This window comes from Rattus norvegicus, chromosome 8 (genome assembly GCF_036323735.1).
Source record: "Rattus norvegicus strain BN/NHsdMcwi chromosome 8, GRCr8, whole genome shotgun sequence".
In the NCBI taxonomy this organism is placed as follows: Eukaryota; Metazoa; Chordata; class Mammalia; order Rodentia; family Muridae; genus Rattus; species Rattus norvegicus.
In genome coordinates this window covers 51,520,308-51,571,421 of record NC_086026.1, presented here as the reverse complement: position 1 = coordinate 51,571,421, position 51,114 = coordinate 51,520,308, and the positions used below count along the sequence as shown (strand labels likewise).

The following is a 51,114-nucleotide window of genomic DNA, read 5'->3' as shown; positions in this document are numbered from 1 at the left end:
GGTCCCAGGAGCCTGTGCAGGATCTCTGACCTATAGTTATCACCAGCCCAGAAAACTGATCAGTGTTATTTTTCTTAAAACAACCATCTTTGATCCAATGGGTGTGCAATGCCAGCTTATACACTTCAGGGCATGTAAAATATAACTATTTTTCCGCATCTGGACTTAGGTTCTCTAGGTGGTAGATTACAGCCCCTAGTTAATTCAGTACTAACCACTGACGAGGCTTCTGCTGTCTTTTCCTAAGGCTTTATCCAAGATTAGGAGGCTTACAGATTAGCGACGTAGAGGACTGTTCAGTGTCTGTCTACTGTGGACATTGGACCGCATAGATGGCTATGAGTCACTGCTCTCGATGCGAGGTGTTGGGGGGATGCTGGGATGCTGGTCCCACACACCCTTGACTACACAGGAAAGCAATCTGTTGGCTCTCGAGGTGCATGCGCACTGTGAAGCTGTCTCAGGCCAATGTGCCTTGTCATTCCCAGCACTTTGCTTCTGTGGCACGCTAAGGACAGCTTTCTACCCTGCAGAGGAACAAAGTCTACATCCCGTCTTTGGGTCCTGAGGCTTCTCTGGATTTACCCTGGAGGATAGTTAGCAGGCATGGGCTCTTTTCTCTGGGAAATGCAAGGTTTTGACGCTGTGATAATTTCTCTCCCTCTCTCTCTCTCCTTTTGTTCTTCCTCCTACATAGAAAATCTTTTTCCCCTGGGTGGTGAAAATTGCCTTTGACTTACCAACGTTCTTCTAAGTTTGACTTTTTCAAAGCCCGAGATTTCTTTCCTCATGCATTATAATTTTTTTTTCTTAAAAAAAATTCAGCTTTGTATTTTGGAACTATTTTAGATTTGCTGAGAAATTGCAGACCATGTGGAGAATTCCCATAGGCTCACTGAGTGTCCCTGTTATTAGACATCCTACATGGTACCTTTTCTAACCAATCTACATCATCATCAACAGAGCGTCTACTTTATTCAAATTTCTGTAATCACTTCCCAATGTTCTTCTGTGTCCGGGTTGATGTTAGGTGTCATATCATATTCAGGCAACGTGTCTCTTTAGACTCCTCTTGGCTATGGCATTTTCTAAAATTTCCTTGTTCTTTTATGACCCCTGGCAGACACCAGGGGTGCTCATTAGCACACCGTTACAGAAACCTTACAGAATAGCAACCATTGGGACTTGCCTGCTGCTTTTCCTATTAGGACTGTGTGCTTGAAGGAGAAAGATCACAGAGGCCGAGGGCCGCTGTCATCCCAGCACATTGATGCGATTTATACTGTTGATGTTACCATGGTGTCCGACTTCACGTTAGAGTTCTCCATTTTGAAGGAGTTATTGGTTCTTTTCTTCCTTTCAAACCCTTTGGAAGGAAAATGGTGTGCACAGGTCACCCTTAAAGACGGGATGGATGCTTGGCCGTAACTTCGTAGTGCAGAACATCTACACATTCCCTTTGTTTGGGTTTTTGTTCTGCAAGGGTTCTCTGGGTGGCCCTTGCTGTCCTGGAACTCGCTCTGTAGACCAGGCTGGCCTCAAATCACAGACCTGCCCCCCTCTGCTTCCCAAGTGCTGGTACTAAAGGCATGTGCCACGACCACTTGGCAGCATACACATGTCTGAAGTTCTGCCCGAAAAATTTGATCTTATCTCCCATTTATTCGTTCGTTTACATCAGTTTGAAAACTCGGAGGTTTATTTTACATCTGGAGCTGTAATCTAACCCTACTTTATCCTATTTTTCAAATCCTTCCAATATGACCATGGATCTTTAGCCATTGGTGTTCTATTACTCATTTAATATTTCTTCCAGCCAGGCCTGTTGGCTCATCCTTGTAGAGCCGAGTTTGGAAGGCTGTTATTGTGAGTATGAGGCCAGCCTAGGATACATAATGAATTTGAGGCTGGTCTGAAGTACATAGTGAGACAGTATCTCAGAATCCCTCCCCTAAAATCATCAGGAACATTCAAAATATTTAAATACAAAAACTCAGCAGTGGCTTAAACACATATATTTGAATACGCATGCATATGCACACATGCGAGCGCGCGAGCGCGCGCGCACACACACACACACATACACACACACACACACACACACACACACACACACACACACACACACCTCTACTGGCCAAGAAAATGAGCTCCTTCTCTGTTCTCCACAGCCCTCACCCTGCAGCTGAAGCTTCTGATGGCCTCCCTCCTCTCAGCTGTCAGGAAGTCACAGCGTGCCCCACACTGCAGCTGGAACACATTTTGTCTGCCTCACCTTGTGGGTATAACCCACCCCAACATCTTCATTCTTCAAAGCAAGAGCAACACCGGAGTGTGTGTCCTGTGGGAACTGGAACACCCAGGCCCCTCACATTGCTTTCACTCATAAAACTTGTTCTAAACACACATGTGTAAAAAAAGAATGATCAGACATTTATTTGTACACAATTTCAGATAATAATTGGACGTAACTTATACTTTTAAAAGGATCAACAAGAGTGCCTGTTGTTCTTTTATACCTTACAAAGCATTAACCTTTTGTCCAGTTTTCCCAATTCTTTTTGTTTAAAAAAAAAAAAAAGGGTCTCGCTCTACCCTTTGCTCTTCCTCTCTCAACGTTCTCAACAATCTCCCTGCATTATGGTTACCTCTTATAGCTGCCTCTGGCCCTCTATTGCCAGTCACCCACTTTCTCAGGGCCACGTAGGCAACCCAATCCATCAATCAGAGCCCAGGCTCTCAGCATCAAGACTGGAGGAGAGTAAGGCCATAATGTCAAATGCAGAGCCCTTGATGACCCTTTTCTAGCTGTGCGAAGGAGGCCAGCATGAGAAGGTTGGCTGTACGCATAGGATGGAGGTAGTTACAGAAAGAGCAGCAGTTTGGGCCAGGCCTTCCTCCATGTGCTTACTGCAGCAAGAGTCAGGCACGATTTCATGAAGAAGAGTGGGGTGAAAGTCAAGCACACGGAACTGGGGCTGTACGCTGGTGGCAGAATGCTTGCCCAACACATAACCCCATGGCACAGAGAGCAAACCTTCAACAATAAAAGCACTAAGCACACAGGTAGATGCACAAGGACAGAGAAACGGGAGCAGGTGGTGCTAGGCATATGTCTCAGGAACAGACTCCCCAGTGGGGTAGAGGTGCTTGCCGATAGGAAATCCCTACCTGTAGGCCTTGGTGTCAGTAAGCCACGAGGAGTCGCCAGCCGGTTGTATGGCTTCTTTAAATGTCTCTCACATCTCGTGGGTATCTATTGTTTGCAGTTATTCCTTCCTGGGTCTGCTTCTCTCTACAGGGTAAAAGGACCTTCAAGAGGTAAAGAGCGCAGGTCTTTGCACATAGTTCAGTGCCCGGTGAAAACAAATACAAGAGTATAAACGGATCCATTTCAAATTCAACTTTAAGCCTCACCTGTAGCCAGCTTTTAATACAACGGGATCTTGCTCAAGAAGTTTTGAGCTGTAATCTCTTTATCACAGGTGTAAACCTTTTGTAAGGCCACCGTGAAGAGTAAAGCAGATTATACAACCAAAGCACAGATGCCCGAATAAAATAAAACCCTAGGAAGGGCGGTGAGCTGCCCCAGCAAGTAAAGGTGCTTACGGCCAAGCCTAACAATACAGCCGAGCCCAACGATCCTGAGTCTGATTCCCACACCCCACACAGTAGATGGGCAGAACAGACTCTGGCGAGTTCCCAAAAGTGTTTTGTGGTATGCACCCCTACCCTCGTTAGTAAGTAAATGCAAAAATAAAGATTTTAAAACCGGATGTAAATGATTATTATAATGAATACAGTGTCTGGCACATGGGAGGCATTAAATAAAAGGTCACTGTTATGACTATGCTTATTAATAATATGGTGGGTTCTTTTTTTATTTGAGGGATACTACTAATAGAAAACGTGTGCTAGGCATGACAGGTGACTGGGGAGGGTCATCTTAGCGTCGCACCAGAAGCAAACGGTGGGCTCCTTGTATGCACCAGTTAACTAGATTCTTCAGCAAAGTAATTCTGTCAGGAGCAATCTCATTCCTAGCATCCTAGCAGCTGCTAGCATCAGGCAGCCGGGGAGGAAATCCTTCCAAACACCTCTAATCCCATCAGCAGACCTCGCTCCAAACTTTATTCACCCAGCAAAACATGAGTAAATGATTCAAGGTAGAAAATCAATAAGACAAGGAGTGGGAAAAGAGGGAAGGAGGGAGGGAGGGAGGAAGGAGGGAGGGAGGGAGGGAGGAGTAAAGAGAGAGGCAGAGAGAGACAGAATGGACACATTAAAGCACAGGTGGAATTCATTTGGCTTTGCTTCCTCCCTTCTACCTTTTAAACCACGCTAAGAGAGGAGCTAACAGCTCAGAGCCAGTGGTTAGGACTAAGGATGCACGAACTGTCAGTTAAACCGGAAGCTTAAATGGCCAAACAACCCTCTCAATTCCTCTAGCAAATTCTCTCTTCTAGAGATGGTTTCCTAGGTTACTGTCTCTCTCCTTAAGCCCCTAGTGGCTTCTCCCCAAGTCATTCTTAATTCACACAGAACAAATCAGGGGGCCACTCCTCTGTCCCTTCACCAAACCCACCAACCACCTGAATGTGAAGGATAGATTTTCAGCTCTAGTCTGAGATGAATGCTTTCCTTGCGATTTGTACCCTGGACACTTGTGCCTTCACCACAATGCCTCTCATGTCAATATACTCACTCCTGTCCCCAAGGGGTTCCCAGCAGCATCCAGTCATGCCTTAAATAATACCAATGTTAGGAAACATACTTGACTACCACTTGCTCTGGGAGCACCACTCATTTCTTGGCTTCAGTTCAAAACAAAAGTTCTTAAAATAACTGTAGCTTGGGGGGGCAACAAAATGGCTCACAGGTAACAAAAGCCATCACATAAAGTCTGGACCTGGTAACCCAACAGGAGAAAATGGACCCCAAGAGCAGGCACAAGATCAGAAACCCATTCTGCCATGACTGTGGTGGAATCTCAAAAGAGTTTTGGTTTGCATTTCCCTGATAACTAAGGATATTGAACATCTCTTAGTCTTCTTGGCCGTTTGAGTTTCCTCTATTGATATTGATATTGATATTGATATATTTGGATATAGTGCTCTACTGGACATAGAGTTGGTAAAAAAAAAAAATCTTTTCCCATTCTGTAGGCCTCTGCTTTCTCTGATTGATAGCGTTCTTTGCCTTTTGAGTTATGTGAAGCCCCATTGAGTAATTGTTGATCTTAGATCCTCTGCTAATTGTGCTCTGTTCAGGAAATCTTCTCCTGTGCCAAGGCTGTTCTCTCTATCAGGTTCAGTGCATGTGGTTTTTATGTTGAGGTCTTTGTTCCATTTAGACTTGGGTTTTGTGCAATGTGATAAGCATGGATTTATTTGCATTCTTCTAGATGCAGACAGACATCCAGTTTGACCAGCACCATTTGTTGAAGACGCACTATCTTTTTCCCCCAGTGTGTATTTCTGGCTTCTTTATCAAAACATCAGATGCACATGGGTGTGTTAATTTATGTTCTGCTTGTCCGTTGGATCACATGGACCAACACATTTGTTTGTATGGCTAATACCATGTGGAATTTATTACTATAGCTCTGTAGTGCCACCTGAAATTGGGACTGGTGAGACCTCCAGGATTTCTTTTATTTTAGATATCATGGAATTTTTTGTTTCTCCCTAGGAAGTTGAAAACTGTCACTTTGAGGTATATAAAGAATTACGTTGTGATTTTGATGGGAATTGCATTGAATCTGTAGATTGCTTTTGGTAAGATGGCCATTTTTACTATGTTAGTCCTACTGATCCATGAACATGGAAGATCTTTTCATCTACTGATATCTTCTTTCATTTATTTCTTCAAAGACTTGAAGTTCTTATTATATAAGTCTTACACTTGCTTGGTTTAGAATTACTTCAATATTTTATGTTATTTGATCCTATTTTGAAAGCTTTTGCCTTCTGGGTTTCTTTCTCAGTCCATTAGAGATTTTAGGTAGGAGGGTTACTGATTTTTGTGAGTTAATATTTTTTTAGTTTGTTTATATGATGGATTGCATTTGTTGATTTTGATTTTCATTATATTGAACCATCCTTGAATCTCTGGGATGAAGCCTACTTGATCGTGGTGAATGATCTCGTTGATGTGTTTTCGGATATGGTATTAAGCATTTTTGTGTATATGTTCATAAAGCAAATTGGTCTGTAATTCTCTTTCTTTATTGGGTCTTTATGTGGTTTGGGTATCACAGCAACTTAAAAAAGACAAAATGCTGGCCTCTAGACATCTGGGGTTTAGGTCTAGGTACTGATTTCTGGGTTTGTCTTTGTTGGGTGGGTGTTCTCTTTCTTGGTTTCTGTTTCCTCGCTGGATTTTCAGAGAGTGTGATGGTTGTGTGTTGCCTGGTGGGAAATTTTCTTTGGACTTGATATTTTGGACCACTGGGGATTCCAGGTAAAATGTGTTTCTGGGTATTGGGAGCTGATATTTAGGAATGGGGTTAGGCTAGGGGTCTGAAAGGATTCAGAGGAGGGAGGAGAGCAGAGTGTTCAACCAGGATCTGATTATTTCTCTCCTTTGAATGGGGGGAGACAGTAAAGAAAGATTACCACAGAACATCTGTAATAGCACTGGGAATGAGGCTAAGGGGTTGGATGTAGAGAAACAGAAGAGGGAAAATCTACAAATAGCTTGAATTCCCTTGAAGGCGTGATCAGTGCCTGCTGAGGTTTGGGGCTGGGATGAAGGAACAAGGGAGGAGAAGGAGGTTGGAATGGGAAGATCTATGGAACCCAAGGAGACAGGAACCAAGGGAGGCAGGGAAGGCTGCCACAGAGGTTCTGCTCCAGAGCTAGGGTTGAGACTGGGCATTGGAACTGAGAAACTGAGGGAAAAGGGAAGGTATGCCACGAATGAAGCCTGTCTGGTTCTCTGGCTGGTGTGCTCTGTGGGCAAGCAGGGACTGCCTGCTGGAACTGGGGTCTGGATAAAGCAATTTGTGGATGATGGGAGGTTAAGAAGGGAAGGTCTGTGGGAGCCACAGGAAATGGGAACAGGGGTACAGGGGAGGCTGCCCCAGTATTCAGCTGCAGAGCTGGGGTGAGATTGGACCTGGGGGAACAGAGGGAGAGAAGATCTGTAGGCAGCATACCTGGTTTTCTGGCCTCTGTGTCATGAAAACTATTTTTAATGAAGTTTTTATTGGGTATGAAATGATCACTGAGACTTAATGGGCTGTTTAAAAGACTTGGTTCCCAACTGGTGCAAATACTCAGAGATGATTGGGTGAGAAGGATACTGTACTGGCTGGTTTTGTGTGTCAACTTGACACAAGCTGGAGTTATCACAGAAAAGGAGCCTCAGTTGAGGAAATGCCCTCATGAGACCCAGCTGTAAGGCATTTTCTCAACTAGTGGTCAAGGGGGGAGGAGCCAGCCCATTGTGGGTGGTGCAATCCCTGGGCTGGTGGTCTTGGGTTCTATAAGAAAGCAAGTTGAGCAAGCCAGGGGAAGCAAGCCAGTAAGAAACATTCTTCCATGGCCTCTGCATCAGCTCCTGCTTCCTGACCTGCTTGAGTTCCAGTCCTGACTTCCTTTGGTGATGAACAGCAATGTGGAAGTGTAAGCTGAATAAACCCTTTCCTCCCCAGCTTGATTCTTGGTCATGATGTTTGTGCAGGAATAGAAACCCTGACTAAGACAGATACCAATTCCGTCAGCTGGGTCATCCACTGTTGCCTTCATGCTTACTGAGATAGTACGAGGCGGGGCTGATTGGAGGGAGACTTTGAAAGATATATTTGTCTCTCTGACTCCCAGCTGCTATGAGGTGAGCAGCTCCACACTTCTGCCAGGATATACCAGCTCACCACAGCCCTAAGGAGGTAGACTCAGCCTGCCATATAAAAAAAAAAAAAAAAAAAAAAACCACATCTTTCCTCATTTAAATTTTTTAATTAGATATTTTGTCTCAGGGAAGAATCACTGATTAACACGAAAGTCATGGCTTCTAACAATGTCATTTCCAAAGTTCCCTTCTCTCTCTATGACCTATGTAACTTTCCAATAGCTTTGGGTATAATTCTCTAAAATGTAAGTGTGTTGATACAGGATTGACTATTTGATGGATGTTGACAAGTGTATAAATCTTTAAAGCAACCACAGCTATAACCAACACACAGAAAATTCCCAACACTTCAAAAATTGCCCTACAGCCCCATGCACTCAAGCTCCACACTTACCCTGATGTTAGATACTCACTGTTGCACTTTTTATGGGTATATTTTTCAATTTTTAACATCCATATTACTGAACTGTACACCACATATTTTCCTTTGCTTAGTTACTTCATATGTTAAATATACCAGTAGTTAATTCCTCTTTGAAATAAAAAAGGAGGGGAATGGATCTGTGTTAGTTTGAATAAAAATGGTCCCCATTGACCCATAGGGAGTGGCACTATTAGAAGGCATAGCCTCGTTGGAGTGGGTGTGGCCTTGTTGGAGGAAGTGTGTCACTGAGGGTGGGCTTTGAGGTTTTAGAAGCTCAAGCCAGGCTCAGTATAGCACTCTCTTCTTGGTGTCTGCTGATCCAGATGTAGAACTCTTGGCTCCTCCAGTACCACATCTGCCTTATGATGCCATGCTTCTTGCCATGATGACAGTGGACTAAACCTGTGAACTGTAAGACAGCCCCAATTAAATATTTTCCTTTATGAGAGTTGTCATGGTTCCAATGTCTCTTCACAGCAGTAGAAACCCTAATTAAGACAGAAGTTGGTATGAGGGACTTGGGTATTACTATAATAGGCTGAACCACATAATTGGTTAGGAGGATGTAGACTTTGGAACTTTGGGTTAGGAAAGCAGTGGAATGCTTCAAGCACTGCTTAATGAGCCATACTAGTTAGAGCATGGAAGACAGTGTTCATGGGGTGATTTGAACTGTAGGGTTCAAGTAGGTTTCAGAGGAGAAGAGTTTTAGTATGTGACCTAGAGACTGTTCTTGTGATGTTTTGGTGAAGAGCATGACTATGTTCTGGCATCTTCAAAAAAAAAATTAAAAAATTAAAAGATGTCCCTGAGGTTAAATTGAAGAGTATTGGGTTAACAGAGGAGATTTCAAAACAGCCTAGTGCGGACTGTGTCACGTGGTCATCAGTGTCCGTGCTTATGGAGATCCATAAAGAAGAGGATCGAGCTGAGGAAGGAAAGTTAATAAAATGTACAATTCGAGGGGAAAAGGGACACCAAAGCTAGTGGAATGGAGCTAAGTCCTGTGTTCAAGGAGATAAACAGGTTCTGATGTTGTGACCCAAGGGCAAGATCCCACCCAGCCCAGTTTCCACCTTGTGAAAGGAATTGAAGAGCCAGGTGACAGCACTTTGGAGATAGGCAGGCAGATCTCTAAATTCGAGGCCAACCTAGTCTACAGATGGAGTTCCAGGACAGCCAAGCTTAGGCAGTGAAGGAAGCCATCAAAAACAGAAGCTGATGAAAATATATTTGAACGAAGGGTCCATGTTTCAGCCTCAGCAAGCAGCAGAACTTAGCAGCTGTGGCCATCTGGTTCTGGCTTTAGAGTCAAGGATAGAAGAAAGGGGTTATGGAATCTCCCTCTGTGACTAAGGAAAGCCTTGGAGGCCAGGCATATGTCAGGGGTGTTCATGCATGGAGACCTAGAGGGACCATTGTGTGGAGCTGTGAAGGCAAACCCTGGATTGTGTTGGGGACCCCAAGATATTAGAGATGCCAGAGTTGTGGGATACCTGCCAAGGAGAGCAGGTATCAGGGAGTGGAACCCACCCAAGAGAAAGAAGTTTGTGGCAGTCAACAACGTTGGAGTTCTTGGACATCAGACATGGAGGTGCAGTTTGGAGTTTGCCCAGATGCTTTTCAGTCTTGCTTTGGTCCAGTATTTCCTCATTATGTTCCCTTCCCTCCTTTTTGGAATGGTAATGTATATCCTGTGCCATTGTATGTTGGAAATATGTGATCTGCTTTTTCGTTTTGATTTTACTCGGGTTATAATTAAGAGATAGCCATGAGTCTTGAAAGGGACTTTGGACTTTCAGACAACTTTAAGATGGATAAAGATCATGGGGACATTTGAAGTTGAACCAAATGCATTTTGTATTATGATATGGCTAGAGTCCTATGAGGGCCAGAGAGTAGAATGTGGTAATTTGAATAAAAATGGCCCCCACAGCCCCATAGGTGTTGTAGTGTCTCTTCAGAGTAATGGAAACCCTAATTAAGACAGATCATGTTGTCATGCCCAGGTGTGGTGGTTTGGATGAGAAATGTCTTCCAGAGGCTCAGGCATACTTGAATACTTGGTCCTCAGCTGGTGATGCTGTTTGGGAAGATAGCCTTGTCCCACTTGCATTCTCTCTCTCTCTCTCTCTCTCTCTCTCTCTCTCTCTCTCTCTCTCTCTCTCTCTCTCCAGATTTGGATGTGATCTCTCAGCTTCCTGCTCCTGCTGCCATGCAGGACACTTGCTGCCACACCCCACAGCACGCACATGGTGCCTCCCCACCATGATGGACTCATCCCTCTGGAACCAGGAGCCAAAATAAACTCTCTTACATGAATTCTATTGGCCATTTTACCACAGCACCCAAAAAGTTACAATTCTACCATCTGTCTTAGTTAGGGTTTCCATTGCTATGAAGAGACACCATGACCAAGGCAACTCTTATAAAGGACAATATTTAATTGGGGCTGGATTATAGGTTCAGAGATTCAGTTCATTTTCATAAAGGTGGGAAACATAGCAGTGTCTAGGTGCTGGAGAAGGAGATAAGAGTTCTACATCTTGATCTGACTGCAGCCAGGAGAGATTATCTCACAGGCAGCTAGCAGGAGCGTCTACTACACAGGGTAGATCCTGAGCACAGAACCTCAAAGCCTGCCTACATATTGACAAACTTCCTTCCACAAGGCCCCAACACCTAATAGTCCCATTTCCCATGAGTCAAGCTTATTCAAACCAGCACATCAGGGTAGCCCTCCAACTCAGGATCTTCATGCCTTAGCCCTGTAAGTGCTGAGACTATAAGAGTATGCTGCTGTGCCTAGCTTCCACTGATCTATAGATTTTGACAATTTTTTCTGATAAATTTCTCATAAAATTCCCACGATCTCATATTGTCCTTGGCTTTCCTTTGGGGCCTCTTCTCATTTTCTTTTCTTTACATCCTTCTAAAAATTGAGGACCAAATTCTAAACACACTCTCCTTTGTTCTATCCATGTACCACTCCCACCCCTTTGATCCTGATTATCAAAATCAACAGGAATTACTTAGGGGAAAAGCCAAAGTGGGAACATGTGGGGAGCGGCGTGGTGGAGCAAAGATGGCGCCAACATTCAGTCCCACCTGTGTAAACAACTTATCCCGCATGCGCAGGCTTGTCCCCTTGCCAGGGCAGCTGTAGGATATTGAGGTGATCCAGCGCCCTCCCGCGACACAGCAGTACTGCGCATGTGCGGATTTTGCACCTGGCATCAGCCTGGCTGGGGCGGTACTATGCTAATGAGGCGATTCATGCTCCGCCAATCCCTGGAGGACAAGTAGCATAGACCCAGCCTGCTGTGTATATTAGGCGAGGTCCCCGTATCAGCAATGAAGATGGTCTTGCAATAAAGGCTGTTGAGAAGAATCCGACCGTGTTGCATCTTCCTTGCTGGCCGAGGTGGGAGCGACAGGAACAGACATAGGGAGACGGGAGAAGTAGAGAAGGGACGACAGTAAGATGCCTTAGAAGGACCAACATGTAGAACATAAAATATAGGATGTCAGAGACAGCATGATACACAGCAACCCACAGGATCCCACTGAAGTCTGGAATGTGAGGAAGGAAAAAGGGAAGAGGTGAGATAGGAGAACATTTAAAGACTGTCTGGTCGGTCAGCTTCCTTTTTTGATGGCGGTGGAAGAAGCATGATCTGACATGGGTGGAAAACAACATGTAATAGTTGCAGGCATTAAAACAGGGTCGGTGAGGGGTATTCACCCACTGCAGAAAAGGCAATGTGTCATTTGAAACTTCAGATTTGTCTAAACCACACAAGCTTTATATATTAACATGAGCACTTTTAAAAGACTGAGATAAAACATACCAAGTGGATGACGGCAGCTCTTCCTGAGTGTTGAGAACAAACAGGCATTCCTTACACCTTTAATGGTCTCACAATTAATATTTAAACAATTAGCCTGCATGGCCTTCAGTGAAACATTTTGAAATCGTAACAGTAAATAAGTGTCTAATTTGTAGAAGAGGTATAAAGAAGCCGTTATTAAGTGTCTTAGGTTGCAAAGTTTGTGTCTTGCAATTTTGTTTCTAGTTTCAAGTTCTTCGTTTGGGAACCTTTATACATTGTAGATGAATTGATGGGCAGCGGGCAGTCAGTTGGAGAAAAGCCAAGTTTCTAGATTGAAAGAACCATTCCCTGGGAATATTCAACCTGTACATCCAGTGCGAGCCATTGAAGATGGCTGGGAAGAGTCCTTACTGAATCATTCTTTTAAATGTGTGTTCTTCCTCCCTGGCTTTTTGGTATTATAGTAGGAACCAGAGAAATTACATTTTGAAATGATATGATGATCTGCCATACTTATTCTTCTTCTGTGAGTACAAACTGCCGCCACTTTCCTGTCTTTCCTCTTGGGTCCTGTGCCAGCTTTGGAAATTTCATACATAAATTTGCTCACAAACTGGTGATCCAAATGGATAAAGCCAAGGCAGAGAGCCAGATGCATTTGCATCATTTCTCTGCAGGACTCAGAGGACTGCCTTATAGTTTTAGGGGCAATATTGGTTGTAGTGCAGATGGATTGCCTCAAGAACACATGGGCTATTCCAGGGGGGTATTCTCATTAACTTAGGACCAGATCTGTTTTGTTATAAGTTGCAGATGGATTAAAACAGTCTATTCCTTCAGAATCAATAATATACACATAAATACACACACACACACACTATGTATAGCTGTGCATATATAAGTCCATATTATGTATATTTTAGAATGTACTTGCTTGCTTTAACTTGGAAAATAAAGTAAAACAAAGATGTGTAGATGACTATATATAGCCCAGGTGCTATCTCCAAATCTAGAAGGTATACTGCCTTACCATATATTTACTTTGGTTGATTTTTTTTTAAAGGTTTCTAATTTAGTACTTATTACAACTGATACTTGACCTCCCTCTAACATTTCGTTTATTTACTTTAGACTTATTACTTATATATCTCATAATAAATTTCTAGATTGAAAGATCCAAGAACAGTGGTCTTCTGCTCAGGTAGCTTTAGTCTGAAAGAGAAGGTTCTGGAAAACTTAGAGGAGTTTCTCTTAGGCCAAATCTTATAGGATACAACAGAAGGAGCTAGGCCAACAATTGTATACTTGTATGGTACACTCAAGAAAAAATTGTAAATCTGGAACTGAGAGCAATTGGTTACCAGCAGACATGATGTACTTGCAGGCAGTTAGCTGTTTGGGTAGGTGAAATTTAGAGATCAGGGCCATACAGGAGATAACCCTAGGGAGGTCATATTGTGTGACACTATTTCTTCAGAGATGTGAACAACTATCTACTCATTCCAGATATGGAATTGGTATCTGACCAAAGCAACAATACTACTCAACTCCAGCCTGACAAACCAATGAGTTTACTGTGGCTACTTACAGGAGTATGGGTGAGGGGTTAGTTATAGAACCACAAGTTACACAAAGCCAGCTCATCAACAAAAGCTCATGCTAGCAGGGGTGATGACTTATAAAACTAGAACTCTGGATGTCTCTGAACATCTTAGAGGCATCTGGACAGATGGGAAACTCTCCTCTTTTCAGCAGTCCTTACTTCTTATATAATCTTGGGGAGATGGGACCTCTGTGCACCTGATAAGTTTCAGGGACTTCCTGAAATTTGTATGTTTACTTCCTGAGTCTTCATGAACCTCCTTTTAAAACTTCCTGCTGCACAAAAGGTGGTAAGAGTGAGAAAACACTGCATCATATAATGAGTTTGATTTTATAGGTTAGGCACTGTTTGTAGAATTTGGTATTGTCAGCAAACAAAAAACAAAACTCTTTACTTTTATTTTTTCCTGATCAATTCTACCTGTTCCTTTTCTTCATCGGTCTTTCTGCAAATGGTTATGCAACAATCTAGACCTATTTCAGCTAGTTAGCAGCTGTTCTTGAGAGCAAGGTTAATTGCCCCCAGTCTGTTCCCTTTTCTTCTTGCTATAACACCTCCATACACTTGGTGATTTCTATTGAAGATAAATTTCATGCAATCTAGGGCCAGCAAGTTCAAAATCCAGGGATACAAACAAGGACTTTTTATTGTCTATCCCATGGATGAAGGTGTAAGAGCAAGACAGGGCTATGGTTACTTTTTATAACAAAATGTGGACTCATAGCACTAGCAAAAAGCTATTTCTGCAACGACATCAATCCATTTGTAAGAGCAGAGTCCTCAAGACCTGGTCACTTCTAAAAGTCTCATTTCATAACAGTACTGGATAGAAGGTTAAATTTCTAACACATAAACTATGGGGACATCTTTGAATCATGACTACTCTGTCAAAAGAAAAAAATTACAGATTCAGTTGTAGTGCTCTTGGTTGGATTGGTTTCTGGTTCTAGAAAACTGCAACATTCAATTTCATGAAACAGAATAACTTGTTTCAGTGAGCTGAGCAAGACAAGACTGGTTTTATAGACAGAGGAAGTTGAGGAGATTAGGAATAGGAAACACAGGGCTAGGGAATACATGTCTATTGTGTGTGAGGTTCAACTCCCAACACTGTCCAAACAAAACATAAACCAAAGAACACAGAAGGAGTTGATTGTTTCAATTATTTTCCTTCAAGACAGGCCACACAGGGGGAGAGCACTTGAAAAACAATTAGCTGGTTGACTTGAAGTACTTTTCTGGTAATTATTAAGGCAGAGGCAGGCTCACCAAGGTACTCCACACTGACTTAGTTTAAGGATTCTATTTCTTTCTCCCAATTTCCCAGAAGATGGAACTCCTGTGTGAATGAGTCCACTATGGTTTTTAGCCTGGTCTGCAGGGTCTCTGTGAAGAAAATCAGTTCCAGTCAGTGGCTTCTTCTAATTCTTTATTTAATATACCTTCAATTCTTGTCTCATGAGCTTTGGTCCCACCGACTTCCTGACTGGCTATTTCAAAAATTCCATGAGAAAGAGACAGTGTGGGCTGTTGCTGTCACCCTTCTCTTGCTAAGTTTTGCAAGTCGGCCCATCACACGAGTCATGAGCCTGAGGTTGGATTGGCTACTCCTGAGCTAGAGTCAGGCTGTGTGATGAGGAAGGTCAGTTTGATTGAAGATTACAAAATCATAGGTCCCAGTGGACCTGCCAAAGAGTGTCACTTTGCCAAGAACTGAGCAACATCCATTCCCTTTGATAAGCTGTGGGTGACCTAGGTCACATGGGCAGCTTCATCTCTTACACTCTGTGTTGCCGGTGTGGGCAACGCCATTTCATGGACCTCACATCTGGACATCGGGAACAGGAAATTCTTACCTTATAGAGTGATTTGTGAGAGTCTGAAATAGTGTGTGTGTGTGTGTGTGTGTGTGTGTGTGAGAGAGAGAGAGAGAGAGAGAGAGAGAGAGAGAGAGAGAGAGAGAGAGAGAGATCGGCTTCATGGGAAGAGCTCAATAAATGGTGACACACACCTCAAACTCAACATCAGGGTTGGGGAGATGGGTCAGCAGTTAAGAGCACCTGCTGCTCTTACAGAGGTCCTGGATTCACTTTCCAGCACCCACGAGATGGTTCACAGGGGCCTGTAACTCGGTTCCAGGGAATTGGCTGACCTCTTCTCCTGGCCCACATTCATGCAGGCAAACACTCATAAGCATAAAATAAATAAATATAAAAATAATAAAGAATAGGAGCCTTCCTCTAATCAGAGCCTTCACTGTGGAATATTTTAAGTTTGTTCCTTTTTTCATTTTTTTTTATTCAGGAAATATTCCTTTCTGTTTTTAGCTATCTCATCATTAACCTTCAGTAGCCATGCACATGCCAACTAAGTTATCAAATGGAATCTTCGCTGGCTTTGAGAGTTTTAAGGAACTTTCATGGTTTCAGTTAACTAAAAATAACACCTTGTTTTTATAAGATTCCTGCCACATTGACTTTTCATATCATGACTTTTAAAAAGAGAGGGGAAAAAGAATATTTTCAAGTGACTTTAAAGTCCCAACTAACGGCATATTTTAGGTGCTATGACATATTTACGGCTACTTATATTTTTCTTTAAACATCTTGTGTGTATCTCTGCGTTGCCTTCCTTGTCACCATGGCTAGAATGACGTGAGAGGAGGACATCATTTAGGCTGTCTCAGAAGTGTCTGTTCATCACGGCCAGGGTGGCAAGGCACAGCAGAGCGGCCTGTTGCTGGGTATTGGGAAGCAGAGAAAGGATTGTGGTGCTCTGTCTGGCTTCCCCCTTTACCCGTTTTATTTCATGAGTAGTCCCATGACGATAGCATTCACACCAATGGTGGATTTCCACACCTCCTTAATCCTCTCCAGAAACACCCGTGAGTGGTGATAGTTCCAGTCAGGCTGACCGCAAAGATGATGAATCACAATTCTGTTCTAGAACGTTTTGCTATTCTCGTGTGTAAATAATATTTCTACTCTATCAAATGATGGTACAAAAATTTGCTTCTTTATCTCATTGTAATTTTCAAAGTAATATAATATCATCAAGAAGATAGAAGGAGAGAATGGAGTGTACCCCCCACACACACACACACATTTCCACTCTGCTTTATGGGCAAGAGAGATACAGTCCTATATCACCTACCATCCTGGATCTAAAAATCTGTGTTTAATCTCTTGGCTGTGCCCTTGGTAGATTGGCTGGAGCATGGGAGAGAGGACTCTTCTCTCAGGAGTTCCCTGACCAGTTTCTCCCCTGCTCCTGGATGAGCAGACAGTAGAGTAGACCTCTCGGTTAGGCTAAATTCTTCAGCACAGCTCTCTATCGTATTTGTACCACCAGCCCGTCTAACACTTTTTAAAAGGAGGTTCCTTACCCCCAGTCCCTATCCCACAAAGGCCTCACTCATTGACACTCTGCTCCTTGTAGGAGCTGTGAAATCCTACGGTTTGGATGACTTCTGCCTCTGTGTTTTGTCTCAATAAGTACAAATCTGTGCTGAATGTGATATGAAAGGTACTAAGGCTGTTCGGTACACAACCTGCAAACTTCGTGGAGCAGCCTGGTCGGATATGGAGGCGGAGACCTCACACCTCACAGGCAGCAGCAGCCGATCTGAAATTCAGGGGGAGCTGAAATCCACCGTACTGGCTTGAGCCCAAATGGCACTGCGCTGTCAAGAACACCAGTTTCCTTTTGATGTCAGCCAAGGTGGCCTGAGATTTCAAACTAACCAAACAGGATTCTCACCTTGGACAGAAGTCTCTTTCTTGGGAAGAGGGGTGTGAATCACTTGGGGTGCTAAATTGCAAAGCAACTGTAGATTTTTTGTGCAGGTCAAGACCTGTAGGAGAGGACAAGGCTAAAACCAGGAAGGCTCAGCTCAGCCAGGCTTCTAGAAAACTCAGAAGTGGGACATGGAGGTGGTCTATTCAAATTTGGAAACACCGGTTATTGGCAAGAAATAAGTTTTAAAATTACAGGTATGATTTAAACACACACACACACACACACACACACACACACACACACACACATACACATGCCGAGGCACATTTCCCAGTTTGTCCTCATTCTCTGTTTCCTAGTTGAAGTTGAAGAATTAGTGCATTTAAAGTGTGATCCCAAAGTCGCAGGAAAATAGGGACTCAAGAGTTAGGTGGGATAGAAGTAAAAACCAGATGCTGGGAAGCACTCTTAGGACGGGCTAAGCTCCGTGGGGTAGGATGAATTGCGGGGTTGGGGGCTTGCGTATTCAGTTACATGGTAGGACCAGATAACTTACACAAACATCAGAAATGCAAGCCGACATATGACAATCACATTATAGAAGGTCGGGTGAACTAACAAGACGGTAAAGTTAGCACCTACCCCTGCACTTCTCCCACCATTAAGCAAAAAGTGTCCAGTGGGATGGTGCACACCTGTATTTCCAAGAGAGGTGGGAATAGTGGGAATCAAAGCCTTTCCAGGCTCACAGAATTGCAGGAAGTTGATTTTTTTTTTAAACTTCTTAACACAGAAAAGACCTGGGTTGCCATCCCCCCCAAACTAACACCATATAAAACTTTTAATGTTTTCAAAATTTGCAAACAGAACAGTAATAGCTAACCTTTATTGCATGCCTGTTATATCCTTGGCTTTTTTTTTTCTTCTAATTACGTGATATCTAACAGTCACTCCATCTTCATAATAACCATATGAGATTAATAAATTACAACCCTTATTTTACAAGTGGGGAAGCTGGAGACTAGAGAGTGAGGCTGACTGACACAAGGTTACAATGTTAATAAATGTGGAGGTGGGGCTTGAGCTCAGGGGTTGGTACCAAAGCCTAACCCATTTGTTCTTGGTGGTTTGATTCTTTTCTGAAACTTGGTCAGATGTAGCTGTGCTCAAACCCTCTAATATAGCCAAGGATGACCTTGAACTGCGGTTATTCCCACAGGCTAAAGATGACAGCTGTGGACTGCCGTACTCTATGGCCGGCCTGTGTTCCTAATTATTAAGGTGCAGGAGCCTTCATTCTGTAAAGAATTCATCAAAGAAACGATGGAAAGTTGGGATCTACTGTGCCCGCGTGGGAACACTGCACCTCCTTTGTTTATTTCAATAAGGTGCGCACACAGAGTGACCTGACCCTCGGGTAACCTCGTGGGCACACCCCAGGATTGGCCGTGGAGGTGGCAACAGCATCCAAGTCCGGAAGAAGGAATGTGTAGGTAGGAGCTATCCATCCCTCTACCCGGAAGACGGGATACCGGAGGCAAGCGCTGCGGCACCTAAAGGGTGAGGAAAACCCTTCTGGGAAAAGGGAGGATAGAGGAAATCAAAGGCTTTCCAGGCTCTTGGAGTTTCAGGGAGTTGATTTTTCAGTGTTTCAACAGGTTGCGGATGAAGTGAAGAGTTTTACCATGCTTCTGAAAAACCATTATTCACTTGATGCCGGGAGGGGAGGATTGTTACTGCTGCTTCTGTATGGAATCTTCGGAGAAGCCTTACAGCCAGGCACACCGGAGATTCTCTGAGTCACCACCAGATGGACCCATTTGATATGTCGTTTTCCGAGAAAAAAAGCACCAGTTTCATAACGAAGTCTTTCTGTCTGAGATTTAGACTACTTATTTTTTAAATAATATTTAACCTTGAATTTCTGAAATAATCAAAATGTCACTGATATACAATGATGAGTAAAAGGTACCGATGTATTGAAACAGTGCCCATGAAAACAAATGCCTGCATGGGTGAGGTGCTTGGCTTCTTGTTTATTTGGGGTTATTTCTTTTTTAGATTGGGGTTTTATACATCCTGGGATGACCTCAAACTCATGTAGTCAAGGATGACCTTGAACTTTTGATCTTACTGCCTCTGCTAAGCCAGCAAGCCCTGTTTACTTTGTGCTGGAGATCAAATCCAGAGGTTTGTTTATGCTCGGCAAGCATTCTACAACCAAGCTACAGCCCCATCTCTGAGGCAAGGCGATTTTGGTGTGGTTTGGGTTGTTTTGTGTTTGTTCGTCTTTTTTTTTTTTTTATTGGTTTGGGGGTCAAAGTCCAGGCTTCTCGAATGCCTGGTAAATGTTCTACTACTGAACTACCTGCCTAGGTGAAAATCTCTGTATCTCCAAGCTTAAGGAACAGAATATAACCAAATAAATCCTTGAAGCCAGAGTAACACCCTCTCATCTGATACTCCTTTGCCCATGGATCAACAGCCATGATGAATTATAAATTAACAGCTATTCTGAAAATTCACTTACCGTGTATGATACGTGACTCTGTGTGTCTGTGTGTCTGTGTGTGTGTGTGTGTGTGGGTCTGTGTATGGGTGTGTGTGCGTCTGTGTGTCTTTGTCTGTGTGTCTCTGTCTGTGTGTGTGTGTGTGTGTGTGTGTGTGTGAGAGAGAGAGAGAGAGAGAGAGAGAGAGAGAGAGAGAGAGAGAGAGATTTAACTAAGTTTTGCAAAGCATATTAAAATCAAGCCCTAGGTATTGTTCTCTGACATGTTTTTTTCTCACATGGGACCCACTCGGGTCTCTCTCTCCCTCCCTCTCTCTCTCTCTCTCTCTCTCTCTCTCTCTCTCTTGGTGACAGAGACTGGGTAACAACTCCTCTGCTTCAGAGATCTCATCTTTTGATCTCTTGAGATACATGGGGATGCCTGGCCTTTTGACCTTAACCCACTGACCAGCAAGCCTGGTGGGTTCTGCTCTCTCCTTTCAGACTCACTTGCCTCTGGCACGTCTCTTTCCGAGCCTCAGCGGGCTATAACTCTCAAACATGAGCTCTCTGAAAGTTTCCCACTGGTACCCACACTTGGCCTCTCTATCCACTTGGTAATCAGTCTAAATAGCTGCCTGACAGCTTTCTGTCTCCTCATATTATCTAGGACTTTTACAAGTTTGGAAAGAGACCCTTTACACCTCTGCTTTTCCCTTTCCCCTCACCCTGCCCGCCTCCTGCTCTCCAGCCCACATCCCACTTTCTCTTTAGTCCTCAGCTCATCATCCCCACCTCTTCCACTCCTGAAACAGAAACTCCAATAAGTCCCCCTCCTGTTTCCCATTCTCACAAGGCTCTTAGCCCCTGCCCTGGTCTTACTCCTCAGAGAAGTAGCAGCTATGGAAGGTCCTATCCAAGGTTATGTCCCTTCCTCTCTTGGTGAACACGGCCAGATTGAAAAGAATGTTGAGGTTCTTTTACCTCAGACCTCACACCTTCATCAATCAATTCCAATATCTAACTAGCCCAGACCTGTGACTTACCTTCCATGACCTTTATAAGATCCTTTAATAATCTTCCACCTGAGGAACACAGACCTGTCTAGGAGAATGCAGACATGTGACCATGCAGACCAAATGCGCCAAAGGGACAGAAACTATCCTGCAGGGGTCCCGGCAGTCCCTGACACAGGTCCTCACTGGGATTACAACTGCACTGCGGTCTGCTAGGCTAACTGTTTTATTACATGTCTCCTTTCTGCCCTGAGGGGAGCAGCCCTTAAACCAATACATTTTCATAAGGTACTTCAAGACAAGCCTGAAAATCCCTTGCACTGGCCCTAAGACCTTAGATGGCCAACAACTCCTTAGGACCTACTTTTTTGCCCAGTCCTAGTCAGACATAAAGGCTAAACTTAACCTCCTACAGGGAGGCCCACTTATGTCCTAACACATATACAGCAGAGGACAGCCTGCTCTGGCCTCAGTGAGAGAAGAAGCACCTAATCCTCAAGAGAGTTGAGCCCCCAGGGAGTGGGGAGGCCTGGTGGGGTAGGGACATCCTCTTAGAGATGGGGTGTAGGGGAGGGATGGGATGAGGAACCATGGGAGGATGGACCAGAAGGGGGATAAAGACTGGATTATAAAAAAATGATGAACAATATTTAAGGAAGGAAGGAAGGAAGGAAGGAAGGAAGGAAGGAAGGAAGGAACTCTCTTGGGATCTCCCACCCAGTTCAGGACCTTCCCTTCTTCAATGTTGTTCTTGTCTCTCTACACCCTTAAGTCTCTAACCCTTGATAACCTCCCTCCCCATTACCTTGGACACCACCAGCCACTTTTCAGTCCTGAATCTTTTTTTTTTTTAACTTATAACAATCTACTGGTTTTTTAATGGGGGAAAATAACCAGAAGAAACACAAGAGGACTTTAAAAACACAGCATCTCACACAAACTAGTGCCATAAAAAAGGCAATCTCTGCTTGAACAATAAGCCTTTACACCCTGTTTGGGTTTACATTCAGAATTTGCACATTCTCCTGGGGTTGCAGAGTCCTCCTCCTCCCCTTTCAGACAGGGACCCCGAAAGGATCAGTCTCTTCCTGAGAACTGAACGGGACACTTCCTGTTAGATATTCAGTATATTTAATCTTATTTGGCAAAAACAAAACAAAACAAAAAAAGCAAACAAAACAAAACAAAAAACATTTAGTGCAAATAACGTTACACTTAATCAGCTTAACAAAGTTCTGATGCTTTCAACCCTCACTGCTTCCCCAGAGTGAACCCAGCTCTCTCTCTTCCTGAGTAGCAACAGAAGCAGCTTGTTCTTCCCAACCCAACTTCCTTGGGCCCCCAAATAACACTGCTCTAATATCATCGGGGAGGGCTCAGAGAGAACAACTCCCAACACTCTGTCAACCGATAATAAAACAAAGAGGTGAGAACGCATGACAAACAGGCTCTGGCAGGCCTTGCCTTTCTCTCCCATCCCCTCTGCCTTGCTATAAGAAACCATTAGATAACATCCCTAGAGATAGCCACCAAGGTCTGTTCCCTTATTTGGCCACTTCCTCTTCCTGAGGCTAATGACCAAGGTCCAGATATCAAAGTACTAAAGTCCAGCAGTCAAAATTTCCCTTCAGATCACCTAACTAACCTGCCCAATTGAAATTAAATACCTCATCCTAACACGGGTTCTCCCCTTTACCTTTATAAACCGCCATTGGCTCATGGGCCCCATCTGTGTCCTTGCTATCCAGAAGCAGTCCTTCCTCCTCCTCCTTCCCACTCCCCCCAAATAGCCCTTCCCCTCTTCTTCCTTGTTTCTATCTCCTGTCCTTGCCTCCTCTTCTTGCTCTTTGTCCCCCAGGGGCAAATACATCTCCTCAGTGCTGAGAACTTGACGATTAGTTATGATGTGAGTGTTGAGTAGCAGTTTTCTCCAAGGATAAAGCCCTCTACCTTGGAGGAAATTTTCTTAGGACACAGACTGTATAGGACAGGATGCTGACAGTGGGGTGAAACGACTGGGTGTTCAGAGGGTGGCATTTCATCTTGCAGGGAGGCTCTGTTAAGACAGGAAGGGAGCAACCCACAATAGCTTCAGGAAGCCCTTGAAACTGAGCAGATTGACTCAGGTCCCTGCATCCTAAAGAGTGTAAATGGAACAGACTGCTGAGAGTCAATCTCAAACGAGCCAAAGCACCTGGAAGAAGAGACCAGCCAAACTGCCTGGAGGAAACAAGGGCCAGTTGAGCTATCTGGAAGAGGCTCAAACCAAATGAGGCATCTGGAAAAGACACTCTCCAACCTGTTGAGCTGCCTGCAGGCTGAGCAATGTGCTCCGGTTCCCAGCTCTGACGGGCTGCTTGGTTGTGCTTTTGTGAATACAGTTGTCTTTGAGTCATTTCTGTTCCTGAAGTAACCCTTCACCCGCTATCAACCCCATTAAAACTCAGTGCTTCATCAAGACAGATTTGGTGGTGTTCATACTTTGGTTTGTCATCCATTCCCTATCTGGAATGAATAAGAGTGTGTGTGTGTGTGTGTGTGTGTGTGTGTGTGTGTGTGTGTGTGTGTGTGACACACACAGAGAGAGAGAGAGAGAGAGAGAGAGAGAGAGAGAGAGAGAGAGTTGCACTTCCCTGGGAAAAGTCTGTTACACAACGGTAGGAAGGCTGTAAAGCCTTTAGAAGGTAGAAGACAGCTAGAGGAAGTGAGCAAGGAGTGGGAGTGGTAGGTGGGACTTAAAATTTATAGCCTGATCCATTGTTCCAGCCTGAGCTCTCTGTGCTTCCCGAAATACTGAGGCAGAACAGGCTGTCTGAAGTTCCCACTGCTATAGATGGAACCACAACTGCTCTTTCCACCAACTGATGGACTGTCACATCCCCTTAAGCCATTAGCCAAACGGTTCTCTCCTCCTTTCAATAGCTTCTGTCAAGGGTGATGTCACAGGGACATGTACAAGAACTAACCCAGGGACACATGGGTGAGTTTATCATCTGAGGTCTTCTCCAGTGAGATATAGGTTATAAACCCTAGTGGCAAAGCTATTTCTAACGGCATATTTTATAGAAGTTGGGTGGCTTCCATGTAAATGCTTGTATATGTGCATGTGTATATATTTCAGGAAGGTTCTGCAGTAGTAGGTTTCCACATGACTTAAATATTTTTAGAATTTAAATACAATGACCTTATAATGGGGGAAGCACAATATCTCTCCTAGATACTCTAGACTAACAAATTAAAGCCCAGCAACCAGGGATTGTTAACCAGCTTGGAGTTGTTAAAAAGTGAGATCACATAGAGCCTCAACATCACAGACTATAACCATTGTTCTTGGTTGCCCTTCAGAACTTGTTCAGAAGACCCAATTTCGGAAGACAATACATATTTGAGTCATGAGACATTGAGGAATTAAGCTGGTACTGACTGGGAAGCTAAGATTTCCCTTTAAAAAAAAAAAAGGTGTGGCCTATGTCTGAGTTTGTTTTCTAGTACTGGTTTTCCAAAATCAATTGGGGGAGAAAGTTTATCTGCCTTACACGTCCTGATCATAATCCATCACTGAGGGAAGCCAAGACAGAAACTTAAGCGCCCTCCATGGAGTGCTGCTTACAGGCTGACTCTTGGCTTCCTCAGTCTGTCTCCTCATACAGCTCAGGACCATTTGCCCAGGAATGGCACTGCCCACAACGAGCTGCCCCCTACATCAGTCTGTAATCAAGAAAATCCCTCCAATAACTTGCCTACAGGCCAGACTGATGGAGGCATTTTCTCAATTAAGTTAAGCTCTTCCTAGATGACTCTAGCTTGGGGGCCAACCAGCATGCCCTGGCTTTGTCTAATTAAATGCCTAACAGAGGGAGATCCAACCTCCCCTGCTAAGTGAACACAGTGCTCTCTGCTTGCTGTGCCTAGAGCATTCAAAACCCATGTCCTAAAATACAGAGCAGTTCCAGAATGTTGGATACTGAACAAGTCAATTGGAGTATTTGCCCTTTCTATATCCTGGTCCCATCTATCAGGCTGCCTCTCTCATCCTTCCCCCAACAAGCAGGATCAATGTGCTCTGATGTGATTGACCAGGTAGAATCCACATTCTGGTTCTTAATATCAAGAGTGGGCTCTACACTGGTGTAAACTCCCTTGCCATTTTTACACATTCAACTGGCATTTATATGACCAGTAAGGATTTATTTCTGATTTGTAACTCATGGCCTACTCTGCTATCCAAGGAGACAAAGAATATGTTCTCATAAATGAGAAATATCTTTGTGGAAGCCACCCAAGTCACTGATATGGCACTTGCTCAAGTTCATTAGGCATCCTTTCAAGTTTGGTAATCAGTGTGGCTGACTACAGGTGTTAACCTGGCTCAAACTGGCATACCACCCAAAGAGACAGTGATAATTCTGTACACGCGTAAAATGTGTTTAGACCAAGTCCACCCTCCATTCCTTTCCACCCAATCCAATTCTCTCCCCAGCTCCCCATCTACTCCTCCCAAGTTCATGTTTCCCTACCCCTCGTAGGTTGGTATTCTATTGAAGAATAAGGAGAAAAGTAGATCTCTGCATGCAGAGGATGAAATCTGGCTTTTACTATACAACACACAGAGAATGGACTCAAATGGATAAAGGACTTAAAACTGAAAGACCTGACGTTACAGTCCAGGGAAGAAACTTACAGAGCACCACTCCACATAAGGCTAAGCAAGAGTCATTTATTACCAGAGCTTCCAGGGACTAAGCCACTACCTAAAGACTATACATGGACTGACCCTGGACTCTGACCTCATAGGTAGCAATGAATATCCTAGTAAGAGCACCAGTGGAAGGGGAAGCCCTGGGTCCTGCTAAGACTGAACCCCCAGTGAACTAGTCTATGGGGGGAGGGCGGCAATGGGGGGAGGGTTGGGAGGGGAACACCCATAAGGAAGGGGAGGGGGGAGGGGGATGTTTGCCCGGAAACCGGGAAAGGGAATAACACTCGGAATGTATATAAGAAATACTCAAGTTAATAAAATAAAAAAAAAGAGTCATTTATTAGCCAGAGATAGTGAGCAGGTTAATTCCTTGGAAGAGCCCTCGACATTGGAGCTCAAGGGTGCAGGACTTCTGTGAGCAAGAGCCGCAATGACATCATTTTCAGGTGTAGGTGACAACTGTTTTCTCAGAACACATCAGCTGTTTGGGTTATCCATCTGGGCCTTGGTCAAGGCCATGAAAATTTCTTGAATTGTTGCCAAGATTGTTCAGGGGACTCTGGGCTAAAAAGTGCCTAAGCAGACACAAAATGGAGACCAGGAGAGATCAGGACAAGACGGCATTCTCTCCGTTGCTTCACTGAAACCATAAACTTTCCAGAAGAAAACACTGGTTTTGGGTAAGACTTTTTGATTAAGTTACCAAAAGAACAGTATGAGTAAAAATAATCAAATGGGACAATACCTTCTGAACAGCAAAGGAAGAGATAAAGAAAATGTGGAGTTCAGGATGAGAACTGGAAGAAAATCTTTCAGATTATCTATCTGATAAGGAGCTAATCCCCAAAATACATTTTATTGTACAGCTCTCACAAAAACTCTAGAGTCTAGAGTGGCGGTTCTTCACCCATGGGTCTCAGTCCTTTAGTGGTGGAGGGGTTCTCCTATGATCATCAGGAATCAGATATTTACATTATGATTCCTAAGAGTAGCAAAGATATAGTTATGAAGTAATGAAAATAACTCTATGGTTGGGGTCACCACAGTGTGAGGAACTGTATTAAAGGGCCGCAACATTAGGAAAGTTGAGGACCACTGTCCTAGAGGCTATGATGGCACAAGCTAGTGGGCAAATGCTTGAAGGGGATAAAGGCATAGAAGTCACCAGGTAGAGGCCATCTGGGGCTACCTTCCATGAGGAGTCTACTCTATTCCCTCTCACTCCCTCTGTGGGAGTACACATGTGATTGCAGCTGTGCTCAGGCATGTAGTCACATGTGGAACCCAGAGGTTGACATCGGGACGCCTTTGTAACTTTCTACCTTACTTTTTAAAGTGAGACCTCTCATTGACCCCTGATCTCATTGTTTCAGCCAGACCAGCTTGCCAATCAGCACACTGCTATCCACTGCTCTCCACCCCTTAGCCCTGGGGTTCCACACTCACCCAACTGGATTTCCTATGGGTGTTGGGGCGGCAGGGGAGGGGGGGTGTCACACTCAGGTTCTGATGCTTGCAGGGCAACCCTTTACCCAGTGGAGCCACCTCATCTCCTCAGGCCTAAGAGCTTCTAACAAACTTCAGTGTCGCTTCAGACAGAGATTCTGTCCCGTGGAAAAGTTGAAGACCCCAGCTTCACTTGAGTAGAAGTCTCTGAACAAAAGTCCTCAGGCTGCCACAGGCGGCAATGTGGAGCTGTGTCTCGCATCCCTGCCTTGTGTGGTCTCTGCCAACCACGATGGCCCACACAGGGATCTTTTGAAACACGGTTGGTGAATAGGCTTGACTGGTGCTTAGCTGCTCAGCTCTTGGATTACAGGTTGGTTTCATTTCTTCACTTTTGCTTTGAAGGAAGAGGGCCCAGCACTGGGATGTCCTTGGATCCTGTCCTTTCCCTGTTCTCGAAGAAGAATAAAGGGGTCATTGCCGAAAGGGCTGATCCACCAATATCTGTCCCAGGCTACTCTTTGGCCTACAAGAGATACCACCTGATACCCTGTTGAGATGAACTGAGTTGAAACAACACTCAATCAGAAGCAAGCTTCGTGAAGCAGTACATACTGGACCCCAAACTCATTAAAAACAGGTGCTTCTGGGGCCCCAGTTATCCCTTGACACCTTCTTTCCTAGCTGCGCTCACTACTTTCGTTGTTTTCGTGCTTCCTATAACATTGTGGCCAGCTCTTCTAAGCACCCTGCTCACCTCTTCTCTGACACTGTCCCCTAAGCCTACATTTACAATGCCTATTTTTACACACTGTGACTAATTTCTGTCTATTTCTGGCTGACCGCCATGTGCTAGTTTGAGGAGAGAGCCTCCACGGCTTTCTAAGACAAACGTGGATACATTTAGAGTCCATCAGTTCTCGTTTGCCTGAGAGATGGCTATTGAGGTGGCTCCGTGGATAAAGGTGCTTGCAGCCAAGTCTGAAGACCTGAGTCCTCTCCCTGGAATCCATGTGATGGAAGGAAAGAACCAAGTCTTGCAAGTTGTCCTCTGACCTCCACACATGTGCTGTGATGTGGATGGGCACATGAACACTCCCTCTCCCTCATAATTCTGTGTGTGTGTGAGTGTGTGTATGTGTGTGTGTGTGTGTGTGTGTGTGTGTGTGTGTGTCTGTTCTGAGATAGTATCATAGTATCCAGGGACATCACCCGAAAATTAGCCACCCAAGCTACTGATATACTCACTTCCCAGTAATTAGCTACCCTGGATGTCCAGTCCATGTTGGGAACTCATGGTGAGTATCCCAGTTTAAGTACAGACCAGGCTAATGATAACGATGTCTAGTGCAAGGTGGGATTGGAGTATGAGAATTCCAGGTTATTATAAATAGGTGAAAATACTGCCTTGTGTCTACAGAATAAGCCGCACCTGCTGACCTTTGGCCTAATTCGAGGATATTCTAAGAGATGCTCCTGGAAGCACAATTTTTAGAGTAAGGATTACTAGAGCTATGCAGGAAATAATCAGATCTGATCTAACTTTTAAGAACGGGCAACTGAAAAAGCTAAGGGCAAGCAATAAAAGTTGTTGAGCCCTTCGTGTGTCTGTGTGCATGTCCCTGTGTGTGCTTGTGTTTCCGTATTGTTTGCATGATACCCGCGACGGTTAACATTGGTTGTCAGCTTGGCCAATTCTTGAGTCGCCTCCTTATGCTGTATGGTGGCTTTCTTTGGCAGGCCTTGCACATTACTGACACGTCTTCCTCCAGCCACCAAGACAGCATCCCTTCACTTAACTCCCATAGCACTGCTGTGCGAAGACATTCTGGGACTCTTTGCTCTCCAACTCACTGGCTGGCCTTCGAGCATTTTCAAAAGCTTCCTGGAAATGCCCTGGACAGTCTAACTCTTCCAGTCTGCCACTGCTCCAAAGCTGGTATTGAGTAGACACACCGAAGTCTGCTGCTGGAGTAACTTGTTCCCGGCCCCACTCGGTCCACGGCTATCACTGAACATAAAAAATGGACTCCGCAGAGCCTAAGGGGGCTCTCTGAAGCTCTATTTTGAAATGAGTCTACAGCAGAAAGTCTTTGAAACCTGTCTGTGTTTCTGCCTTAGTACGTTGTGGGGCATCCATCTGTTGTTGTTTTGCTGGTTTCTGAGGAGCCCTTGAGGCATTTCTCCTATTGTCCTGGTGTGTCAAGGTGTCATAAGGCATCATAATTGCTAAGACTTTAGCAACTGTAACCTCCTTGCCCCCCCCTCTCTTTTTATTGGCTAAACTCCTGGTCTTTCTAATCTCACTGTAAATATGGCTAAAAGCAGCCTGTAAGTCCCTCACTTTGATGTCCTAAGATCTCTGCGAGATATGTGGCATGGACCTAGATTTGAGAATCTGTCAACCTTCACTAAAAAAAACAAAAGTCCCTTTGCAGTAGACATCAATTAACATAGAAACCCACAACTGGTCAAGATGAAGACAATAGGAGGCCGAGAAACCTCGAGTCCTAAATGAGACCTGTAGAGCATATCTCCTCTCAAGGCTCGAGGATCCTTGAAGAAGAGGAAGCGGTAAGATTATAAGGCCCAAAGTTGAGTATTAGAAAACAGTGCTTCCCGGGCACAGCAGGGGGTTGCAATATGGATTCACAGCAGTAAGACAGCATGCACGAAGCCTGCACAAGTTCGAGCCAGTGTGAAGAGGGGAGGTGGGTGTGAGATCCCTCCACAGCTAAGGAGCTCTGGGCAACTGATAGTTTCTGGAAGAGAGAGATTCAGATATCTTTGGCTCTGGGTACAGGCTCTGGTAGGTAGAACACCCTCTTTACCTACCCATCCAGGAGGATGTGGGCAGCACAAACTGACATGAGGGGTTTGAGGGGAGATGCAGAGGATAGAGTTGGGCAGCTTAGGAAGGGGAAACAGATAGAGAGGAGTTGGGGAGATGCAGGTATGATGAAAATATATTGTACAAAGTAATCAAAGAACTAATAAAAATGAAAAAAGATAGAGAAAAGTATCAATGCCTGTCAGATAAATCAGATCATCGCCTTTAACCCTGGCCACTCAAAAAGTGCCACGAGGGAGGGGTCAAGTCTTTGCCATGGCGTTGCTAAGAGAGCCTTTTCTCCAGTTCCACAAACAATCCATGTTTTCATCTGAAATGCCGCCCATGTGGCTTTCACTATCCACGTTGTTATCAGCATTTTGCTCTTCAGAGTTTTCACCACAACTGTCCCACTCCAGTTTATTTTTTATTTATTTGTTAAGCTTTATTTTTAATCATTTGTACGTATGTGTATCTCTGTGTGAGTACGTTTGTAGGCCTGTGTATACCTATGTGTGTATATGTGTGTATGTGCCTATGTGTGTATGTGTGTGGATATTTCTACGTGATTATGTGCAAGTGTATGTGTGCGTGCACAGGTGTATGTATGTGTGTCTATGTATGCATGTGTGTATATGTGTGTATGTGCATGTATGTGTGGGCATATGTGTATTTGTGTGTGTCTCTCTCTGTGTGTATGTGTGTGAAGGTGCATATGACATCAGTGGCCAACTTCAGATGTCATTCTTCTATAATAACCCAGCTTGTTTTGTGAGGCAGGGTCTCTCACTGACTGGAGACTAATTAGGCAGAGCTGGCTAGACAGAAAACCCCCAGCAATCTTCCTGTCTCCACTTCCCTGGGGATGGGATTACAATTATGTACCAACATGTTTAGCTTTTTATGTGGGTGTTGGGGATTGTTCCTCCCTGAAAAACACACCAGCCAGCTAGCCTGGAGTTTGCAGCATTGAAGCAACAGGAATAAGAGACATCCCGCCTCAAAAGAGGGTGGAAGGAAAAAACTGATTCCTTAAAGTTGTCTTCTGGCTTCCCCATGCACACACTTACCCACCCACATCACACACACACACACACACACACACACACACACACACAATATGCACACACATACACACTTTACCTCACCATTCTTGTTTATTTTGAAATTCATATGTGAAGAGTTTTCTCTTCCTAATACCAAGATGATAGGTCAGAAGGTACACACCCAGTGACTGCTGTTATAAGTGGAATAGTAGAACCTGGCTAGGCTGGGAAGTCAGTAAGAGTAAGCCTCTTCTAAGCCAAGAGGTTAAGGGCCACATAAAAGAAAGCAGCCAGTGTGGCTGCACCTAGTTACTCCCACAAAGAAACCTGAGCCACATTTCCCACTATTTATGAATAGTTTATGTTTTTTAAATGTGAAATCCAGTCAACCAAAGGCAATTGCATTAGTCAGACTTTGAATTGTTGGGACACAATAATTTACATAATTAGCTCAGAGGGGAAATTCTTTTTCTTTTCTCTGCACTACAGATCCACTACAACAATGCAAAGCCTAAAGTCTCTCACCAAAGCTCACCTCTGGAACGCACACACACACTTCTGTCTAGTTTTGCACAGATTTGCTTTACCTTAGTGTGGTGGCTGGTATTAATGACAACCGGCCACAAAGCAGTAACAACTGAACAGAGAGCCTCACTGCCCTCATTGGCTCAACTGTTATCAAAGAAGCTACCTGAAGTGTATGCTGCGTTTCTGGTAATAGGGCCAGGGGTAGGGTGGGGTGGGGAGGGGAGCAGAGGGAGCATCACTTCCATTTAGCTTGCAGCTGAGCTTGCTCTGCTGCTGATGGTGTGTTTGCAGAAACCCGAACTTGTATTTCCAAACTTCCATTGTTGGCTGAAGGCCAGGGACTCTCCAGGAACCTTCCAGGTATATAGGAACTGCTGAGGCGCTGAGCCTGGTGGGCTGACTATCTACCAGGCCGTTCGCTTTTTCAGGGTGAGACAACCATTATAGGGCTGCTCTGGCTGGAGAGGTAACCGGCCTCGAAGTTAGAACAACTACTGGGGGAGTTAGCTCCTCAGATGTGAGAGAACTGTTATTACTTTTATTTAAGCTGGTTTCATAAATTCTTTAGGTATGTATTCATCTTATCAGTTCTGTTCCTCCAGAGAACCCTGGCAAACACACGTGCTAAGTGGAATTTATACAGAGTCATTATTTTGGATGAGACTCTTGCCTCAGAGCTCTGGGGGATCAAATCTGGCCAGAATCATCTCTCATGTTTTGTATATCGCTTAATCAAACTGGCTTTTGAAATGACCTGCTCCTTCCAACCCAAACAAAAACCAAACCAAACCAAACAAACAAACAAACAAACAAACAAAAAAAATCATTCATTAGCGCCATGTTACTGGAAACTGACGACAGGTAAATTCTCTCTGAATGTAACTTTGAAGCACCCATCCATTTGGCCTTTCTTCTTCTTAATTTCTTTTTATTTTGGTCGCTACTGCTAATCTCTACTGCTCACCTTAGGGAGCTCTTGAATTTTATACAGTGTGTTGCTGTCTAGATTCCCCGTCGTAATTAGCCAATTTTAACTTTAAATTCATTTGTTTTTTCTCCCCTATCTTTGCCTATGTAAACTGGTTGGGCCAGATCATAATCTTTTTTTTCTTTTTTATCGCCGATAATAAATTTACTCTGCTTTTAAAATTTACTCTGCTACACATAACTTTCAATTTACATATTTTAATGCTGCATAACAGGACTTGCAGGAAAGTGAAAAAATTAAGTGCGGGTTGATGAATGTTTGAGCCACAGGAACGGGACAAATGACTCTGCCATTAACGTCAAAGGAAGCGTCATTAATCCTCCTTCAGGTTGTCATTTTGCACTCATCCCGGGTCCTATGCACGATTCTCATAAACTTGCCGGGCGGGAACAAAGTGGGAAGAAAAACTCATTTCAGCCTGCAGCAGCATCAAGAAGTGCCTGAATAGTCCGGGTAGAGGGGATGGGGGCGGGGCCCGTACGCGGCTTACCACGTGACCGCGGCGACCGCGCGGGTCCGAGTCGCGCGATCCGCCGTCACATCAGCTTATGGCGCCGGCCGCTGATTGGCGGGCTGCCTGCATGTGGGCGGGGCTCTGCTGAGCGGGCGGTGTCTCCGGCTCTTCAGCTCCGGTACTCCGCAGGCGGTATAGCGGCGGCTTACGGCGCTGCTGGGCCTGGCAGGTAGGTTCCGTTCGCTGGCAGCTGGGCAGCGGTGAGTGGGAGGACATGCGGGCGATCGCCAGGGGTCCTCAGGTGCCCGGCGCTTGTATGGCATCCTCCGCAGCTGTGTGTGACCGTCCCTGCTAAAAACGCAGGTAGCATGGAGGGGTGATGGCTTGGTGGACACCTTGAGCCCTGGGGCCTGCGATGGGGACAAGGCTATGTGGGGGCGGGGAAGTACCCTGGCCCAGGAGAGCTGGGTTCCCGCCAGTGCTAGAGGTTGCTGTGGACCCCACATCCGGGGTGAAGTGGGAAACGCTGGTGCTTTGCTTTGACACCGGCTTCTCCAGGAGAAGGCACAAGGTTGTGAACCAGCGTCCTACTGCGACCTAGGAAGGGGTGATGGGCCGGCACTCCCTGCCTTTTTGAAGACTACAAGCGGCAGCATGCACACTTTAAGCACCATTAAAAAGTCGCACATACTGGCCTCCTTGCTTTAATTGCCGAGTAAACTGGAAGGTGGTACAAGTGGAAACATGGCCTCCGCGGCGGCCAAGTTACTTACTGAACACTTTATGTGTTTGCTGAGTTTGCACTGCCATCCATCGTTGTGTTAAAGGGCTTGCCTTGTGACCCTTGCTCTCTTGCCGACTTATTGCATTCGTCGTTTAATATAATTAATGTGGAGAACTCAGACTTCCCTTTCTGTGTGTGTGACTCTGGAGAGGTAGTGCATGGTAAAACAGGCGCTGGCCTTTACTTTGCCTCGACTGCTCCTCGCAGAACAGAGTTAACTCACTGTGCCTTCAGCGTCCTGTGTACTAAGATTATACACGTACGCACTTTATAGACTTGTAGATGGGAGAACCTCTCCATTCCCTCTCTAAATGTGTGAAGGCCAGATGAGATGTGTGGCAGGGCATCCAAGAGCTCGGGAGACTGAAGCAGGAGAATCGAAGTTCCAGGTCACATAGCCAAAGAGGGTGGGAGTGGGGGAGGGCTTAAAATAATATATAGTGGGTTGGTTTTTTTTTTTTTTTTTGAAATATATAAATGATAGCTCTTGTTTCTGTGCTTTTTTTCTTAGTTAAAAATATAATAGTTTCAAGTCACTTATGCATAATAGTGTGTTTATTTATTTATTTGTTTACTTATTTATCTGATGCTGGGGAAGGAACCAAAGCTTTGGACACATGAGGCAGAAGGAATATCACTGAACTACACTGCAGGCCCATTTAATTTTTAACCATGTTTTAAAGAAAAGAAATTTTTTCTCTGCAAAGGTAGTATAATATTTAAAGTAAACTTCAGTTTCCAGCAAAACTACCTACTTAACTTAGGGTCCATGGCTTTTCTTTGACTCTAAGGGGTTGAACCCTTAAAATTATGTACAAAATTATGTGAACATGTGGGTGTTTATCACTGTATAGCACTTGATACCGACTACATTGTGTTTTTGTTTTTGTTTTTTTTTTAGTTACCAGTGGCATATATGATGGAGAAATGAGCACGTAACATTTAATGTAAATTAATTTTTTCATGGTGAAATGAGAGAAAACATTGAGCAAAGGGCTAGTTCCTTAGCAAACAACTCCTAGCTAGGGTTGATGCTGCAAGACTTACGGGTTTGGCCACTTGGGAAGCTGTAGAGGAAATGTGGCTTACAGAATGAGCTGGAGGGAGAAGGGGAGGGGTAGGGAAGGTTTTTAATGAAGAAGCTGAAAAATCCGGGGTGAAAATGACCAAAGGTTAGAGACAGAGCATGATACAGTAAATGCGTAATGTGTTACAAACATATGAAGTTGTGCTCAGTTATACTCGAGGTAAATATGGAGCCAGTATGCACCAAGATATTCTTTCAACTAGTGTTGAAGCTACTCTAGGGGTTGTGGAGAAATTGGCACTGTCGTCCTTTGCTTGAGGATGCACAAAGCAGTTCGATACCTGTGGAGAGCGGTGAGCGGATCATGCCTGTGAAGGTTTACTTAATACAGGAGCAGTGGCTGTGTCAAAGCCTGGAAGTCCTGAGATCCAAATAGTTCTTTTGTTCTTTCCCCATAGGTTCAACCCTCGAACTCATCTGATGGTAGATCCTGACACCAAGTGACTGCTGACACAACCATTGTTTCTTGGGTCACATACCAGGTATTCCTGCCTGTGTCTTCTGGAGGTGGGGAAAGGGTCAGAAATGTCTGAAGTCAGCCTGTGGGCGGCAGCAAGGATAGAGCTGCTGTCACTCCTGCACAGGACAGTAGTGAGGGGGGATGCTGGTGTGTGCTGTGTGTCTGATGCATCCTATAGAATGAGCCTAGGATCTAACACCATCCGTGACTTACGGATTGGGGAGACGAACAGTTTGACAGTTAACTGGAAGTGACTACGAAAATATGGCCTAGGAGAGAAAAATGAAACGCCAGCCGTGTTTCATGAAGTAGGCTTGACAATGAAAAAGTAGACAGGCGTCAACAGAGGCTGCGCTGATCCTGAAATCAGTTGGCATAACTGTGGGACTGTTAAATTGTGTTAGGAGGCCGGTGCACTGTAATAGGTGCATTAAGAAGGGAGATGTTAGAATTAAAGAAAGAGGAACAGTAGAAAATGTCTGAAAGTCTAGTTAGAGGTCCTTGGGAACTCTTTATACCCAGACAAGTCTTTTGTACATTCTTCTCCTTAACTTCATGCTGAAAAGGATGCTTATAGCATTTTCTTTTCCTGCACTGTAACTACAAGACAGCCTTTCTCACCAAGCAGTGTTGTGCTTAGAAAAGCAAGCATTTATATACTACCTACATAGTTAGCATAGGCCTGGCAATCACAATAGGATAGTTCACCCATAAAGATCTATTCTCAAAATTACTCCTTGCACAAAATGATGTTGGGAGACGAGCATAAATAAATGTTTAGTAGGGCCAGAGAGAAAGGCCCCAGCAGTTAACATGTGCAGAGGACCCAAGTCCAGCGCCCACTGTTCGCCTCAGGCATCTTACAATCACCAGCTCCAGGGGAGTCGATATAAACTCCTAGCCTCTGCAGGCATGTGCACCCATGTCATCAATAGTCAGGCAAACATACACACATAAAATAAAAATAATTTTTTTCCCTGGAGCTGAGGACTGAACCCAGGGCCTTGTGCTCTACCACTGAGCTAAATCCCCAACTCCAATAAAAATAAATTTTATAAAGAAATGTTTATCATGTAAACAATAATTGGAAGATTCTCTCCCTCTACCCCTCTCTCTCTCTCTCTCTCTCTCTCTTTCTCTCTCTCTCTCTCTCCTTCCACCCCCCCATACATGTGCACATGCATGCATGTGCACACATGTGAAGGTCTAAGGACAACTTCAGTTATTGTCTCTGGGCACCTTTCATCTTTTATGTGACATAGTGTCTTTCATTAGCCTAAAGTTCTCCTAGGTAGGCTGAGCTAGCTGACCAGGAAGTTCCAGGGTCCTCCTGTCTCTCCTTCCTATCTTGCCACCAATGGGATTATTTAGACACAAGCCACCATGCCTTGCTCTTCACTTGGCTGACTAAGCCATCTCCCCAGCCCAACACAAAAAAGACATTGATACTTAACCCCGTCAGGGAGGCTACTGTTGAAGTAATGCTAAACATTGATCATGTTGCTCCTGGTGGCATGATTGGGAAACTGCTGGAAAGTCATTAAGCGAGTGTGCGTGAGGATAGTATGGTAGAATGGGTAGCTAGGTTGCAAACCCTCATGGGAAATCACACAAGTCATTTGTGGTAATGACTAGTGCTTACACCAGATCTTAGGATGATAAACGGACAAGAAATCCATCCAAAGGCATCTTGTACCATGTTATGCCATCTTTTGGGAATCCTGACCCTGCCGTGTGACCAATGTCTAGTTGCAACAATGTTGAAAATAGGAAGAGGTCAGGGATGATACATTGATATTGTTTCTGCTGCCAAAGATCGCACCTGGAGAGGCTGGTGGCCACTCCATACCACATAAGGTTGTTCTTAGTGGAAACTGTATACAGAGCTTTGCAGAAACAGGTGAGGAGTGAACTGTCATCCCTTTGTCTTGCAGGGACTGCAATGGACCTGGTTCTCAGTGCTGCCGACTACTATTTCTTCACTCCCTATGTGTATCCAGCCACATGGCCCGAGGACAACATCATCCGACAAACTGTTAGTCTCCTGGTTGTCACCAACCTGGGTGCTTACATCCTCTACTTCTTCTGCGCGACCCTTAGCTATTATTTTGTCTATGACCATTCATTAATGAAACACCCACAGTTTTTAAAGGTAAGAGATTTCTTCCAGCTTCGGTTACCATAAAAAAGATGCTATATCCGTGAATCTTTTGAGTGATATGTAAATAAAAATTTTGAAATCAAGCCCGTAAAGGGGTTGGCTATTTTTGTAATGATTAATAACCTCTTCCCTTCTTGCATTCTAAGACGGGGATCTTGTTGTTTTCCATTAGCCTGGAATCTTACTTCACCTGGTACACAGATGAGAACGGTTTTGCCGATCCTGGTGAATGAATGGAGTCTTATAATTACTGTTCTTGTGCGGATATTTTACTCTCTAGCTTTTGCAAACTGAAGGGTGTTTTTTTGTCGTGTGTGCTTCTCTGTGGCTGACCCAGGGATCCACGTTCAGCAGTTGAGATTTGATCCTCGTCAGGTTGGAACAGTTCTCTGAGACTGTTTCTGGCATTGGTCAGACCCCCGCACTGAGAGGAGCTGGGGAGGGAAGTTCATCTGAAGATTATTCCTTACACAGAAACTCAGCAGACAGCTTTGGTGAGGAAGAGAGAAGTGTTCAGAAGGGAAGGTGCTTGCTGCTTTGGTTGGTGTCAAGGAATGATTCCTTCCACGTTTCTGTACATTCAGCTCTTCACGGGAGAAGGTTGGGAAGTAAGCCTTTTAGTATAAAAGAGAACTCAGTGGACCTGAAACGTGAGCTTAACTGTATTTTATTTCTGCAGAGGACCCCAGGTTTGGTACCTAGCACACACGTTGACAGCTCACAGCTGCCTGGAATGCCAGCTCTCCGGGATCTTCTGGCCTCTGCAGACAGTGTGCTCACGTGCTCCTGTTTACACACATGCTCACCCACACGCACGCATGCATGGACACACGCATATACACTTAATTAAAAATAAAATCTGAGGAAAAGAGAAAAAATTGAGAGGTAGGAATGTAGTTCAGTAGTAGAGTTCTTGCCTGACATGCACCAGATCCCAAGAACAGACAGAACATTTAAAAATCCACTGATTTCTGTGACTTTTTAAAGTAATTGGAACTTTGATCTGCAGAATCAAGTCTCTCGAGAGATCATGTTCACTGTCAAGTCTTTGCCTTGGATCAGCATCCCCACTGTGTCATTGTTCCTGCTGGAGCTGAGGGGTTACAGCAAACTCTATGATGACATAGGAGACTTTCCAAATGGTGAGCGGATACCAGGAGGCTCTAAGAGCACCTGTGCACAAAAGGCCAAGGGCTACCTCAAATGCTCAAATGTCATCTTGAGGATTACTCTTTACCTTCTGTTTTTTGTTTGTTTGTATGTTTTGTTTGTGGTTAGACAGGGCCTTGATTTGTAGCCCTGGCTGGCCTGGAACTCACTTAAGGAGAAGCAGGCTGGCCCCAAACACACAGAGATCCATCCACCTCTGCCTCCCCAAGTGTTGGGATTAAGGGCTGTACCACCTGGCCAAGTCTAGACAGAGTCTCTCATTGGCTTGGAGTTTACTAATTTGTCCAGTGTGACTGGCTGTTTCTAACTCACCAGTGCTGAGATCCCAGGTCCATATTACCTGGCTGCTCTTAGAAAGGGACGCAGCAGGGAAGAGAGAGTCAGGAACGTGTCCGTAAGCCCAGCAAATAGATGGTGAGTCAGAGGCTTGAGCCCAGGTGTGCTGATACCGGAGGATGCTCTCAAAGCAGGAGGTCGTTGATTAGAAGATAATGCGTGAGAGAATGAGCAAAATCAAGGACAAGGAATTGTAGACACTGAGAACAGGGTGAGCCAGAGTCGGGGGGGGCGGGGAAGGGGCCATAGGCCCTGGGGGGAGGTTGAGTGCGTCGGCCAGGTGGACAAAGTCCCAGGAGCATGAGGCTGGAGAGCCCAGAAAGTGGCTCATTAAGGAGGGAGTTTCTAGAGTTAAGGTATTTAGTGGGAAATTAAGCTCCAGGCAAGGAGGTCATGTACAGTGATAAGGCTTAGGAAAGCCGAGGTGAAGGAAACCAGTGGGACTGTCCTGTCCCATGGGCTTCTTTGTAGTTTAATTAAGATATACTTGTGCCACAAAGATGGCTCAGCAGTTAAGAGGACCCAAGTTCAGATCCCAGCACCCACATTGGTAGATCACAGCTGCCAGTAACTCCAGCCACAGGGAGCCAGAGCCTCTGGCATTCACATGCACACACATACACATAATTGAAAAGTAATAAAGTTAATACCAGAGCTTGGTGGTGTCCTGGTACCACCCCTTTCATTGGGAGGCAGAGACAGGCGAATCTCTGAGTATAAGTCTACCCTGATCTATAGAGAGTTTCAGGATAGTCAGGGCTACACAGAGAAACTGTGTCTCAGAAAATAAAGCAATAATTAATAATAATAATAATAATAATAATAATATGAAAAAATCTGGGCATTTTTTATGGTTTTGCATAGCAGGTAAAAGTTAAATATTTCAAAAGTAATGAAAGGTAGAACGTCTCAAATTGTTTTGTGAGGAGTGGGGAGAAGGGGGGGAGGAGGAGGAGGGGGAGGAAGGGAAGAGGAGGAAAGTAACCAGTTGTGGGTAGCAAAGGGAGATGAACCTGTAAGGAGTAGCTCGTGTTTGAGTTTAGGGTCCCCTTCTGCATGGGGACCTGTGGAAAGGGAACAGTGACCCTGGAGCCCAACGCCGACTTGTTCTGTGTGGTCTCTTTCAGGCTGGATTCATCTCATCATGAGCGTGATCTCCTTCCTCTTCTTCACCGACATGTTGATCTACTGGATTCATAGGGGCCTGCACCACAGACTGCTCTATAAGGTAGAGTCATTCAAAGAGGAGCGGCAGGGGCGATGTCCCACATTTCAGTATCATACCATTGTACCCAGATTCTAAGGGCTTCCCTTGCCTGTATAAATGTCCGAGTCTTCTAGCCATAGCCATCAGGTCCCACGCGCATGGTATTTATATTTTTCTTCGTGGGTATGGACTGTCTTACAATTTCAAACTTGCAGATAAAGAAGGAGTGACTTTGCCAAGTCCAGTTAGTTCCGTCTATACCAGCAGTGGAAGCTGAGCTTGCTCTTGCCTCAGGTGCAGCACATGGGTCTAACCTTATCCCTTTCTTCCTCAGCACATACATAAACCTCATCATATTTGGAAGATCCCCACGCCGTTCGCAAGTCATGCTTTTCACCCTGTGGACGGCTTCCTTCAGAGTCTGCCTTACCATATCTACCCCTTTGTCTTCCCGCTGCACAAGGTGGTCTACTTAGGTTTATATGTCTTGGTTAATGTCTGGACAATTTCTATTCATGATGGCGACTTCCGGGTTCCCCAGATCTTCAGGCCGTTCATTAACGGGTCGGCTCATCACACAGACCACCACATGCTCTTTGACTATAACTATGGGCAGTACTTCACACTGTGGGATAGAATCGGAGGCTCTTTTAAACATCCTTCCTCTTTCGAAGGGAAAGGACCACATAGTTACGTGAAGAACATGACAGAAAAAGAATCCAACAGCCTTGCAGAAAATGGCTGCAAAAGCAAAAAATTATGCAATGGGGAGTTTACAAAGAACGAGTAGATGATTTCCCAATCATTAACTATTTTAAATAAAAAAGTAATCTGCACACAGTCGAGATACATAGCGAATAAGTGGTGCCATTTGAATGTCAGAGTGCTTGAGTGTTGCGCTGAGGAAAGGTCCTGACAGTCAACATCGGGAAGACCCTGGCAGCACTGTAATCTCTTGGTTAATTGTCCGACATTGGTCCGGGGACAACTTGTGTCTTTCCAGCCAGCTGGTCTGCAGCCTGTACAGCCCCAACAACATCTTTCAATATGATAGGAAGAAGCTGGTCTGTGTCCCTTTGCCTTAATCCACTCATATTCATTAAGGAAAAAATAACCATTGTGCTTAACAATACTGAGATTAGCCAGGAAAGCCGACCATGGAGACGCTCCAGTCAGGGAGCGGCTGGCTCTACAGCAGGGCTGGGACTTGCAGGACTTCATCCACGAAGGAACAGCAGTCCAAGCAGGCTGATATGATACATGAGTGGCAATGTATATGATTTACTTAATGGCTGGTGTAATAAGATTATATTTTCTTCCTATAATAGGCACCTTACTCTCTGGGGCATTATCAGATTTTAATAATAAATAAATGGTAATTTATTATTCAGCTCTTCCACGAGTCCAGACAGGAGATTATTTAATTCAAGATCTTGGTGAGTGTCACCTTTTTTATTTTTTTGTTTTTCGAGACAGGGTTTCTCTGTATAGCCCTGGCTGTCTTGGAACTCTGTAGACTGGGCTGGCTTCTGACTCAGAGCTCTGCCTGCCTCTGCTGGGATTAAAGGTGTGCACCACACTGCCCAGCTTGGTGTGTGTCATTTGAAACACTGTTTAAAAACCCTGCAGCAATGAATGGATAATGCTAGACATGAGCTTGTGGCACCCAGGTGACACCTTTTTTAATAAAGTGGACACACTGTACTTTTAATGGATTCTCAGTTACAAAGCTGACTTTCTTAATGAAGGGAATAATCGCCAAGTACTTTAGTCTACCTGAGGAACACTTTCAAACCTCATCTCCCATCTCCTCTCTCTCCACTGCCTCCGCAGAAAAACATGAAAAAAGGTGGGTGTTTTGAGCTAAGTGCATTTGCGAGGGGAGAAGATGTTTGTATAAAGATATTCTAATGGCTACTTATGCAAAAAAAAAAAAAAAAACAATAAAAGTTGATCATGACTGCTCTCATCCACATAAATGTTATAGCACAAAGCATCCCTTGTATCCACGGGGGTCACCTTGAAGGCACAGAGATGATACGGGTTATAAAAACAGAGCATCCCACATGCTCAGAGTCACACAGCACTGGACGCAAATGTCAGTCACTACAGCCATCTCCTTCCCATTTGTTTGTTGACTTTATCAAATGCTCTGAGGAAGTGGAAACAGGAAGTAAAGAGGTTCCATGTAAGAATCTAGACGCCCTTTTTCCTGGATATACCACCCACCAGGACCCTGGGTTTTGAGTACATCAGCATCACTAAGACATGGACTGATGAGAACGTTGGGTGAATCTGACACCTAACACTTAGCAGTGCACTGTGCATGCAAATGATCCTTAAGATACACTGTTTGATAGTAGGTCAAGAAATGGTACGTGCAAGTGTGCTGGAGCACACACACACACACACACACACACACACACACACACACACACCCTGAATAGGACATCTTGATCGCCCCAACCACTAAGAAAGAGGCGGCAAGTAGATTGAGAGCAGAGACCAGGGAAGATGCTGCAAGATGCTGGACATGAGGGGCCTTTGAGCTTGTGAACTCACTGTAGCTGTGTTTGCACATAATCCAGCCAGTCAGCATTCCAGGATGGATGGGGTAAGGGGCTCAGAGGGTCCCACCTCTAGCTGGGAGCTTTTGACAGTTCATGATTGCTAGGGAAGGAAGAGTCTGTTTGCAGTGGTGCGATCTCTAACTTACTTTTGCACTTAGAGATTCTGCACAGACCAGGGCCTGCTCTGATTAGACTCTGGCTTACAAAGAAAAAGAATATAGATTGGAGAGGGATGAGGAGGGGCCTGGGGAAAAGGCAGGCATGAGAATGGCAGAGAGGATATGATAAAATGCAGTGTTTGTGTGTGTGTGTGTGTGTGTGTGTGTGTGTGTGTGTGTGTACACTAAAGAATAGCTAAATAAAATTTCAGAGATACGTGAGTGGTTAGCCATCAGCCTCACCTCAGGAGTCCCTGAGAGCCTCGAGTTGGGAAATGTGAGTCAGAGCAGGTGGCATTTGCAGCCTTGCCTTCTCCCTCCCGGGGATGAGTCACTGCTGCCCAATGGGATCAAGTACGGTGGCTACTGTTTTCTGGGTTCCTTGATAATCGAGGTCAGTCTTCTGCTAGGCCCTCGGTAGGAGTCCGGTGGAGGAGCCTGCTTTCCCCTCATGCTGGAGGGTGAAAAAGAGATGAGTTACTGAAATATGTACGTAAGATTGAAAAGAGCACACTGCTCACTGTGCATTTTCTCTAATGAGGTGAAATTTCTAGTATTTCTGTCACTGCAGCGCTCTGTAAAAATGTGTCATAAACCAGCCTATAGTAAAATTGAGAGACAAAATAGAAGCCCGTCTTCACCCTAAAATAGAATAAATGTAAGAAGGACAGGAAATGTATGACCCAGGCTTTACCAGGGTTTGGTATAGGAGGAAAAGTATTCATAGAAACTTGTTTTAATAAGTATTTGCTTTGTGAAGAAGATACCGCATAGATAATTGTTCAGGGCCAGGAAGTAACCTAATGGAGGGGTGTGTGCATGGCAGGTTTAAGGCCCCTAGAGTCATCCCCAGCCTGACAAAAATGCCTTCTTCCTAACCTCTGACGTCAAGTTGAAAGTTTGTATTAATTCTAAGTGCAATAGAGTTTAAAAATAAGCTATATTCCGGTTTCTTTAACAGTGAACTCCTAAGTTGAATCTGTCAAATCCTTGTAATGAACTTGTAACCATTTGCCTTTTTATAATGAGATTTTCTTAAAGTTGGTAAGAGACCTAACATTTGATTTAGCCCCCTGGTCAGACTTGGGTTCGACTACCTGGACAGCGTCCCATCCCTCAGAGATAACCACCTGACAGTGGGATGCTGTCTATCAGAAGTTAGTCATTTGGCTTGAAGCTGTGCGTGCCCTCTGGTGGAACCAGCTTATTGCATGGCTTTTGTTAATCTCCATGTCTGTGGCTGTCTCTTTGAATATTACAATTTTACTCAGCCATTCATTGGATGAAAATCTGACCCGCATGCTGCTAAAGAAACAAATAGAAACTTAGTGCACTTCCGTCTATTAGGGTGGGCACTGGGCTCTGACTCTTCTGCTCTGGCTGTGTGACTGCTTTCATACAGTTAAATGTGCCCGTCCTAACTGTACAGTTCAGCCTTGACATTTCTATACCAGTGCCAACATCAGTCCCAGTCAAGACAGAGCAGATCGTCCACCAGCACATGCACTGTCTCCTTCTGCAGTCAGTGGGTCACCCCCTCCCCCCTCATGCACCCCAGGTAGTCATTCATCTACTCTATCTCTCAGGATTAATTTTGTCTGTTCTGTTATTTCATTGAAGTTCAGGACTGTGTCAGATGAGGTACACTCCTGTGTTGAAGTTTTATTTAGCTTAACATGTTTCGACATGTGTGCTGTTGTATTTATCAATAGCTTGTTCCTTTTTCTGGGTGAGCAGTATTCCTATTATGATATACTTATTATACTAAGTAATATACTACTATTGGCTAATCTGTGTATCTCTTGATAGATATTTGGGTTATTTCTAGTGTGGGAATATTTTGAATAAAGCTACTAAGACATTTGTGAACAAACCATTGTGTGAACCTGTGTTTTCATTTCATACTTTGTTGCTATTTGTTTGTTTTGGTTTTTTTTGTTTTGTTTTGTTTTTCAAGATGGTTTCTAGGAGTAACTCTGGTCATCCCGGAACTTGCTCTGTAGGCCAGGCTGGCCTTGAACTCACAAAGACCTGCCTCCAGAGAACTAGAATTAAAAGGCATGTGCCACCCCCCCACCCTAACATGTTTTCATTTTTTACTGATCAATATGTATTGGGATCATGGCATCATGATGTTCTCAGGGTTTCTTGCTTATTTCTTTCTCCTTGAAGAATTTAGTTGAGCGATACTGGCAGCTGGAGCAGAAGTTTATTTGGCAAAAGCTAAGACTGGAGAGGCCTGCCCATGGCAGGGAACAGCCCAGTCAGTTCTCTGTTGTGGGTTTTAGGACATTTTAAAGTTTGTTCTTGTTTTAGTTTTTGAGACAAGATTTCTCTGTGTAGCCTTGGCTCTTCTGGAACTCACTCTGTAGACCAGGCTGGCCTCACACTCATAGATCTATCTACCTGTCTCTGCCTCCCACGTGCTGGGATTAGAAGCATGCTCCACCAGCCTGCTTACCTCAGTGCAGGTAGGGAAGATATCTGTCTAAACTTTTTAAATTGTTTTGTTTGTGTGCAGATGTTTTGCCTGTGTGTCTGAACACGCAGTGCTCAAGGGCATGGCGACCCCTGCATCTGGAGTTACAGACAGTTGCGAGCCTCTGTATGAGTGCTGGGAATTGAACTGTGTCCCCTGGAAGGACAGACAGTGCTCTCACGTGCTGAGCTGTCTCTCCAGGCCCTATGTCTGATTTCTTATAAGAAATTGTCAACTGGATTCCTGAGCAGTTGTATTGTTTTAGAGCCCCACTACTAGTGTGAGAATTCAGCTTTCCCCACAGTATTGCCAGTCTTTATTCTCAGGGCATTAAAGTGGATCAGTTTGCATTTTTAGTGAGTAATACAGGTAAACACCTTTTTAAAAAACACAGATTTTTACATCTTTTCCGTACTATATATGTTCATGGCTTTTGGTTTTTATAAAAACCAAATTATTATTATTATTGTTATTATTATCAGTAGTAGTAGTAGTAGTAGTAGTAGTAGTAGTAGTAGTAGTAGTATTTGCTTATGTAAATCTCCCCAAATGGGCTGGATCCTCAGTGTAGAACAGGCTGACCTTGAACTTGCATCAGTTCTGCCTCCTGAGTGCTGGGGTCACATGTGTCACAGTTTTAGCCAGGCTCTCTGTTGTTATGATTAAAGACCCAAAGCCGCTTGTCATCTACACTGTTGTTACGGAGAAAAGTCAGGGCTGGAACCTGGAGCCAGGAGCTGCTGCAGAGGCAGGCGGTGGAGGAGCACTGCTTACTGGCTTGCTCCTTCCTCACAGCTTATTCAGAAACTTCGTTATAGAACTCAGGACCGGGGTTGGGGATTTAGCTCAGTGGTAGAGCACTTGCCTTTAGGCAAGGCCCTAGGTTCGGTCCCCAGCTCCGGGGAAAAAAAAAAACCAAAAAAAAAAAACAAAAAAAAAAAACCTCAGGACCACCAGCCCAGGGGCAGCATCCACACAGTGAGCAAACCCAGGACCACCAGCCCAGGGGCAGCATCCACACAGTGAGCAAACCCAGGACCACCAGCCCAGGGGCAGCACCCCCCACAGTGAGCAAACCCAGGACCACCAGCCCAGGGGCAGCATCCACACAGTGAGCTGGGCCCTCTCCCATAAATCATCAATCAAGAAAACACACCACAGACCAGTCTGATGGGGGCATTTCTTCAGTTGGTGTCCCCTCTTCCAAAATTACCCTAGCTTGTGTCAAGTTGACAGAAGAGTAGTCAACCCACCACCCATGCCCAGTTTTGCTTTGTTGGTTTACAGAGTTCTGTATGTGGTGACACAATGTTTCGATGCACTCGCTGGCTAAAAGATCTACCCCAATGTGTCATTGCCCTAATGATGAGTCATAAGGAAAAAAGGTTGAATTCAGGTTAATAGCACCTGAATGACTTGTCTTTCTTGGGACTGCATTTCCTGCCTTTCTAAGACATCTTCACCTCCCCAAAAGCGAGCCTGAGAGCTGTAGTTTGTTGTTGTTCGCCCACGAGTATGTGAGGGGGATGTGTTTATTTTTTGGACAGGATTTCACTGTGTAGCTCCCCGTCTCGTCTCGTCTCTTTCCCATGTGGTTCAAAGGTCACCGGGTTTCCCGGCTGTGACTAAGGCGAGGTGTGTTCTTTGTTCAGACCAGTCAGTGGTCACATGGCTCTTTCTGGGTGTGGTCAGGCAAAAGATCATGCCAGGAGCCTACGTGGGGCAAAGCCCGCACCTCACAGTGGCCTAAAAGCACAGAGCGAGTTTAGTCTTTTAAGAGAGGAACCTTTCTAAGTTGTCAATTGTTTTCTTCAGACTCCATGCATCATTTTTCAAGGATTTTGTTCCTCTTTGGATTTTTTGGTTTGGTTTAATTTATACAATTTTTGTCATGAATTTGTTGGAACAGTCCCCTGTTCATGCCAGCACCTATACAATGCACACTTGTAGTTCCTTAGCACAGTATAGTACCGATTTCTATTTTCCACTTTTCTTGCTCAGTCTGACTGGGGTGTTTCTGGACGTGCTTACCCCAGGTTGCAGTGTGCAAGCTGACTCCAGCCTTGGGTCTGGATGCTCCAAACAGGTACTTTGCACAGGGCCTGCCCATGCTGCAAGTGCCTGCAAACAGGCCTGAACACCTCAGCTCAGCTTCTAGCATACCGTGTCTTAGAACCATAGCGTTTACAGTGCATGCCGAGTCTTCTCCTCTGATCCTAATGGTCGATGGGAAGCCAAGACTTCTGGTGCTTTTCTGTTGTCACTACTCAGCAGGTAAATATCAAACTAGTACATCTTCCAGTTGGTGTGTGTCAAAACGTTTGATTTCAAAAGTTGCTGTTTGGTATGCCGACCTGAGCGTTTTAAAAATTGTGAAATAAATTCAGGATTAGAACAGAATCGTTAACTATTTCCTGAATAGCCCTAAATGTATATTTATGCAGAGCAACCCTCTCAGGGTTGATGAGTCTAAAACCAAACTCAGGGCTGGAGAGAAGGTTCAGTGGTCGAGCGCTTACCGCTCTTCGAAAGGACACAAGTTTGCCGCCGAGCATCCAGGCTGGGTGGCTCACACCTTCCTGTAACTCCAGCTTCAGGGACCCTGACACTCTCTTCAGACCTCCACAAGCACCTGAGCATAGGTAGCACACACTCACACAGACACACACTCTTATACATAAATAAAACCTGTAAGTAAAAGTGAAGTATCAGTCAGCTTTGGAGAGCACCAAAGATGCTCCCAGGATCAAATGTTCAGCCTAGATTTAATTATTAATTATATATAAGAATAAGTAGGTACATCTATATCATTCGTATAAACGCTTGCTACTTCAATAAGTAATAAAATTCTATCTAAACCAATTGTTCTAAGCCAACTATTGTTTTAAGTGAATTTCTTTATGATTTATTATCATCAAATACTTGGTTTATATGTCTGTTTTTTATACCCGTATACTCTAGGCCACATAAAAATTCTCTGGTGGAAAGAGGCTACAAGTTAAAAAGCTTAAGAAGTCCCAACTTAGTTCCCATCCGACAGTGAAGTCAGTGCTATAAACCCCATCAGGAAATTTCCAGAGATCTGCGGCCCCTCCCCTTTCCCAATCCTTCTGGGGACCGACACTCATGTCTGGAATAAAACGTTCAAGATCCCATTCGGGAGGCCGGACCAGGCTCTTTGCTCCAGCACTGAGAAGTAAAATTCCATTATCAGACTTTTATTATAGCAAAACTAAGAGTAACGAGTGCCCAGGGCCCTAGGACTTGGGCAGTAGAGGCCGGAGAATCAGAAGTTCAATGTCATCCTTGGTCACACAGGAGTTTAGGGCTACCCTGATAGGCGTGAGACCCTATCTCAAATTAAGACACCAAAACCAGCAACGTTCCACATACATCGAGGCAGGAACACAAGCGCCTGAGGTTCCAACCTCGAACTCACTGAATTTTCTTAGTTGCTTGTCTTTGGGCTCATCAGTGCTCTCCTCTCCCCGTGATTATTTTACCCTTCAGTTGCTTGTTTCCCTCATTGCTCCTTAGAATGAAGGCCCAGATCCCCGATTTAATCTTTTGCGTCACAGATATAACCACTTGGTGCAATGACATTCCTCAGAGGACCGCTGTGTCTATAGCTCTCGATTTTTATTACTGACGTGAGAACCTCCCATTTCAGTGGGATTTCCAAGTCACAGGGGTGGCTCCCACAGCACCTTTCCTAGTTAGTTTCAGCCTCAATGGTCTCCTGTGAGGCTTAGAAGGTGGAAGTGTGGCAGTGGCCTTCCTTAGGCCTTGGCAAGAGGAAGTTGTTCAGCCGTTGCCTCATAACTTGGTTGGTTCAAGACAGCCGCTGGCCCACAGCACCTGAATTTCCTGTCTGATCTTCTTCAGCTTCTCCAAATTCTAGGCCTGCTCTTTGTTTGACTCCATAATGAAAGGCTCCAGTGTCCAAAGAAGGACAGTCTCACCTCAAAGGTGAGCCTTACGGAGGCTAAAGAGACGACTCAGCAATTACGAGCTCTTGCTGCCCTTGTAGAGAACTGAAGTCCAGTTCCCAACACCCAATTCAGGTAGCATACAACTGCCTATAACTTCAGATCCCTCCAGGGGATCTGAGGGCACCTGCAGGCCCATGCTTGCACACACAGATAAATAAAACAGTTACATTTATTTATTTATTTAAAGATTTATTTCACATATATGAGTATACTGTAGCTGTCTTCAGACATACCAGAAGAGGGCATCAGATCCCATTACAGATGGTTGTGAGCCACCAGGTGGTTGCTGGGAATTGAACTCAGGACCTCTGGAAGAACAGTCGGTGCTCCTAACCACTGAGCCACCTCTCCAGCCCTACATTTGTTTTTTTAAAATTGATCCTTTCAGGGATGATAAAGGCTTCTGTCCAACTGGACCCCAAGCTCTAGCTTGCTCCCTCCTCGTGTTCATCTTCCCTTCCTGTCCTGCTCTGTGTCTCTGAATCCTACTCTCAGGTGTGTGAGTGTCAGGAGCTTTCCCGCTGTCCCTGGTCAGGCCTCACTCCTCTGGTACACACAGAGGAAGAGTTTCGTACTGAAACATGCTGCAAAGGTCAGCGCCTTCAGAACTGGTCCTCCTTGTGTTAGGGACCATCTTAAAGTCATCCATGACCTTTAGGCAATAGCAAAACAATTATTTACAGATTCCCCTATGGAGGGAGGGCCTATGAGATAAAGATGCTTGCTACCAGGCAGGATGATCTGGGTTCTTTACCCCTTAGCATCCGAGTGCTGGAAGGAGAGAATCAACTCCCACGGGTTGGTCCCTGACCTACACACACACACACACACACACACACACACACACACACACACACCCCACAGGTTGTTTTTTTTTTAAGATCACCTATAGATGTCCTTAAAGTGCCTATAGAAAAGGCTTTAGAGGAACAAGCACACACTGTATATTACAATTTAATGGAAAGAAGGAGACAGACTTGCTTGACTGCTCCTCAGAGTGCTGAGAATCTTAACCAAATAAATGATACATATGCTGGCCTGCTGCCGTGCTACCCAACATGATGGTGATAGGCTCACCCTTCTGGAACTGTGAGCCCCAAATAAACCCATTTATAAGTTGCCCTGGTCACAGTGTTTTATTATAGCAATAAGAACCCTGATTAAAACAGTGTGGAAGTGGTAAAAAATTTTTAAGTGGATAATGTAACCAGACAAATTTATATGAAACTGGGGATGATCTTCACTCCTTTCCAGCAGTGAGAAAATTCCACTGAAGGGACAGTGTTTTGAGGTAATACTGTTTAGCCAAAGGAGACACAGCATAAAGTTGACATGAGTTCAGTGCTCATGGTTAGGGACTGAACATCTCCAACACTGCCTGTAACTCCCCTGTCAAATGCCCTTTCTGTATGATTGTATATCAGGACACATTAACGTAATGAAAAGAGGAAGCACCCATGTTGTCTGATGTCAGCCCCAGTAAGTGACTGCCCTTGTTTTCCCCATTTAACTTGCTAACCAAGATACTTGTGCCTTTTAAAAGTTAAACTCCCCTTAGGGAATGATGGTCTTCAAACTCTGTTCAACCCCAAGCCTCTCTCCTCTCTCCTTATGTGAAAATCCCTGTGACTTAGTCATGGGGGTGAATTATTAGCATCTCCATCCCTCTTTGAAGACCTTTTATGGATTCCCACAATGGGAAATTCATGAGGGACACTGGTGTTGCAAGGCTGATCTTCTGTTTGCAGAGGCGTGAACAATGG

At 44.6% G+C, this 51,114-nt stretch overlaps 1 protein-coding gene across 2 annotated transcripts; it reads left to right on the top strand.

Moving 5' to 3' along the window:
* Positions 1 to 33,144: 33,144 nt before the first annotated feature.
* Positions 33,145 to 44,753, top strand: Sc5d (sterol-C5-desaturase). Of its 2 annotated transcripts, none has more exons than NM_053642.2 (6): positions 33,145 to 33,176; positions 35,217 to 35,300; positions 37,213 to 37,430; positions 38,449 to 38,581; positions 40,073 to 40,173; positions 40,487 to 42,093. In NM_053642.2, exons 3-6 carry the CDS (start codon positions 37,221 to 37,223, stop codon positions 40,940 to 40,942), a joined length of 900 nt encoding a protein of 299 aa, NP_446094.1. In that variant the 5' UTR covers positions 33,145 to 33,176; positions 35,217 to 35,300; positions 37,213 to 37,220; the 3' UTR covers positions 40,943 to 42,093. The 2 variants fall into 2 exon arrangements, with proteins under 2 accessions (NP_446094.1, XP_017450895.1); XM_017595406.3 differs by having other exon boundaries at positions 33,162 to 33,310; positions 40,487 to 44,753.
* Positions 44,754 to 51,114: the final 6,361 nt, after the last annotated feature.

Bases quoted from the DNA above. Each gene is read 5' to 3' on its own strand.
- Sc5d (XM_017595406.3), top strand. From the start codon at position 37,221: ATGGACCTGGTTCTCAGTGCTGCCGACTACTATTTCTTCACTCCCTAT. The intron at 38,582-40,072 runs GTGAGCGGATAC...GGTCTCTTTCAG, and splicing joins CATAGGAGACTTTCCAAATG to GCTGGATTCATCTCATCATG. The intron at 40,174-40,486 runs GTAGAGTCATTC...TTTCTTCCTCAG, and splicing joins ACCACAGACTGCTCTATAAG to CACATACATAAACCTCATCA.